A 72,089-nucleotide genomic window follows, 5' to 3' on the forward strand; every position below is an offset into this window, starting at 1 on the left:
AGGAAATTAAAAAGCTTTTATCAACACGAAACCAACATTAAAAGTAGTTTACTTAAATAAATAGATATAAAAATATATGAGAACGTTGACTATTAACATACGTACATAAATGTATTTCGATTATTGTATGATTGTACTTTTTCAGTGGTAGAGCAGCGTCGCCGGTGACTCCTAGTCGAGAGCCGGCAAGCGGCTGTATACACGTCGATTTAGTAACGCGTTGGCTCTGCACGGAAGTGTTCTGTTTACATCGAACCCTTGGATTACGATTGCAATTTATATATTCACTAAAATATACAACAACTGAAATATACTAAAGATGATAATGTGTTCAAAGTGGTATGACAATAACTAGAATTTCATAGAGGATAATTTGAAATACCTAGTTCGAACATTTAATTAACTATTTCTTAATTTCAAGGTAAGTTAGAAATTTATTTAGAAGTTTTGAGTATGTTTAACAAGGATATTTTTTTTAAAGAATTATAAAAAATTAGGAAATTTAAAAAAAGAGGTTAACATTTTATAGATAACAACAACAAATAGGAGTGTTAGCTATTTTAGTGTATTTTAAAAGTAATTCCTATCATTTGATTAAGAATATATATTAAAATCATTCTTACCTCTACAAATAAATAAAATTGGAGTGTCTGTTTGTAATACTAAAATAACCGCTTTTTACTAAATGCTCATGGATGTATACATGGTATATATACCATAACATTTTTTTACAATTTTTGTCTGTCTGTCTGTTTGTTCCGGCTAATCTCTGAAACGGCTGGACCGATTTTGACGGGATTTTCACTGACAGATAGCTGACGTAATAAGGAGCAACTTAGGCTACTTTTATTTTAGAAATTTATTTATTTTATAACTCTGCGAACTGAAAAATAACTTTTTTGTTAAATTCCACGCGGATGAAGTCGCGGGCATAGCTAGTATTTTAACAAAATTATAATGTATTTTACGACATCCTTTGAACAGACTTTTTACGAAGTAGGTATAAGGCAAATTGTTTTAGATAACAAATATGAATTCTTTATAATTTTAACGATTTAACACCTAAAAATCAATTTATTACTAACAAAAATATAATAGTGACAACTATTGTGTGTTTCAAGTTTTCTTTGAATTTTGATTGAATGCTCTGCTCGTGACCTTCATAAAAATAAAAGAAAATCTTTAGGTTAAAATTATTTGGTCAGATGTTGTTTAGTAAAATTGTACTCGCTGCCATTTAAATCGATAAAAATAATGAATACACGAAACTAATACAACTTAATTCATATATTTTAAGCTTTAAAACTTATTAGGAGATACGAACTAGAGACGAACTTCACCCATATACTGGATAAAAAATAAATAAAAAAAGCCTTTATTTGACCATGCTACATTTCATATTAGAAACTATTATAATTATAAAGTTTTACTACTTGCTATATATTAATTTTACTTATACTAAAGTAGGTATTTTATTTATTAAGTGAGGTCCCCAGGTTGGGTAAAGGCCTCCTCCAATGATGTCCACTTCTTTCTGTCCTATGCTATTAGCCACCAATTTGGGCCAGCAACTTTTTTTATTTCATCCTCTCATCGGGTAGAGGGTCTTCCTCTCTTTCTTTTTCCTTGAGGTCCTCTCCATACGGTGGTATGTAGGTCCATGCCGCGCTATGTGGTCGGCCCATTTCCACTTTAGCCTTTGTGCGTTGTTCCAGGCATTAGTAGTTTTTGTTAATTGTCTTATCTTTAAATGTCTAATCTTATCTATTTTTAGAGGCTTGAGTTCATTGTCCTAGTGTTCAGTTTTATTGGCATGTTATTTTTTAAAATTTCTTTCAGACTCCAGGACTTATTCCATCTGCTTAATGGTTGAAAAGTATTGTATATATATATATATATATATATATATATATATATATATATATATATATTTTAGAATATTAGAAAAATATTCGCGAAAGAGTTGTCTGAATCCTGAGCAAGCTATATTTAAATCAAAATTGAAAATTTTATTTTTATTTAAAAGTGCACTCGTAGGTGCTCAAAGAATAAATTTAGAACACATCGACAGTACGATGCCTGTGGAAAATGCAATAGGTGGGTTGTCTATTATTTTCCTGGCATACTACTAGGTGGCAGGTGTAAACAGGTATTTTAATATATACATATATTGTTCTACTTACTTTCACCTACATGTTTAATAAATAAATCTTAAATCAAAATAGCGCTGTTTCATAGTGAATACGATATCATTGGGTTGTCTGCTAAAATCTGGTTTGAGTGGCGGTGGCCGAATATAATTTAGCCCTGGCAGTAATTTTTTAGCCAACCTTTTCGCGATTTGTTTTTAATAATAATTTAATTTTTATCCACTAAGCAGATGGTTAATATCACGTCTACTTCGTATCTTCGACTAACTCGACAATGCAAAAAAATAATAAAAACTAACATCTGTGTTCATGAAGCGAGAAATATTAAATCATTTATATTATAATTTTCAAATATAAAAGAAGGTATAAAGTGGATTATACATACAATTTTTATGTCGACATTTTACAATATTATGATATAATTAACAATTCATACTATAAATAATTAGCTCTCAAATAGTGAATTGTAATAAATGAAACAAAATTTTTACTAAAAGATTTAATCTAGCACATAACTTGTATAGAACTTAATAAATACAAAATATTGTTGTTATTCTGTTTTTTTTTTTTTTTGTAAAAAATTGTAATTTTTTTGCATTAAAAAAAAACTTAGAACTAACATTATTTGAATTTTATATATCTCCGATTATGTGATAAAAGCTTCCTTTGCAAAAGTTTTGTACCTGTACAACATAATCGCGTAATTTGTTTAGTGGTGTAGAAAAACATAACAAATAAACAGTAAATATGTTGGTTTTGGATGCATTGTTATAAATACAATTTGAGATTTATTTGATATTACACTAGAGTCCATTTTTAATAACGATATAATTTGTAATACAATTTAAAGCATTTGCTGTAATTAAATAATTGTATTTGTTCGCAAACGAAATAAACCGACTTCAATTACATCGACAAGTAATACAACGTATGGAGACGAAAATATAGTGAAGTAAATACGCGTTATCAAAGATTACTCAAAAAGTTGTTATCAGATCTCGATGAAATTTAAAACACCAGCTTTCGATTAAATTAAAAATCATCAAAATCGGTACACCCAGTACAAAGTTATGCGGTATAATACAACGTAGGTCGACGAAAAAAATAGTCAAGTAAAAACGCATTATTAGAGTAACTCGAAAAGTTGTTGTTAGATCTCAAATAAATTTAAGTGGGACCAAATGACACACACCACCTTTCGATTAAAAAAAATTGGCGAAATCGGTCCACCCAGTCAAAAGTTCTGAAGTAACATACATAAAAAAATACAGTCGAATTGAGAACCTCCTTCTTTTTTGGAAGTCGGTTAAAAAAGAAAATACGGAAACTCGCACAACTTCGATTTACGATATTGCTGTACTAATTCATTTGTTTAAATTGTTTTCATGTAAATATTTTTATACGTTTTACCTGAAATAAAACCGTAGGTACTCTTTTCACTACCACGCAAAAGCAAGGGGTCTGGGAAAAGACAATAAAAGCAATTTCGTCTGCTAAAAACATTTGGGAAGTAGCAAAATTACATGAAAATTCTTTTCCTTCTTTGTGGAATTTTTGACTGACACTATTAGAATTAAGTTCAACGGTAGCTTCTTGGTATGCATAAACATAGAATAATAAAAAATTTATTCATTTAACACCGGATTTCTTAATCGTTGTTATCATAGTGAGAGGTAATGAATTCCTGAGTCGAGAAAAACAAAATATACGCATATATACACATATATACTTTATTACCACACATAAATATACCCTAATCTTTAATGTGTAATAGTTAACTCACTCATACTATACATTAAACGAAACTAATGCTCAATCATATTTAAGTCTCATTCAGTTAACCCGAATAAATTAAGGTTGTTTTTAATTTAAAGTATTTTAGTAAAGAGTATAGAAAATTATGAATTTTATCTAAGTTGTTTAAACACCAGGAAAATTAGGATTCCTAGTTGTCACCCGGCGGTCGAAATTCGACCATAATTAAAAATATAAATTAAAGGAAACCAAAAAATAACGAAAATAAAGAACCTTTTTAAAAATAAATCAATTTGACAATCAACAAAAGAACAATAATATGCGTGTGTGTCTTAAATACATGGTAGTGTGTGTAATGTTTTTTTATTCATTTAATATGTATGCATATTTAAAAAAAATTAGCATTTTATACTCCTTCTCTATATAAACTATAAGTGTACGAAATTTCAAACTCCTCCGTACGCGCAATTTTCGTAAAAAGAGGTACAAAGTTTTTGCTTCACGTATTAATATATAGATATACCATCATTGATCTACAAAAAACCTTGTACTATACATTAAAATAATAAATAGAGGTTCTTAGTAACATAAACCTTAATCATTTTCTCAGCCAATTGTTGTACAAATGCAAAACAATTTATAAGCATGAGAAATAATTATATTTTCTCGCAAAAAATAACCGACTTTAATTTTCAATGAGAAGTAAGACAACGAAGATAATCGAAAAAATAGTCGAAAACACACATTATTAGGGATAATTCAAAAAGTATTCGTCAGACACAATTAAATTTTAACGCACATTAACTCTCTCTACCATTTGTATGCGGATGACCTCCAAATCTAATCGCAATCTTCTCTTAGTGATCTGCCTAAATGTATTAATTTACTGAATGAGGATCTTATGAATATACAAAATTGGAGTAAATCATTTGGTTTAAAAATCAATCCTTTAAAGACGCAAGTTATTGTCATCGGTAGCCAGAAATTAATATCACGCATTATCTGGTCACAGGTCCCGTCAGTGATTGTTGACGAAATACGTATACCGATAAGCGATCAAGTGAAAAATCTTGGTATTATTTTTGACAAACACCTATCTTGGATACACCAAATAAACTTTATAAGCAAAAAACTGTTTGCAACAATTGGGTCTCTGAGAAGGTTAAGCAACTTTCTTCCCATTCCCACTAAAGTTATGCTTGCACAGACTCTCCTTTTACCGATTCTTGACTATGCTGATACTAGTTTTGTTAATTTAAATGAGGAACAATTAAATAAACTTGAGCGCTTACAAAATCTCTGTATGCGGTTCATATTTGGTTTACGTAAATATGACCATCTTTCAGAATTTCGCAAACAGCTCAAGTGGCTACCTATCCGACTTCGCAGGAATACTCACATTCTGTCTCTCCTTTGCTCAATCCTATTTAATCCTCTAACACCTATCTATCTCAAAAATCGTTTCGAATTTCTTAGTGATACTCACGAAAGATCTCTCCGCTCTGATAATAACCTCATCCTAAAGATTCCATATCATTCTTCAACCTTTTACTCTAAATCTTTCACTGTTGAAGCCTGTCGTCTCTGGAATTCGTTGCCGCTAACTATAAGACGAGCTCAAACATTGGAATCATTCAAGAGGCTAACTAAGGCAATGTACTTGTCATCGTAATATTATTTTATTTTTATTTTTTACTTATTTATTCGTTTATCAATTTATTTTTTTCTCTGTGTACGTATTTTTCTTTGTTATCAAATTATTATGTGTTTATGTAGGTATTTGTGTACGTGTATATGTGTGTATTTGTGTAGGTGTATTTGTATGTATATGTATGTATATGTGTATGTATGAATATATATAATATATATTTATGTTTATGACTGATAGCGCTTATTTTGCGCCCATATCCCCAATAACAATCAATTCTAGTCCTCTGCCCAAAGGTTGCCTGGAAGAAATCGCTGCTTTAGCGATAAGGCCGCCTGTTGCAACTAATGCAAATTTATTATTATTTTTTTACCTCATCAAACTTATTTTGCTTTGTGTTGGTGTGCAAAAGTGTAAATAAATAAATAAATTTAAACCACACTCTTAAGACTAAATGACAAGCACAAATTCAAATCGAATAAAGTATCATCAAAATTGGTACCCTGTAAAAAGTTATGCCAAAGTAATTTAGCTTAGAATGTATGTACGTATGTATGTACGTCTGTCCGCCCAAGACGGCGGCGTAGTTTTTTTAAATTCACTCCAATATGGGTAGCAAATGACAGGGTTTGATGAGAATAGGTCATAACATAAAGTGATCTTATACCAAATCCAATATATAATAAAAATTCAATATAAAAATTAGTTATGTTTAATGCACTCCTATGAAGACTACAGGCTGCAATGCAAATAGGAATATCAGTCGTAGTTAACCATGTATTTTGTGTAAAGTATTACATCACATCAAAATATAAAGTCTACTTTGATGTTTATCATAAACTTAAATATATTCTAAATAAAAACAAATCATGGAACTGCGACATGACCTTCAGATCCCGGTAATCAGTGATTCCAATGTTAGCATACACTCTTGACATAATTACGAAATTATCAATAGTTTCTTTCATAGCAGTAACTTTATAACTTAAAATAAGTTTATAGTTTGTATTGTGCTTTCATTGTTTGATTATTTTTATTTTCAAGAAATCATGGAAAAAGATTCTTTGTACATATTTGTCCCCTACACACAATAACTTAGAGAAATTATTTAAAATTATTCAGTTTGTATTTGCTCTGATATATTTTTAATCATAATTTTTTACCTTAATACTAAGGTATCAATAAAAATATATACCATGTGTTTTCTATGAATTGAGTACTTTTTCGTTTTCCCAGTAATGACTAAAATTAACGATGACGATTATAATGATCGATTGATTATATGTTACCAGAATACAATTTTTTTTTTAAATTAATCATTACGTTTTTTTATTTATTTCTGTCACAATAAGTACATTATTGGATTAAGAAAAATAAAACATGTAAAATAAACCACCTAGACTTATCAGCAGCTTTCATGTAAGCTTAAAATAACTGAAGAAAACAGCTAAAAAGTTACGCTTATATCAACAATTTAGGCGATAGGCGAGTACTTTGAGTCGTAATGAGATTTTTTGTAACTTGCATTTTTCGCTAAAAACACGTTTTCCCAAAATAAGTAGTCTTAAAGAAACAAATAACCTCTAAATTTATATTATTAAATATGTATAAGCTACATGCTTTTTGATTCACAACTAGCTGATCCGCCGAATTTCGCATCACCATACTTTTTTTTGTGGATACATTTTTTAAATTTTCTTTTTCTGAAAAAAAACCAAACTTAAAAACCTTGTTCTGATACGACTAAAAAAAGAAATTATGCAATTTGGTACAAACGTTAGGTTAGGTGTTTGTCGTTTTTAACCGACTTCAAAAAAAGGAGGAGGTTCTCAATTCGACTGTATTTTTTTTTTTTTTTTTTTTTTTTTTTTTTTTTTATGTATGTTACATCAGAACTTTTGACTAGGTGGAGCGATTTCGACAAATTTACTTTCAATCGAAAGGTGGTGTGTGCCAATTGGTCCCATTTAAATTTATTTGAGATCTAACAACTACTTTTCGAGCTATATCTAATAATGCGTTTTTACTTGACGCTTTTTTCGTCGACCTACGTTGTATTATACCGCATAACTTTCTACTGGATATACCGATTTTGATAATTTTTTTTTTTTTGTTGGAAAGGAGATATCCCAAGTTTAGTACCATGATAAGGAAACCAGGATCTGATGATGGGATCCTAGAGAAATCGAGGGAAACTCTTGAAAATCCGCAATAACTTTTTACTAGGTGTACCGATTTTGATATTTCTTTTTTTGTTGGAAAGAAGATATTCCTAGTTTAGTACCATAATAAGGAAACCAGGATTTGATGATGGGATCCCAGAGAAATCGAGGGAACTTCTAGAAAATCCGCAATAACTTTTTATTAGGTGTACCGATTTTAATGATTTTTAATTTAATCGAAAGCCGATGTTTACCATGTGGTCACATTTAAATTTCATCGAGATCTGATAACTACTTTTTGAGTAATCTTTGATAATGCGTTGTTACTTGACTATTTTTTCGTCGATCTACGTTGTATTACTCGTCGATGTAATTGAAGTCGGTTTTTTTTTCGTTTGCGAGCAAACACAATTATTACGGTATCATTTAAGTACATCGATTGTTAATATATATGTTTAATTCTGAATTAAAGTCACTAGTATGTTTGAAATTATTGTTATTATTCTCTCAATCTTCATTTAATGTACCTAATGCCATTTTTATCCTTACGGATCGCTTTAGAAACGTGACCTTTCTGAATCAAATAAGAAGCACGCTTTCTTTACGTTTTTGTGTGGACGCTAATGTGTAGGTAAATACGGGAAAAGGCTGAAATTCAAATTACACTGATATGTTGTTAAAACGTTTTTGTTTTGCTTGCGCGATATTCCAGAAGTTATTAAAAGTATCCGACGAAGAAAAAACTGATTCAAAACTTTTAAGTAAAGCTGAGATCGTTGAGAACTGAGAAGGTTTTCTAGCAAGTTCGGCTTTAGTTGTTACGTACTCGTGATACACGAATAATATGTAATAGCGATATAACGATAATTGTGTTTGCAGGTAAACGAAGAAAAACCGACTTCAATTATATCGACAAGTAATACAACGTAGGTAGACGAAAAAATAGTCAAGTAAATACGCATTATCAAAGATTACTCCAAAAGTTGTAATCAGATCTCGATGAAATTTAAATATGACCACATAACAAACATCGGCTTTCGATTAAATTAAAAATCATTAAAATCGTTACACCCAGTAAAAATTTATGCGGATTTTCGAAAGTTTCCCTCGCTTTCTCTGGGATCCCATCATCAGATCCTGGTTTCCTTATCATGGTACCAAACTAGGAATATTTCCTTTCCAACAAAAAAAAAAAGAATTATCAAAATCAGTTCATAAATGACGGAGGTATCCCGAACATACATTATATATATCGGTCGAATTAAGTAACCTTCTTCTTTTTTGAAGTCAGTTAAAAATAAATTTAAGTGATAAAAAAATTTTGATTCCAGTTCTACAGGCCCTTAACGTGTTTATTTTGATATTACTTTTCAAGGGTGATATTGCTGTCATATTCTCGTTGCATTTTTGGTATTAATTTGTATGTGTAGTATTCTTGTTTCATCTATAATATATTGTCTACAAACAGCCAAGACAGTTTTATGAATAAAAAAACTTCTTCAGCTCCAGCTATATGCACATGTATACATATGTATAATAAATACAGTAATATACGTAACATAATTCTCTCTCTTTTTATCTTCACTAACTTATATGTCCCTCTCAACTTCCGTTCTCATCGCCCGATCACACTTTTCGTAACGCGCTCGTCACGCATTCACCACCTTACTCCTTAAAAATGTAGTTCTTATCTGAACGGTTGCTTAAAATTCACGTGAGTATCACTAAGTTTATAGTCTCAATTTCTGAAAAAGTAACCTTTTAAATTCAATTATTGTGAGTAAGCCTGCATATTTCGGAAGAAATTAAATAAAAAACTTACGCCGAGTTGCAGGAAAAGAAATTAAAATTTAAGTAGTGATTAAACAAATTTAATTACAAGAATTTTATGAAATTCTTGTGATTAAATTAGTTTAATCTCTACTTAAATTTTAATTTTGTTTCGTGCAACTCGGCGTTAGTTACTGAATACCACTAGAGCTATGCAGCAGGTAAAAATTTGTATCTCGCCAATTTTTTATCTTAATGCACAGAATTTTGTGCAGACTTTACATTGTAGGTACAGTGGTATAGTAGAATAATATAGGTATATCAAATCTTACTCAAACTGCTCGCTAGTCGATTAAGTGAAATTTGTGTCACTCACTTCACTCACTTCAGCCTATCGCAGTCCACTGCTGGACATAAGCCTCCAAGTTCGCGCCAGACTTTATGGGACGAATTCATGTGTTTCGCCCATAGTCACCACGCTGGGAAGGCGGGTTGGTGACCGTAGGGCTGGCTTTGTCGCGCCGAAGACGCTGCTGCCCGTCTTCGACCTGTGTATTTCCAAGCCAGCAGTTGGATGGTTATCGTCGGTTTTATAAGTTCCAAGGTGGTAGTGGAACTTTATTATCCCTTAGTCACCTCTTACGGCACCCACGGGTAGAGAGGGTGTGGCTATATTCTAAACTGCCGTAACCACACAGCGAAATTTGTGTGCAAAATATTAATAATCTGTAGATAATTTATATTAGAAGGCATTCTCAATATCGTCTATATTGGATAGATATTCTAAGTATCTTTACTTGTTCTGAAACTATTCTTCATTGCGTAACCGCAGGCAATGATTTCCTGACTCCTTCGAGTCTTATTTTGGACATATAATAAAATCGATTTACTAAATATCGTCAAAGTTGATTAATAGTAATTAACCCATTTAAAAGACTGTATTTTACTCTTTTTGAGATATGTTTTACGAATGCAAAGAAGTTAAAGTTCTCGAAGTTAAAGCACGACATTCTTTGTTGTTATTGCTACTGTTATGATAAATATTTTTGTAAGTATTTATGGCTGATGCTATTAATGGCAGCTAAGGAATTGTGACAATATGTCTGAATGGCGGTCATAAATAACCTCCATAAATTTCAACATGTCGCCATTGTTGAAAGTTGCCGTAAAGTATAACAGTTACCTATACAGTCTTCAGTATCGTTTACTACTTGACCATATTATGAGAGTCATAATTATTTAGACACTTATATTTTTATTAAATTTTACAAAACAAATATTAGCAATGCAATTAAAATAAATAAAAGTTCTTCTATATTAAATTTTATTTGTGAACTGGGACGATTCGCATTTTTGTTAATTTAGTTAAAATTTATTTATATCATGTTGTTGAAATGTATGGATATTGATAAATACTTCAAGCAAATTATTATTGTGTGAAACAGGGCACAGCAGGGAATGTCTTACCCAAAATTTGGAGCCACCCAACTGGAGAATTATGCTAAGAGACGATCACAGCCAAATAATTCTACAAATAGTGTTGTGTTCCTCTAATGAATAAGGCAGCCAGATCGCTCTGGAGGGTCGGGTTAGGGTCCGAAACGCCTTTATAACGCCTCAGGTGTTGCATGCTGCCATTGTGTCATAGGCTACGGTGACCAAATTCTCTCAGGCAAACTACGCTATCTTCGCCAGCCTGTAAAGACAAAAAGAAACCATCTGAGGAGGAAAGTTCAAATTAATAATAAAATTAATTAATAAAAATTAAAAAAATAAAAAAGCGAATCAAAGCGTAAAAAGATTTTTAATAGTAAAATTACTTACATAATTTCTATTACCTAAATTGCGAGATGTCATTTAATAAAAACAATTGCTATGGTTGAATGCAAACAAAGGTGTAGTAACAGATATACTCGTAATTGCAGTCGAAGTGAATATCATGTAAAAACCAAAAAATAGAATAAACTTATTTTTAAGGTTTCTGTCATGTTGATAATGTTTGTAAAAGTGTAAAAAGTGTTCGGATTTTTATTATTTATAACCATAGTTCTTAATTAATTCATTAATGTTACTTAAATAATAATTATGTTTGAAAGCAAAAGAAAACAACAAGTTTAATTTACATCTATAAGTTTAATACAATGCACATTATAAGGAATAACTCAGAAACTATTCTTCTCTCTCAAACTAATCGCTATATCTAAACTTCTCGCTCAAATTTCATTGAGAACCCACGACAAACACCAGAAAAAAAAAAAAGAATTATTAAAATATATATAAATATATATAAGTATTTTTTACTATGAAGATCAATTCATGTTTTTTATTTTTCCTTATTTAAGTGTTAGAATAAATTTCTTTTAGATCAATTGTGAACTTTTGTACTTAGTCGTTAATTTTTAAGATAAGTAAATGCATACATATGTCTCTACTTAGTATTATCAAAGGTTTGTTTTTAAATAGTGTGATAGAACTGTATACTTAATTAGCCAAATGCCAAAGGTATAAATAGTAACGACCTTAAGTTCGTTAAAATATTTAATGGTACTTATGCAACTTTATTTGTAAACAAGTTCGACGACTTATAACTATATACAGGAATTCGACCTTTGATCAATATGTTTAAAATACTATAAATGAACTTAATACATAAATGATTGTGTTTGCTCGCAAACGAAAAAAAACCGACTTCAATTACATCGACGAGTAATACAACGTAGATCGACGAAAAAATAGGCGCGTTATCAAAGATTACTCAAAAAGTAGTTATCAGATCTCAATAAAATTTATATGTGACCACATGACAAACATCAGCTTTTGATTAAATTAAAAATTATTAAAATCGGTACACTCAGTAAAAAGTTATTGCGGATTTTCAAGAAGTTCCCTCGATTTCTCTGGGATCCCATCATTAGATCCTGGTTTCCTTATCATGGTACTAAACTAGAAATACCTTCTTTCCAACAAAAAAAGAATTATCAAAATCGGTACACCCAGTAAAAAGTTATTGCGGATTTTCAAGAATTTCTATCAATTTCTCTGGGATCCCATCATCAGATCCTGGTTTCCTTATCATGATACTAAACTAGGGATATCTCCTTTCCAACAAAAAAAGAATTATCAAAATCGGTACATCCAGTAGAAAGTTATGCGGTATAATACAACGAAGGTCGACGAAAAAAGCGTCAAGTAAAAATGCATTATTAGACATAGCTCGAAAAGTAGTCGTTAGATCTCAAATAAATTGAAATGGGACCAATTGGCACACACCACCTTTCGAATAAAAGAAAATTTGTCGAAATCGCTCCACCCAGTCAAAAGTTCTGATGTAACATACATACAAAAAAAAAATACAGTCGAATTGAGAACCTCCTCCTTTTTTGGAAGTCGGTTAAAAAATGTAACGGTACTCAAAACTAACTAAGCTTGCTGGAAAACCAGCTTAGGTCAAAATTGCGGAAATGAAATAGGTTTTCTTTAGAAAAAAGTAATTTTAATAAAACTTATTATTAAATCAAAGCTTGAAAGAATGACGATGAAAGAAAAATGTAATGTCTCAAGGACATGATTTGTAATTAAATTATGACTAGGATCGTGTTGTGATCGTGTGCCTCGGAGAGCACGTTAAGAGTGTATGCTACCTCAAATTGCTTATTTTCCACTCGGCAGGATGTCCATATCTTCCAAACTACTGAATATTTAAGTTTGAAATTTATGTATGGTAAAGTTCAGGACATAAACTATCTTTCATTTGAAAACACGATTCCATAAAATTTTCTCGATACAAAAAAAATCGCAAAGTTACCTCTATTTTTGTATTAAAACCTTAATATCTCAGTAAATAGAAGTTATGGACTTGAGATTAAGCATGGTAATTGAAATAAGTATGAAGAACATTTTATATGTTGCGTTTTTTTAAAAATAACTATTGATAATGTTTGAGGGGAGAAAATACATATAATTCGCGCGATGAACAACCATGCGCTCTCAATTCTCATGTGTATTTAGTACGGGTGAAATCTGATTTCGAGCTGAGGTAGTGTAGCCCCTTAAGCCGTCGGTCCCGGTTGTTATCATGTACACCGGATAGCGATCGTTACTCATAATAGGTAACATATCCGCCAACCCGCATCGGAGCAGCGTGGTGGATTAAGCTCTGATCCTTCTCCTACATGGGGAAAGAGGCCTATGCCCAGTAGTGGCATATTACAGGCTGAAGCGTAAGGATCGTGTTATTCTTAATAATTTTGTTCAAACATTGATGTTGCCTCATAGGGCACAGAGACAGCAAATCTGTAGAAGCTCTACATATCGTTGTAAAATGTAGGTAGAGGTACCTTAGTATCAATAGTGATTTGTGAGATGATGAATTTATAGGGAACGTAGGGCGTTTACAGATTGAAGTATAACGCTCGCCCGCTGATTCGCGTGGTGTACAGTAGACAAAACAGAACAAAACCCCATTTTTAAAGTTTTTATTAGTTATTTTACACCAGAGGATTGCAAGTGACATATACGGACTGAGCTTACAACTAAGGGGTTGTGAGTCTAACATAAACAACACTTTTAGGACTACAGTGGGCTCAAATAAAGACGCAAGAAAACTACATTTTTTACGCAACGTGCGTGACGACTACAACGGTATCCTAAAGTTTATTGCTATCGGGTTGGACAGCCCTGTTCAGAGACACTGGGTGGAGTTGGACAAGATTTTATAAAAGAATAAAATATGTGTTGGTAACATACACGCAAACACAGTACTAATAATATCAAGTATTTAATTTTATACAAATTGGCTTTCAGTCTATGGATGTATCAACCTAAGATATCATATAGTTAGTATTATAACTTAAAGTAAATCGTTATTTTGGGTTGTCACCAACACAAATGCGCGAACAATAAAAAATCTATGTGAAAGAATATCTATATTACTAATTTGGTTTTCTACGATTAAATTTAATTAATCTGAAAAAGTATGACCGTTTAGTAGGGAGAAGAAAAGGGAGGATCCTCCAACCAGACGGGTGTTGTGTCTGGCGGGCTAACGCCCCGACGGTTGTTGTCGGGATCTTGTATATATATTTGCTGTGTGGCTACGGCACTAAAGAATTTAGCCACCCCCTCTCTTCCCGTGGGTGTCGTAAGAGGCGACTAAGGGATAACAAGGTTCCACTACCACCTTGGAACTTAAGAAGCCGACCGATGGCGGGATAACCATCCAACTGCTGGCTTTGAAATACACAGGCCGAAGACGGGCAGCAGCGTCTTCGGTGCGACAAAGCCCGTACTGCGGTCACCAACCCGCCTGCCCAGCGTGGTGACTATGGGCAAAACACATGAGTTCACGTTATTTTTGGCGTAAACTTGTGGAGGCCTATGTCCAGCAGTGGACTGTATAGGCTGTAATGATGTATATATATTTAATCACTTTTGAAAACTCTGATAGCACGGTGTAGCGTCGACCAGGAGAGAAGTGCGTCTCTGCTTGCTGACCGGCCGAAGTGCAGTGTGCTGTGCCAAAGTCACTGAGAAGGCTGTGGGTGATGACCAGGAATGCGCGTCCGCTGCATGCTGGTGGTCAGGATACCCGTAGTAGCCGTAAATGCTGGCTGGCTGAGGTCGTAGATGCTGGATGCTACTCGCTGCTTGAAAGCTTGAGGAAGTGATGATGACGATGAAGGTTGCGCTGATGTTCATGCTCGGGGTCAAGTGATGATGACGTTACGATGACGTGGCTTTTGCGAAGGCTGCGCTGACATTCATCACATCGGGGTCACCAGTTTGGTAGGGTGAAGAAAAGGGAGGATCCTCCAACCAGACGGGTGTTGTGTCTGGCGGGCTAACGCCCCGACGGTTGTTGTCGGGATCTTGTATATATAGGGTAAAACCGGGATAGATGCCTCACTTTTTGAAATAGCCACCTAATTTTAAAAATATGATTTTTATACGAATTATTTTTATTAATGTAGCTAGCTCGGTCCTTTATGTTGAATTATTACTATTCTTTTTTAACCTACCCAATGCAGATTAAGCAGAAATTAGCTTTTTGTGAACCCCTTTTTTTTGAGGATAGATGCCTACCTATATGGATAGTTGCTCCATCATGAAAATAGTGAGTAGGATAGATGCCCTTTAAACCGTGTAAACGAAAAACTCAAACCAAATATTAGGTAGTTCTACTCCTAATACATCGATTGTCTCCAAGAAACATGGGCCATAGTAATGAAATACATTTTGTGTTTTTTTATATCTTTTAATTGTTATAATTAGAATATAATTTTTATATCACACAGATTACTATACCTTATTAAATTTTTAAAGCTTTTGTTTAGCTAAAATATAAATTCTTAAGTTTCAACATATATATATATATATATATATATATATATATATATATATATATATAAATTAAATTATACAAGCATTTATTCAACAAAAGTATAAATTCTTAATTGTTGGTCTAAAATATTCATATCAAGTGTCAACATGCACATTGCACAATCATACTTTCTCATCGAAAGCTGACTGTAGGTTTTCTATAGTCCAAGAACATATTCGAGCTCGCATTCCTTCCTTGCATATTTTCGTGGCATAGTTCTGCTAAAATTAGTAAAACATCCAAACATAAATATACGGAAATACATAAAAAATATAACAGACACAAAAAAAAATTTAAACATATAAACTTACTCTGTATATGGTGAATAAAGGGATAGATGAGTAAGGGCACCTATACCTCAAAAAATCAGGGCAAATATCCTTTGTGATTGGGATAGATGCCCACGTATTTTTTAAATAAATTATAGACAAAATAGCATCTATTTATAACTATAAGCAGACTCAATGACCCAGTATATTGACGTGATAAAAAATATAACGGAATTACTTACTATTTATAAAATTATACAACCTTAAATACTAACCTTTAAAACTTTGACGTGTTTGTAAATTTCGCCACGGAGAAAATTACACACACGACCCAAACACGTCCTTGCCACACGAATATCTGTGGGTATCTGAGGTACGGGGTGATTTCGACTCCTACTTATGTGATTAATTTTTATTTGTGAGTTCGGGATGTTAGGTTTTTAGGACACGAGGCATCTATCCCACTGCGGCATCTCTCCCGGTTTTACCATACTTAATCACTTTTGAAAACTCTGATAGCGCGATGTAGCATACGTCAGTTTTTCTCTAATTACGTAGTTTGTAGTCGTTCGTAATTACGCGTGATAGGTGTCGCCACAACCGATTATATAATTACATCGTCAAAGTCATATATAAAATATAACAGCGAGTAAAAACATGAGGCAGATAACTGAGGTAGGGCGCAGCAGGAAATTTTTTGCTCAAAATAGCCTGACTGGGTTAGTACCTCGACCTTACAGAAGATCACAGCTAAATAATACTGTTTTCAAGCAGTGTTGTGTTGTGTTGGAATTGGGGATAGGGCCGGCAACGCGCTTGCGGTGCTTCTGGTGTGCAGACGTCAATAAACAACGGTAATCGCTTACCATCAGATGAGCCGAACGCTTGTTTACCGACCTAGATTTATTAAAAAAAATCAGGCAGGATAACAGCTATAAATTTCAAAGTGAGTAAAAACGAGTAAATCTATGAAGGACAGATAGAAGTATGACAACAGACGCAGAAAATACTTTTAAACGCAATAAAATTTTGAAAAATCTTTCTTTTTCATAAGATAAAATAAATATTGAGTTGTCTGGAAGAAATGGCTAAATAGCCATAAGTCCGCCCATTGTACTTCACAGTCTGTAACTGTCTTTAAATGTTTTTAATGTAAAAAATGTAGTTGTGATGTACAAGAAAGTATTAATAAATAAATAAAAAAAGAAAAAAATGCTCTAGCAGTCATGTTTATTGTAAATCAAAAAAATAATTTATAATAATACTAGTCAATGTGGCAAAATTCGTGCCTCGACATTTTTCTTCAATATATCGAATTTTTTAATATCTATAATAATATATATAAACGCGAAAGGTCACTCATCACGAAATCTCCGAAACTATAAGACCTACAAACTTGAAATTTGGCAGGTAGGCTCCTTATAAGACGTAGGCATCCGCTAAGAACGGATTTTACGAAACTCGACCCCTAAGGGGGTAAAACGGGGGTTGAAAGTTTGTACGAAAATCCTATGCTTTGAAGTAAGAGACTTGAAATTTAAAATGTATGCTCTATAGATGGTAAGGAGGCGTTCAAATATTGTATCTTTAGAAATAAACTCTCTTTTGGGGTTAAAACGGGGGATGGTAGATTGACTCATTCATCACGAAATCTCCGAAACCATAAGAGCAATAAATTTGACATTTGACAGGTAGGTTCCTTATAAGGCGTAGACATCTACTAAGAACTGATTTTACGAAACTCGACCCCTAAGGGGGTAAAACGGGGTTAGAAGTTTGTACGAAAGTCCTATATTTTTGAAGTAAGAGACTTGAAATTTAAAATATATGCTCAATAGATGGTGAAAAGGTGTCCAAATATTGTATATTTAGAAATCAACTCCCTTTTGGGGTTAAAACGGGGGTTCGTAAGTTGACTCACTGATCACGAAATCTCCGAAACTATAACACCTACAAACTTGAAATTTAGCAGGTAGGCTCCTTATAGGTCGTAGACATCCGCTAAGAACGAAATTTACGAAACTCGACCCCTAAGGGGGTAAAACGGGGGTTGAAAGTTTGTACGAAAGTCCTATGCTTTGAAGTAAGAGACTTGAAATTTAAAATGTATGCTCTATAGATGGTAAGAAGGCGTTCAAATATTGTATCTTTAGAAATAAACTCTCTTTTGGGGTTAAAACGGGGGATGGTAGATTGACTCATTCATCACGAAATCTCCGAAACCATAAGAGCAATAAATTTGACATTTGACAGGTAGGTTCCTTATAAGGCGTAGACATCTACTAAGAACTGATTTTACGAAACTCGACCCTTAAAGGGGTAAAACGGGGATTGGAAGTTTGTATGAAAATCCTATGTTTTTGATGAAAGAGACTTGAAATTTGAAATGTATGCTCTATAGATGGTGAGAAAGTGTTCAAATAATGTATCTTTAGAAATCACCTTCCTTTTGGGGTTGAAACGGGGGATGATAGGTTGACTCACTCATCACGAAATCTCCGAAACCATAACAGCTACAAATTTGATATTTGGCAGGTTGGCTCCTTATAGGGCGTAGACATTCGCTAAGAACGGGTTTCACAAAACTCAACCCCTAAGGGGGTAAAACGGGGTTTGGACGTTTGTATGAAAGTCCTATGTGTTTGAAGGAAGAGACCTTAAATATAAAATGTATGCTCTATAGATGGTGAGAAGGTGTCCAAATAATGCATCGTAATCTATATATATAAAAGAGAAAGGTCACTAACTCACTCATCACGAGAACTCAAAAACCGCTGGTAGGTCTATCCATCCAGGTTGGACAAAGATAAAATTTGGCAGGGAGGTAGATTATGGTTAGCAGACGTCCGCTAAGAACGGATTTTACGATATTCTACCGCTAAGGGGTTTATTTGGGGTTGACAGTTTGTATGAAACATATACAGCCTGAAAAAAAACCTAAAAATGTGCTGTATAGAGAGGTTTTATAAAAATAACTATTAAATTATAATAAATTGGGCCTTTTAAAAAGTTGCTCAGTGTGATAAGCATTCCAAGTGACTGAAATAAAAAAAAATAATTTGCGTTAAACATCTTGATAGTAATGCATATCTTCATAACCACGCGGACGTAGTCGCGGGAAACAGTTAGTGTTAAACAAAGTCCCCAAAAGTATATGTGATCGATTCCCTCAATGCGGTTTCACCAATGGAGAGAGTGCTTCAAGAGGAAGGTTTACAGAACGGCTAAGCCGATTTTGATGAGAGTTTCACTGGAAGTTTGCCGGGAAAACTTTGTGACACACTGATTTCAACGCGGGCGAAGCCGCGGGCACAGCTAGTTTTATATAAACTTAGTCGTAACAACCAAAGAAAAAATCCAATAATTGCGCAGCCATTCGTAAGTTATTTATGCGAGTACATGTCGGCGATTCATTTGTATATAGAGGTTTAATGAATAATATAATACCGCTTATACTACTTATGTAAGATGCAACAAAATTGCTAACTGGTTTTGGAAATTATTTTGAGTGTCCCGTGTTATTTAGATACCTATAGTCTTTCTTTCTTATTTATCGGTGAAAGTCATTATCAAATACTATGATTAAAACGATTATTATTTAATTGTTAATATGACAATATTCTAAAGACTTCTAATGTAAAATATTTTAATGTTTTTAGCGTTTTGTTTTTCATACTAATTGTTTGGGAGGTTGACTTCAATAATAATGTAGCATTTCTTCTTAAATTAACTTTAATTAATTTCAGATAACGTATATACAAACTTTTACCAATGATTGAACATATGATTATAAAAGACTAACTTATTGTCGGTAATAATGTGAATGCGTCTGACTTGATGTTTCTAATTTTCCAAGCTACCCGCAGTCGCCGGCGCGGTGGGGGAAGGTTCCGTTGAATTCTTAACACCAATATTATTTAAATAATATAGGTAACTACTAAAAAAAATTTTAGACGAAACCGTAATAATAGAAATTTAGCCGAAATCGCCGTGGAAGACTTTATACAAGATAATCATCAATACATATAACGAAATGGGACCTTTATCAATGTAAATAGCACCTAAAATAATGATTGTTAGAAGTTTTGGCTGTTTGTCTGTGCCTTGCTTATCCGATTAGAGGCTTATCCGATTTAGACCTGGTTTTTACTAATATATTATGGTTAGCTTAGATTAACATTTCGTGCTTGTTTCATGTCAATGGGTTTATAAATAAAAAAGTTATGCCACTTTAAAGAATCACGTTGAACATGTTAAGTCACTATTCCACGCGGACGAAGTCGCTAGCACAGCTAGTGGTTAAATCATTTCAAATGTGACATTAAATAATCTTTAATTTAATACACTACAGTACAGTTTAACCAGAAATAAAGATTGTATATTTTTATATAAATGCAATACGATAAAGATTAAATATGTCACAAATAGAAATGTCATCGTGTACAAAGTAAGTTAAATTTATATATTGTAATAAAACTGCGGGACATGCGCAGTCAGGTATTACAGGCAATGCCACAAATCCTTGGAACTGAAACAGCGTAATATCTATTCGTGTAGACTGTGTACAAGAGGAGTATATTTTTGTCTGATTACCCGGAAACAGTTTAGATCTCCAGTTCTAAGGGGATTAAATAAATTATTCTGAAACGGTTATAGCTGAGGGGCTCATACGCAATGTATCGGTTATATCGACTGATTTTAAGTAATCCAAAAAGTGACTTGATATAAAACATGTCTACACTACTACTCAGTTAGGCAATAAATTTGATTTACCGTTGCTGTCGTTTATAACCTTAATAATTCTGTTAAATGTAGACTATGCTTCAGCCTCTAATATCCCACTGGGCATAGGCCTCTTTCTCTGTGTAGGAGAAGGATTAGCGCTTCATCCACACACACACACTGCTCTAATGCGGGTTGGCGGATATATTCCCTACTATGAGTAACGATCGCTATCAAGTGTACATGATAACAACCGGGACTGTCAGCTTAACGTGCTCTCCGAGGCACGGTGGGTCTCCCCCACAAGGACTAAAAACCAGACCGGAAATAAATATTTGTATAAACACAAATATCCACTCCGAGCGGGAATCGAACCCATGACCGTCGGTGAATAGACGCCGCTTATCAAATATTAGGTATACATATTTATAATTCACAACTTAATAAATAAATAATAATAAATAAATATTTACACAATAACACACGGTCGTCTGTTCCTAAAGTAAGCAACTTAATGCTTGTGTTATAGGTAACAGCCGACTGGTATATAGCTACTTTTTTTTTCGATAAACATACTTATAAATAATACATATATAAATATATAAATAAATATTTATATTACACCCAGACTCGGGGTGGGAATCGAACCCACAACCCTCGGAGCAGAAAGCAGGGTCACTACAAACTGCGCCAACGGGCTAGTCGAACTTAAGAACTAAATATTTACAGTTAGTTATGGTACAAATCATGTCCGCATGGATTGGTGCCAAGAATGCTAACTATATGATACTAATTATTTGTATGCTCAGGTGGTTAATAACAGTACAGCTAAATGACGTTATTTGATTAAATGTACTCGTACATTGACATGAATCCTGTGTTGGTGCCTGGTAACACACAAATGCACAGAACATGACGAACAATCAGTTATTGCTACGTTTGTATAATAAATTACAGCACGTTATGTTAGTCTTGCACTCACTAAAAGTTTTAGAAATAGCTCCTCTAATTGAGAGCTAGGAGCTGAGGCTAATTGTAATCAGTTACCTACGACACAAGTACATCGTCTTGTTAATCATCGTTGTATTAATAAAGGTTCGGCGCTCAGTCCACCATACTACTCCACTGCGGGTTGGCAGGTGAACATAACATTAGACATACTATGTGTAAAAAAACTTAATTTTAATGAACTAGGAAGAACTTTAATATTAACAGCTTCGCATTAAATCTAGATTAATATCACAAACTTATATCTCTTGACGTTTAAACCAAGGAAATAATTATCTTATTTTTATACTATAATGAGTGGTAAAAATATCACATTTCTGTCAACCTTGAATGATATTTTATCGACTTTTACATTTCATATACAAGAATATTGCACATAACAATAAGACCGCCTTTGAATGCTTACTCTCTATTTTTTACTTGTTTCGCAACTTTGAGTAATAAAGTTTTCCCCTACGAACCTATATATTTTATGCTTTATAAGTATAATGTGATATAATTGAAACATCAAACCAGATGATAGAAAATATTTGTTAATAACGAAGACTATATACTATTTATTAAAAATATAAATAATATAAGAATATGAAGTATTTTTTATAAACAAAGTCAATATGACCATACTTTTTATTAGTATGCGACAAGTTATAGCGCTAGATATCTAAATAATACAATAAAGATACGTAAACTCAAATTTACTGTAAATAATTACCATTAACGTATAAACTCTGTTTATATAATGTTCAAAATATATGTTTCGATAACACATAGTTTTACTTCCTTAAGTTACTGCACGCCTACAAGGAGGCTGTGCTTTACTTTCACAAAATAAAAAATACGGGAAGTGCTTACTCTTAAATCTCTATATTTTTACCAATGCATTTAAATGCTATAAATACACATTTTTACAAATCCAATGACTTCACTTGTCTTTTATATTTAAAAATATTGTTTTTGCTTTTGTATATATTTGTTTCACATAAGGTCAATTTGGTCAATTGTTGTATTTTTTTTTTTTGTAAAAAAATAACTTTGTATGCAGTCTTTAAATTTAAATTAATGTTTTGCGATACAGTCTTAATAAAATTTATATTATAATATTTAAGCAATTATATTTATTGCAATATAGAACTTAAAAGTGTTTATTACAGACAATTCAATAATAATTTTCGCATAGAATTAATTTATTAAAACGTAAGATCTATTTTTTATAGTTATCAACATAACTGAGCATATTTTAAAAAAAAATTCATTATGAGTTTACTATAATTTTTTTTTAATTTAGGAAAGGTTATTTTATAGTTTTCCGAAATGAAGTATTAGTCGTAAATTTTGACACTTAATATTGATGATTGGTAAATCTCTGATCTGCTTCGGATTAAGTTAAATTAACCTCCATGACATTTTGAGATTGTTTCTAGGACAATTTTGTTGACTTTCATCGTTCGGTTGACTAATCCCTGTATTGACATATACTATAATCTTGTTACGTTACGATCTGCCATTTCTCTTTAGTATAGGGCAAAGGAAGAGATCCACATGGGTCGAGTTTTCCGTGTATCTTTCTAAGAACTGAAAAAAACCACTCAAGGAAAGTATTATGATGACCAATATTACAGAGAAAAATTATTTCAAGTTTGTTTTCAGGATGCTCAAGTCTTGAATTCTGTTATCATTATGTCCCTTTTTTATTAGTTGTATATTACAGCGTTAATAATTTTAAAAGAGTGATCGTTGGGTTTTATACTATCTTTTTTCGAATGCCGTGGTAAGAAAGTTTCGTTCGTTGTTAATAATTACTTACAGTAATATATAATTAAACCAATACTATCACTAGTCAGGCTAAGATTGATGATAATATACATAGCTGAATTTCATAATCGTTAAAACTACCTTACATTGTATAAACTGTATTTGAAAAGAATGTAGAATGTTCATAAATCTAAGCACTGAAGTTTCTCATGGCTTTGCATACGAAACCTATAACATGCAAATACAGCGTTTTTACATCCATTTCAAACATAGCATGACGTACGCCATTTCAGCAGTCGTTATGGAGAGGAGTTTAGTACTACTGAATATTTAATAATATTAAAAAGGACTTTTTTTCAGATGCTCTAGTAATTTGTGCATATCTAAATATTAATACATGAAGCAAAATCTTTGTACCCCTTTTTACGAAAATTGCGTGGACAGAGGAGTATGAAATTTCGCACACTTATAGTTTATGCAAAGGAGTGCAGAGTGTCATTATTTTTTAGAATTATGCATAAAAAGCATTAAATAAATAAATAAAAAGATTACACACACTACCATGTATATGACACACACGTTTGACATCAGAACCTTAATAATGTTTAAAATTATAATTTACATTAGCAAGGTCGAATTTCGACTTCTGGGCGACCACTAGATTTATTTAAAATACAGAAAAATTAGACTTTCTGCAAAATCTTATGATATAATGAAATGATCCTCAAAAAATAACTAATTTGACTTGGATTGAAAAAAAATTGTTTTTGGTTTTAGTTTAATTATTAAAGGCTTGACTTGAACTGGCAAAAATTATTAATCGTAAGATGCTTTTAGCTTGAAGGAAACAGGGTTCTGTCTTTTATATGATCTCAGATATCTTCACATGTTTAGATTCAATAGTATATTCTAAAAAATAACGGTTAATTTGATTTAAATCGAAAAACAATTTATTGAACTTAACACACTTCCTACTTATTATTTTTCACATAAAGCAATGATTATTTTATGAAAGTCGATCTATTTGTATTAGTTACTAACTATTTGTCTTCTTTGCAGATACACGCATTCACATAACAAGGAAATGGAGTTTAAAGACGAAGAAATATACTTATTCAATGGAACCAATGGAACTGAGGAAATTTCTAGTTTCTCGGAAGTGGAATCCCTCAACGTGATCGTTCCTTTAACTTTTATATACGTGGTTATACTTATAGCAGGTGTTCTTGGAAATATAAGCACTTGTGTCGTAATAGGCCGCAACCGATCGATGCACACGGCTACCAACTTTTATCTGTTTAGTTTAGCTATCTCTGACCTTCTTCTTTTATTATGCGGCTTACCACTGGAAGTGCATCGCTTATGGGAACCCTTGTCTTATTCCCTCGGTGAGGCCGTATGTATCACGTTTGGCCTCATATCTGAAACGTCAGCGAATGCCACAGTGTTAATTATAACAGCATTTACAGTGGAAAGGTACATTGCAATATGCCGCCCTTTTATATCTCACACTATGTCCAAACTATCCAGAGCCGTGCGTTACATAATATTAATATGGATTAGTGCATTTTGTTTCGCTGTGCCTCAAGCCATGCAGTTTGGTGTCATAACTTACAGTGACAGGGGTCAGAATATTAGTGCGTGTACAGTAAAAGGTCATGGAGTGCATCAAGTGTTCGTAACTTCAGGTTTTGTGTTTTTTGTGGTGCCGATGTCTTTAATAACAGTACTGTACGCGTTGATTGGAATGAAACTTCGATCATCTCATATCATACACCGCGTAAAAAATACATCAAATGACAGTAAGCGTTCTAACGGAGCGCCACGGTATAGAAGTGGTGCTTCGCAAAGAAAGGTCATAAGAATGTTGGGTACGTATTTAATTTGTTAATAATTCCTTGATTATAATTTACTTACAAACCAGTTTTAAATAATAAAATATTGTTTTTTTATTATTGTACATAACTGAAAAATAAAACGATGACTAACCGTTTGTAAAACTAAAAAAGTATATTACACAATAATAAGATGTGTACTGCTTAAATTTTTTTCTGTCATAGTACGAGATCTGAACTAGAGACGACCTTTACCCAGCTGTTTGATGGAGGATAATTATTTTATATTTATTTTAGTACATTCAAAACCAATCGCAAGCGCGTTGGCGGGTTGCTATAAATCTGCTGCTTTGAATGGTGGTTGGTGAATATAATATAGCCTGACAAGGATCTTTTCAGCGAACCCGTTTTCGATTTATTTTTAATGTACTAAAGTACTTGGACAATCATTAATTCTTATTTGCCATCATTTAAATTTAAAAATGTTGATAGTATTGACTATTGTGTCTGCGTGTGCATTGCAACTGATTAATACAATTATTCAGGAAAATTAAACTTGCAAATAAAGAATAACTGTTACATTAGTAAATGCTAGTTAGTATATTTATTTTGTGCATCTTGTATTGTTAATTATTTTACCACAAAGATTGTATTATTGTAAATATATATCTATAATCTATAATCTATAATCTATAATAATATATATAAAAGCGAAAGGTCACTCACTCATCACGAAATCTCCGAAACTATAACACCTACAAACTTGAAATTTGGCAGGTAGGCTCCTTATAGGACGTAGACATCCGCTAAGAACGGATTTTATGAAACTCGACCCCTAAGGGGGTAAAACGGGGGTTGCAAGTTTGTATGAAAGTCCTATGTTTTTGAAGTAAGAGACTTGAAATTTAAAATTTATGCTTTATAGATAGTGAGAAGGCGTCCAAATAATGTATCTTTAGAAATCAACCCCCTTTTGGGGTTAAAACGGGGGATGGTAGGTTGACTCACTGATCACGAAATCTCCGAAACTATAACACCTACAAACTTGAAATTTGGCAGGTAGGCTCCTTATAGGGCGTCAACATCCGCTAAGAGATGATTTTACGAAACTCGACCCCATAGGGGATAAAACGCGGGTTGGAAGTTTGTATGAAAGTCCTATGTTTTTGAAGTAAGAGACTTGAAATATAAAATGTACGCTCTTTAGATGGTGAGAAGGTGTCCAAATAATGCATCGTTATCTATATATATATACAAGAGAAAGGTAAATAACTCACGCATCACGTGAACTCAAAAACCGCTGGATGGTCTATCCATCCAGGTTGGACAAAGATAAAATTTGGCAGGGAGGTAGATTATAGTTAGTAGACGTCTGCTAAGAACGGATTTTACGATATTCCACCGCTAAGGGGGTTTAATTGGGGTTGATAGTTTGTATGAAACACATACAGCCTGAAAACAAAACCAAAAATGTGGTGTATAGAGAGGTTTTATAAAAATAACTATTAAATTATACTAAATTGTGCCTTTTAAAAAGTTACTCACTTTAATAAGCATTTCAAGTGACTGAAATAAAAAAAATAATTTGCGTTAAACATCTTAATAGTAATGCATATCTTCATAACCATGCGGACGTAGTCGCGGGCAACAGTTAGTGTATTATAAAACAAAGTCGATTCGCTCAAAATCTACAGAACGGATTTTCATGCGGTTTCACCATTGGAGAGAGGGCTCCACCATTGGCAAGACGAAGGGTTACGGAACGGCTAAGCCGATTTTGATGAGAGTTTCACTGAAAGTTTGCCGGGAAAACTTTGTGACACACTAATTTCAACGCGGGCGAAGCCGCGGGCACAGCTAGTATATATATATATATATATATATATATATATATATACTAGCTGTGTGGCTACGGCACTAAAGAATTTAGCCACCCCCTCTCTTCCCGTGGGTGTCGTAAGAGGCGACTAAGGGATAACACAGTTCCGCTACCACCTTGGAACTTAAAAAGCCGACCGATGGCGGGATAACCATCCAATTGCTGGCTTTGAAATACACAGGCCGAAGACGGGCAGCAGCGTCTTCGGTGCGACAAGCCAGTACTGCGGTCACCAACCCGCCTGCCCAGCGTGGTGACTATGGGCAAAACACATGAGTTCACGTTATTTTTGGCGTAAACTTGTGGAGGCCTATGTCCAGCAGTGGACGGTATAGGCTGTAATGATGATATATATATATATATATATATATATATATATATATATATATATATATATATATATATATATATATATATATATATATATATATATATATGGTCGAATTGAATAACCTCCTCCTGCAAAACATTTTTTTATTAATCACGACGTATTTATCGTTTTATTACGCTCTTGCTCTGCAGCTCGACTGTATTAATCTGTTGTAATTGGATAATTTGATCCCCAATTCCAAAATCCCGGGATTAATATTGAGATTATAGACAGATAGCAAAGAATTTCATTCATGAAATAACCATTTGTTAAAAGTTAAACTTTTCAAGTAACAATTTAAAGCTGGCGCTTGTCATGTAGTCCCATTTAATTTGATCGATATCTGAGAAGAATTTTTTGAGTCATCTCTAATAGTATATCGTATTTTATTGAATTTCTTTTGTCTACCTACGTTGTATTACTTGTCGTTCAAATCGAGGTCAGAAATTTGAACGTATAAACGTTATAGGGTGGCGACTGTTGATGATCCTTAAAAAATAAATAAATGTATAAATAAGTAAATAAATAAATAATTACTTTTGATGGAATATAAAGTATAAATAATATAAAATAAAATTTCAAAACCACGAGTGTCAGTTATGAAAAATATTACAATATGTAAATCTATCCAACTATAATATGCTGGTCTTATTTCAAGTTTATGCCACATCAACTGACAAGATCGATTTGTTTTGTCTCCGTCACCCGTCAATGCAATGGCAGTTTTACAGTTTAGATGCTGTTAGAATGCGTCACTTACATAATTATATTCGATGGCCGAGTGTAACTTCGTAGTAGCGAATAACTAATGACAGAAATTCGTTCAATACATACGTACATATTACAAAAGTTTAATAATATAAATGCATGTTTTATGCAACTAGGCTTTTCTCAAATTCATTCAACATTAAAATCTTATCTCTGCTATATTTGTCACTTAGAAGTTAGTTTAAATAACTAATGTCAAAACAGTAGGTTCTGATAAAATGGTTACGTAAATTATTATTTATAACATGAAAGATATAAGAAAAGTACATATGTTCAATGCTAAATTCAAATTGAGTCCAATTATTGTATTAACTGTGTTTAATTTATGTATGTAGACGTTCTCAGAAAATATAATTTTTAATTACATAGTTTAAAACTTCTCATCTTCATTACGTCTTTTTAAAAGTAGTAAACTGTTTTTATCAGTTTATATAATCTGATATCATTTATGTATAATGTATGAACCAGTGTTAGTGTAGCAATTGGTAAATGTTCCTTTGGTAGACGTAAAATGAGGATTTTAAATATTCCATACCTATTAGTTAAAATATTATTTTCAAAATAATTATTGTAAGATTGATCTAACGAAAATTTTGCATCAAAGAAGTCGGCTGCTTTAAAGGAGCTTTTTTGTTTTTATCTGTTAATAAATAAAAATATTATTATTAATTTATTTTATCTGTTAATAACATTTAAATTGTGATATTTATTACAACATGTATTATTTGTTGCACGTGTTATATTTACTACATTATGTAGACTTGCTTTTGTTTAAAATTCATATGTTATACTTAAAGAGAACAAGACGAGTCATATCATTAACTTGAAAGAAAATGACGATTACATTGATACTATGCAGTATATACAATCAAATTTATTATTTGTATCACAGTGGCGGTGGCGCTATCATTCTTCCTGTGCTGGGCTCCGTTCCATGTGCAAAGGCTGATAGCTATCTATGGAAAAAATTTGGAGCACCCCACTGATACATTCTACAAGGTAAGATTATCTTTAAAATATGCTGTGTGTGTAACTTTTATAGTTTATTTTAAAAATGTGTATATAAAGTAAACTCCACTGTTTTACCGGAGCTATCTAACATTAACATAATAAAGGGGGAATTTGAAAAATTAATTTTGTGTCAAAATTTTAATAAAATTTGGTAAGATAGAAAGGTAGTTAATTAATTGTAAAGCATGGTATATTAATCATTAGTAATAAAAGTCATCACCATGATTATACAAAGATTAAATTTACCTTAAATAGAATGGTTTTTAGAAGAAGTTTTAGAAATACGGCGTAACGTTACGGCGGCGCTGGACGGAAAAAATTGGATGCCTAGCGAAGTGGGAAACGATCGGTTAATAACTTATATTTTTTAATTACTTGTACTCTATGGTAGCTTCGGTAGCTTCGAGGGGTAGGTGGATCGAAGCGTGAGGGAGGATGTAAAGGTCACGATTCTGGTGAATCTATATTTTGTAATATCAGACTTTCCTGTTTATTATGGCTTCCTAGTTCCAAAGAAGTTTTAAAATTGGCTATATAAATTTTAACATTTAATTATTCTGTTGTAAATTATACATAAGACTTTATCTTTTGATTATTGTTTGGATCAATCTCAAAATTTGCTGATATATCCTGTCTCACAGAGATGTTACGGATACAGACAGAGAATTACTGTCTCTTCGCCACAAATATAAGCCACAAATAGTTAATCGACACTCAATGGTTGAAAATGTTTGTTATCATTTGTTCAATGAGATGTACTTTTTTATTATTTAGAAGTCTATGCATTAAACACAAAATTTTAAAACAACGATTTATGATTTTTGTGAGATTGATCACGATATCGTTAGCATTAAATCATATGAATTATATATCAAAATAAAGAATTTCTTGATATAATTAATTAAACTTACGATGGTTAAATTTATAATTAATATTTAAACTAAACAAATTTATTTTTGATATACTGGATTATATACCAAATAAAAGTAAAAACTTTTTAAAATCAAATAGATTAGACAGTAGGTAGTGTTAATGAGAAAATTGAAATAAAATTTCATATCAATATGAAATAAAATTTCATATTTCTCACTAAGAATTGGAACTTGGAATTTTCTCTCGTTCCAAGAGTTTTTTCCTCCGGCATTTTTCCCCTCCGCCAACACTAGCGTCCATTAGGTTAAATAATTTTTTGTAAAATTTAATGAAACCGAAGAAACAATAGAAAGCCAATGTCATGTCTGCCGAGACACTATATATTAGAGCAAAAAAAATGTTATTTATTGTATAACACTGGTTACATTACCTAAGTTTGTAATATCATTATCATTACAGCCTATACAGTCCACTGCTGGACATAGGCCTCCACAAGTTTACGCCAAAAATAACGTGAACTCGTGTGTTTTGCCCATAGTCACCACGCTGGGCAGGCGGGTTGGTGACCGCAGTACTGGCTTTGTCGCATCGAAGACGCTGCTGCCCGTCTTCGGCCTGTGTATTTCAAAGCCAGCAGTTGGATGGTTATCCCGCCATCGGTCGGCTTCATAAGTTCCAAAGTGGTTGTGGAACCTTGTTATCCCTTAGTCGCCTCTTACGACACCCACGGGAAGAGAGGGGGTGGCTAAATTCTTTAGTGCCGTAGCCACACAGCACATAATAAGTTTGTAATATGCCTAATATTAATACTGTAGTTATTTTGAAATTGTTAGTTTATTTTATACCATGGTTCTTTTGTTATTTTTTTCAAATGTAGGGTTTTTATTTGAACTTCATTAGGTGTGTGTCACCTTATGGCATAATGAATATTTTTATTTATTTTAATAAAAAAAAAAACTTAAAATTGTTATGATTACGATTCAGGGTCATCAGGATCATTCAACGCCTTTTACGTATGTTCAAACTTAATTATTTTGTAAACATGTAAATGGCTTCAATATTAAATTAAAACTTCTTTTAATTATAACTGGTACTTACATTGAATGCACTGCACACTGCCTTTGTTAGAAGAAATCAATAATTTTCAAATAGTATATTCTATATTATTAACGTGAAACAAAAACCTTGTAAGTATTCCAATCTTATCAAATGAGTCCACACGCAAAGCGGAAAATTCTTGGGACACTTTTAGATAACAAAAGTTTTCGTATTACTGGAGGTGGGCGTACCTCTAGGCTTTTTTATGTTTCATTCGCAGTATATGAGCTTTATGCGTGGAAACACTACCTCATTCTAATGTCAAGGACTTGGGATATTGAGGCAAAAGCTGAATCGGGTTAACGGCCCAAATATACGTCACTCATCCCACTTAGATAATATTTTTGTGCCATTTGTTATTGACGCACTTAGATCTTAAAGTAGCGACACTAAAAGAATTTTAAAGGATTTAAAATTCACAAATATTAGTCCCTATTACGGACAATCTTATTAATTTTTTGCTCAGACAATCAAAAATGGCAGCCTGCTTCTATTCACAGAGAACACAGTGTAATGAAATTATCGTTAAATTTTTATATTTTGTGAACTGATATAACGCTGTAATTTTTGTTTCTCTGTTTCATAATCTACGGTACTACATTTTCTTTCATGTAAATTCTGAATGTGCTATAAAGTATTAAGTAAATACATAAAATTGTGACCAATGTCCTCAATCAATCAATCCATCAAAAATAACCTTAAATAGGCTTCAGCAACATTGAATCGTCATTTTACAAATAAATTTTTTTAAGTGATTATTATTTTGAAAAGTGTAGTGGATAATTTCTATTAGTTCGTGCTTAGGATAAACTGCTCTCTGGACGGATGTAAAAATATCTTTATATTTTAAACATCGTGTTACCACCGTAATTGAGACATCTCGTTTCAGCTAAGTGAGATTACATTTCTATGTTCAATATTTATTTATTCTTTCTTAAATCTAAATAAGCTTTTTTCCATAGAACTTGTAGTTTAGCCGGATATCGAGATTAAATGTTTTTCTACCCTTAAACTTAGGTGGGGACCTACCACTTCCCGACCACAAATCGCCCCTAATTTATTTTTCCTTTAATTTTCGTTGTATTCTCTTTCTTTTACAATGGGTTTCATCCTACTATAATATTTTTTTGTTTTCAAAATCTATCTGCACTGGTCTAATACTCTTCTGACTGCTTAAAATACATAAAAGATGAAAACATAAAAGTCAGTCGTCTAGAATATTGTTAAAAGTAATACTGAACAACTACTACTATTGGAATATTTTCTTAATCAATACACATATTACCAAAGCCGAGAGAAAGATAGAGCCCATTTCAATTTTACGGGGTTCTTTGAAATGATTTGATTGGTTGAAGAACGGATCCCGACTTTTAACCTTTCTATTTGCAAAGTTGCAGTTTTATGATATACACAAGTCATTAGCAAAAACTCAGGTACAAGGAGTCCTATGGAAAATATATATTATACCGAGTTATGGAAGGTTATGGTATTTATGAAAATTTTATTTGCATTTGTCCATGTTTTATGAGGTTTATGCCATTTTCTCCATAGAGCTATTTTTATGGCTAATCTCTTTAAAACACTTGTGATTTGGTTAAGTACTATCTTAAGTTTTGAGCTAAAATGGCATTCATATAAAAATAAACGGAATAAAAAACCATACTTCGATAAATAATAGCCCCAAAAGCGTTGAAAGAAAAGGAGGCATTATCTTTTATTATCAAAACCAATTAAGGTTTCAAAACAGCCTGTCTTCAATATAGAAAGGACTTGTTAAGTTGCTAAAATCCAGGGAAATAATAAATTTAATCATTACTAATCAATACTATCAAGCAAAATATCATTATGATGAGGGCAAGTCTGCTAAAACTGTAGCTGGTTTATGTCAATAAGTAAAGATTTATAATTATAAGTGGTTTTATAATTTAATTTCAATATAAGCTTTTATCACATTTAGACATAAGTAATACCATTATTTTTACTAATACATAATAATTACCACATTTCTGTCATAATGCAATTATATTATACCAAGATTAGAACCTCCAATTAGCAAGAAGCAATACTTCTGTAAACGTTTGTAAATTTTTCGGATATTAAGCGTCGTCCGGTCGTTTGTGCTTGTGTATTGTGTGATTTTCCGGACTCCTGAGTCCTTTCAGGGGTCACTTAGTGTGAGGCATTTTTTTTCCTTTGTTAACAAATCAGTAGTTTTTATTTTTCTTACCCGAATATGCAGAAATAGATTATTTTTTTATGCAACTAGGTCGACAAACAAGCGTACGGTTCACTTGATAGTAAGCGATTATCGTAGCTTATAGACGCTTGCACCGCCAGAAGCATTGTAAGCGCTTTGCCGACCCAATCCCCAATTCCCCCCATGAGCTCTGGTCACCTTACTCACTATCAGGAACATAACACTGCTTGAAAACAGTATTATTTAGCTGTGGTCTTCTGTAAGGTCGAGGTACTACCCCAGCCGGGCAGCTCCATATTTTGAGTAGGCAATTTTCTGCTGTGCTCTACCTCAGTTAATCACATAAGGATTCAATTTATATAATATTACACGACCATACCTTGCAATTCGGATGAGCAAAATTCATTCAATGTGACTATTCCGGATATTAAAAACATCGTACATTTATACGAGTATCATGATATAAAACTATAATAAAATAATTGAAATGATTTATTAAATATGCTATTGTTTAGAATTCTCGGCAAAAACATTAAATAACTGAATATTATTATTCTTTTTAATTTTATTATTAGAAGTTTATTGTTGACCCAAAGTCCGCAAGATCGCAATTTCGCTTTAAACTACATGTGAAAATTACACTTAATAATGTAGTCTTGTAACTGATCAAGTCTCTTTGTTAAAAATTCGAAGACATTTTTAATTTGTTGTACATTAGATTAAATTACTATTTATTTTTACTTTTTTATCTTTTAAAAAGGAGTAAATTTTACGTTCCACCGCAAAAAGCCGATTCCTAATTCGCCGCGGCTGTATTGGAAAGTATAATAAATCAATTTTACAATTAAAAATCTCCTGTAGTCTCTTTCTGTTTCCGTAACACGTCTTGTTGGCTGGATTAATATATTTATTTTACAAAGCCCTCATAACAATATTCTATTTCAGTTTATTAAACTATTTATGTTTAATACAAAAATTGATATTGACACATGAGATTGATACATGTATATTCGTATTAAATAACCACAAATGTTTAAGATATTTTATATAAAAATCCATGCCTTTGTATGTATTAATGTTAAATTGTTTCATTTATTATTATACTGATATTTCGTTGTACATTTAGCTGTGTTCGAGGATTTCTGTAATTTCCAGATTTCAAGTTATTAGGATTTAGGACCAAGGGTTATGATATTCCTAGTTGCCCAACTTTCATGTTCGTTTCCTCTAAACAACTTTCATTCATTTCTTCTAACTGTCTCTAACGCTATTTTATAGTTTTAATAAAGTTTTTGGTTACAGGTGTACATTATACTAACCGACCTGTCAGGAGTCCTTTATTTTCTCTCCACGGCGATCAATCCAGTCCTATACAACATCATGTCAAACAAGTTTAGAAACGCATTTAAGGTGAGCAAATAATTAATACTAATTAGTTGAATTAATTTTTATAAACTTTGTACGACGAGACGCAATAAAAATAATATGGGCAACGAACTGAAGGCTGAGATTTTCTTGCAAATTAATGTGTATAATTAATAATTATATGTAAGGTTTTTTTTTATAGTTTTGGTGTATAATATTATTTCTTATTTTAATTATATTGTAAGTTAATTAAGCAATATACGTAACATACGTAAATAAGATTTTATAATTATTTTATTTTTTCGTAAAAAATTCGCCAGGTAGTCGTAGGTTGTTTTTATGAAATATAAATTTTTTGCAAGTCACGTTATTGTCTATGAAACAAGGGTATTTAATAAGTACATTACGTACGCCATCTTGTCCATTGTACACACATACTATTTGGAGTACAGTAACCAGAAGCTTAATACCCCTCAGGCCCTCATCCTTGACGGTCGTCTTATCTCTCCAACCCTATAAAACCGAATATTAATTAAGTATAATCTCTCTTCTAGAGTTTATAATTATTATCAAATGTTGGTTTACTTCATCAAGACTACGGGTATCGAATTTTCAACAACATTTTCGGGCTACGTCTTACTATATCTAGGTACTTGATTACGAATATTTTCTAAATGTTATTTTTTTTAGTAAATAGCGATGCTGACTACCGATGGTAAATTAGATGTGAATTATTTGTGATGGTAAAAAAAAACTGTTTCGGTAATTTCAGCACACAACTACCACTAAAAATCAATAAGCTAGAAAATAAATGTATGTATAGAAAATATTAATATCTATGAAAGCGATAAAAAAACAACAATTGCGTTCAAACGACACTAAAGACAAATGTCCCATCATTTGTTCCGTGTGTGATACAAACTGTTATTATTATTAAAGTGTTTTCCTTTGTTTCGCAATATTATATGTTATTCTGTCTTTGACAGAAACCCCCATTTGAAGTGTCGTCGTACCAATATAATTTTTGTTTCAACAATATTCTGTTCATGCATTTAAAATGATTTGAATATGGAAGACTACATTTTATGAATTTTATGCGATAAAAAACTTATCATATATTTTAATACGCTAAGGTGAAGATGTTTGCCTCCCCTTTTAGAAAAACTTCACAATTACTCCACATAAACTATATATCATTTTATAGATAATTGCTTGATTATTTTAAAAAATTATTATCGCTTTTGTTTTTGTAAATTAATTAATTGTTAAAATTATATATATGACGGTTTAAATTTTGAAACGTCAACATGATTGACGGTCGGTAATTTTTTTACTTATATAGTGTAAATTTTTTGCACGGGTATTTTATTTATTTATTCTTAATGTACACCGAAATACAGACACATATGGAGACACATTTGGAATGCCCTTCCGGCTTCCGTTTTTCCAACGAGCTATAACTTAGGTATCTTTAAATCAAGTGTGAATAGGCATCTTCTAGGCAAGCGCGCACCACCTTAGGCTGCATCTTCACTTGACTTAAGGTGAGATCGCAGTCAAGCGCTAGTCTATATATTTAAAAAAAAAAAAAAAAAAAAACATATAAAGAAAGATACAATACAAGATGTACAAAGGCGATCTTATCGCTAAATAGCGATTTCTTCCAGATAACCTTTGGGTACAGGACACGATACAGTAGCAGCGGTTAAGGTGTGCACAAATTAGGGAGTAAAGATCAATTATAAATAGATAAAAACTACGATATGATAAACTTACATAATTATTAAAAAAGAAAAAAAAAACATATAAATAAGTAAATATTTTAGTATATAATGTATGAAACACATATATACACACATACATACATACATACATATAACATACACATACATAATTACATTGAGGCATACATATATCTACATAGTAATATGCATAAAAAAAAATTAGATACATAAAATATACAGTAACAATAATTATTTACAAATAATACTATATAAATATCATATCAATAAATGTTATTAACGATATGTAGATAGAAAATGTTTATCGGGTATTGCTGGTAACTATAATAGTAGTTTATGCAACTGTCATATAATGAAGGGTATTAAAACACGAGTGTGAGTTTATGAAACGAGCGCAGCGAGTTTCATAATAGTAACGAGTGTTTTAATACCCGTGTTATATGCAGTTGCATACACTACTTTATCTTCACTAATGCAATTAATCAAACAACAAGAGTAAAAGCTGACAATAGTTTATTTATAATAATTGTTCAAATTTTGGATGGTACAATTTTGAAAGTTAATGTTAATTATTGATCCAGCAGCTGTAGCGGTCGCGGGGCAAGCAGTAGAGCTCGTAGACGGAGTCGGAATAAGTTATTATATTCTTTTTCATATAATTTTCTAGATTTTTTTGGCAAAAGATTGTGAGTTAATTTTGTTGCCAATTCTAGAATATCCGGAGGCGTACAAATATCATCGTCGCTATCCATTTTTAACTTTTAATTTATTAAATTAAATTCACGCGTACGTGTATTGTCACAGTGATTTTGCCGCCATTAAAATCTAACCAATGAGAGCGCAGCTGCGCGCATGCGCGCGATGTTATAATGAGATTTTACGATATCGATGTGGATATTATACCATCATGTGAAATTGCTTAAATTGAGTGTTTTGTTGTCTGTGCTATAACAGTAGTAATTATAAGTCAAGTATTGGAAACATAAGTAGAATGTTACAACATTAGTGTAGATAAAAAATATTAAATATTTTGATCTCAATCCTAACTTAATGGACGGCCCGAATATGAGTTATAGCTGCGTGGTAAGTTGTGAATAAGTTTTGAATATTTAGAAACCACCTCTATAGGATAAATAGAAAACATTATTTATTTGGCTCGTGTTGATCAACTGAGCATAAACATGTTCTTTTAAAGCGCAATTGATTACAAATATAATTAAGAAAAGGAATAAGAATACGTTATTACTAGTAAGTAAAGTAAATTGTAGTCAATATTGTTTGGTATTTTACTTAGTACGATAATAAAAAATAAAAAAACCCAAATAACTATTAATTTAAATAATGTTTTGTCTTAACGCATAGTTATCAGAGGATACATCTTTAGGTCAATTGCCGAAGCAATAATATAATCAGATCACAAGATAGGTTTAAAGGCGTCACTGTCTCATGCTACTAGGTATATTTTACGCAAAACTGAGCTCTTGGTGGTAGAGGGTGTATATGAATTCCCCGCCTGTCTTACGAACACTATCATGTCAAAGCCGAACCGCCAAATATCTTCGGATGTGTTCCGATTCGATAACATGTAAGCCAGTTTCCCTCATTCCACGCTATCCTTTCCCCTAGTGTGTGGCATCCCCGTCAGTCCTAGACCAGTGGCATAATATTTCTTATGTTGGAGCGCTTGGCGCTGTCATGGGATCCAGGGAGAACCGATTAAATGGTCCACTGCTGGCTGCCCGGTGGTTCGTAGGAGAGCCAAAACCAGGCCATCCCGGCATGGGAGGATGTCCCGCTGCCATCGGAAAAAAACCCGTTAACTGATCACGGTGTGTGGCTAACTAGCCGGATCGGGGCTCTTCCGTCCTAGAAGATGGAAAAACGCGGGGATTATTGATATTTACTATTAATAGTAGTGTATAGGTAGCGTAGCCGCTACCTACACACTAAATAATCACAATAAGTTATAATTCGGTAATATAATTAAAATAATCTTTACCTTAGTTTTTGTAGCGACTAAATATTAAATATATTGTACTTTTTTATATATATTCTCAAGGGAAACTTCAGTTCAGACGTTGATAGTAGACTTATTAAATATTATTTCGATTATAAACTTTTTATTTTTCGATAAAAATAATCATGAATTATATCTGATTATTTATTTCTAAAAACAACCTTAAAAAAGTAATTTACTTTATTAACCGAAATCCAAAAAAGGAGGAGGTCCTCAATTCGATTGTATTTTTTGTGAATTCAATTCGAATGTATTTCAGAACTTTTGACTGGGTGAACCGATTTCGACAATTATTATTTTTTAATCGAAAAGTGGTGTGTGTCATTTGGTCCCATTTAAATTTATTTGAGATCTTACTACTACTTTCGAGTTATATCTAATAATGCATTTTTACTTGACGCTTTTTTCGTCGACCTACGTTGTATTATACCGCATAACTTTTTACTGGATGTACCGATTTGATAATTCTTTTTTTTGGAAAGAAGATATCCCTAGTTTGGTACTATGATAAGGAAACCAGGATCTGATGATGAAATCCCAGACAAATAGAGGGGAAACTCACGAAAATCCGCATAACTTTTTACTGGGTGTACCGATTTTGATAATTTTTAATTAATCGAAAGCTGATGTTTATCGTGTGGTCATATATAAATTTTATCGAGATCTAATTACTACTTTTTGAGTAATCTTTGATAACGCGTAGTTACTTGACTATTTTTTCGTCGATCTACGTTGTATTACTTGTCGATGTAATTGAAGTCGGTTTTTTTTTCGTTTACGAGCAAACACAATTATTCTTAAAACGAGTCGAGAGTAACGTCGGCAGTGCGCTGGTATTGCTACCGGAATTAATATTTACCATTATTATAAAATAATCTTAACTTCTATACATAAAAATATCCCAAATAGAAACACAATACTAAGTAATAGTGTTTGTTTTGACATTTAAAAGAATGCTACTCGTTGTAAGCCAATTTTCTTTCCGTAAATAGCTTTATTTTGCTATACCGATGCGAATACATTACGTATAAATAGCTTCAGTAAGCTGGGAATCAAATTTCTTTATATCTTCTTTCGTATATATCTTCTCGAGAAGTCCATCATATTGGATTTAAAGTGACGTAAATTTTTCGAGTCACTTTCAGTAAGCCTTCAGATTTCACACACCCACACACACACACACACACATACATGTATAAACATTGAAAATTAAATTAACACGTTCACTGCGTAGCTCAAAAATACAATATTTCCACTGGTGCGGTACAAGACGATATTGCTATGTACTATAATTTTTTCTAATGCGAAACAAGACTAATGTGTCCGGTACTCCATTTTTTTTTAAACTTCTATTTCTCATTAAGTTTTTACTTTATGGCAACTTTTTGACTTTTATCGGTATCTAAAAACCTTAAACTATATTCATTTCTCTTGGTTGTAGAATTGGACTACTAATTTTACATTTATAGATATAAACATCTTACAGGACTTAAATGTCATGTAGCGCACCTAAAGTGGTGAAATTTTCTAATAGTCGATAAACAGATAGTGATGTTAATAAGAAAACAAATATTTATCGATATTATTTTTATTTATAAAGAAAATTAATTAACAATATTTTCATGAGCTTTATTAAAACAGGCAAGACAAAAAACTTTCTTACACTCAACACACATCAATTTAACTTTTGGCACCTTTTTATCAGCTTCCCGGCTAGTCATTGTTTTACGTAATTCCTGATAGCAAAGTGTGCATTGTTTTCTTTTTGCAATTTTTTCTAAGCTATGGTACTTCTTTTTTTCTGAAGACTTAATATCGTCGTGGAATGTACATCCAGTGATGTTTTGTATAATAGATTCAACAAAATCTATCAATGTTTCTTTTTTCTTAGATATATTATTATGAATTATCCACGCATTAACAACACACGTACCGAAAAGAAAACTCATCATAAGTTTTCGGTACCATTTGATGCCCCTTCTTAATGACGAATAATATGCTGTCATTTGGTCGCTATAATCGACTCCTTTCTTATGCAAATTATATAAAGATATACACTCTGGCTTGTAAATTCGCTCACCATTTCTTTTCTTTTGGCCTATCTCTTTTACAGCTGCAACATGATTCTTACAAGTTGTTATCATCGTAACAGTCCGTTTATCATGCCATTTGATTATTTTAACTCCGTTTTTGTTCATTTTGCCAATACACTGACCTCTCTTCAGTTTAGTCGATATAACATTTTTAGGAAGACCTCTTCTATTTATTCTGATTGTTCCACACAGTTCTGTTTTTTTCTTTAAAAGGTCTTCTGCCAAACCCAATGAGGTATAGAAATTATCAGCTATAATAGTTCTACCGCTTCCACCTAAGTCTTTTATTAATCTTAGGACGATATCATGGCCATGTGGCTGGTTTCCAGGTCTATCATTTTTACCTGTATAAACAATCATGGACCATGTATACCCTTCAGGTGTACATAATTTATATAATTTTATTCCGTATTTATGGCTTTTATTTTTTATATATTGTCGGAATTTCAGTCGTCCACGCCACGGAATCATAGATTCGTCAATTGCTAAATACTGGCCGGGTGTTAAAACTTCATTAAATTTGCTCAAAATCATATTCAAAACATCACGAACTTTGCATAATTTGTCCGTTGGATCAATTGCATCATTACTGAAATGCCAGCATTTCAATAGCAATATAAATCTATCTCGCGTCATTAATGATTGAATGTATTCATTTTTATAACATGTCTTTTTTGACCAATAGTTACATAGGCTTGGTAGTTTCACCACTCCCATTGTCATTAAGATACCCATAAAAGTGCACATTTCCTCAAAACTTGTGTCTACCCACTTTTTCAGTCTAGACTTATTTTTGACATTTTCATCATTACAAACATTATTTGCATAATAATTTGTCTCTGCTACCATTTTATGTATAATGTCATCAGTAACAAATAGCTTATAGATTTGAAATGGTGATGTCACATTGGGTGGAATATTTATTACAGTTTCATTTTTAAAATGACCAATATTTGGCATCGAAGAGGTAATATCTACCCATTCGCTATCTTGTGGCGTAGTCAACGGACTCTTAATACTGACTGTATTTTCATCACCAATCATAGATACCGTCTCTGTATCACTTGAAGAACTTTCAGAACTAGAAGGCTCATAATTTCTGTCACTGTCTGTACTTATGTCGCTATAATTATGTGGGTTTTCATTTACAATCTGATTAGTCTCTGGATGACGAGCTATTGCATCCGTCGCGCAATAGTTTGAACTAGTATCCGGTAATGATAAATCTATTGCTTGCGAGGTATTAACTGCATTGCTACATTTTTTAATCAAATATTTGGACGTTATTGTGCATGTCTTATTGTTATTAATCTCCAGGGTTTTTTGTTTAGGATTACTATTCATATATGTTGCTACGTGTTAAAAAATTGTTCGTTGGGTTAGAGAGTCACCCACAACTCCTAACACGAGACACAAGAGAGAGAGTAAAAAAAAATCCTACAGAATCTTGATCTTCTTTTTCAAAACACACAAAATCACCTTACACTAAAGCAGAGCTTAAACCTATAAGAACTACAATGACTCACCCACAACAAATCGCATTCAGATCCCAAGACGGCGAGAGAATCCAACCCAAAAAGAGAAAAGAGCAAAGAGGCCCGCAACACACGTCCTGAGCCTTATATACAGCAAACCCAGTGTGTCACGACACAACTACCCCCTAAGGTGCACCGCAACGTAATACGATACGAGGGTATTCCAAAAAATTAAATCAGTCGCCTAGAAAAAGTAAATAGCAACGCTAGTGCATAACTGTGCTATTATACATCAGCAGGAACGAAACTACGTGCTAATAAAAATATATGCTACAATACCCCCCCCCGACAGAGAAGAATTTTGCATCTCTGGCAAAATTCTAAAAAAAAAAACTAATGTAAGGAGAGAATCTGGTAAGCTCAGGAAGGGATTATAAAATTTAACTCCATACTAAGAGAAAAAAAAATTTTTTGATAGATTAATCATGAGAGATAATCGAATTACAAAAACACCACATATAATTTTGAATTCACTGCAACACTGTCTTACGACCCAATCATACGTCACTAACATACAACATCCTGAAATTCAACTATCAATGTGCGTTAACCGACCTAGACAATTAACGCCCTGACACTCAGAGTGACGGTCTATAAATGAGCACCACTCAGCAGCTACTTAAAATTTTTAATTTAACAATTTTTTTTTTCTTTTTAATCCATATTTAATACCGTATTCCCGATGTAGGCTTTAGAATGTGCATAACACAATTAGAATCGAATATATATTCGATAGAATAAAATAATATGTGGAATCGCCACCCGTTCCAGAGTTAAGTTGTAACACAACAACGACAACAACTTATGGCGTAGGCTTTAAACAAAATAATATGAGTGAGCAGATACGTTAAAGATGCACCCAACACACACAAATTAAGTTATTGCTCAGTGGAATAACTCAACAAAAATAAACACCAAAAGTACATTAGAGATGTACCCAACACACAACTATCATAAGTCATGTACTTGTATAAGCACAAAATAAAAAAAATGAGATCATCACCCGTCTCAAAAATGGAATACGTAATATAGATTTAAAACAAAAAGAAAACACAATATCAACTACCCCCACTACCAGAACTTCCTGTCAACCTCAAATCTTTAATATGCCAAACCCCAAGATCTTTACCATTCATATCCTGTAATACGTATACAAGAGGAGATCTTTTACCAACAATTCGACATTTGATAAATTTAGGCGCTAATTTCTTAGAAAAGTATTTATCTTTATCACTCAAGAAGTAAGTTTTCTTATAAACAAGATCACCAACATTAAATTCCGCAGTCCTACGACGCAAATTATAACTTGAAGTATTTTTTAAATGAGCGGCATACAACCGAAATTGAACTTTATCGAAAATACTCGCCAACTGACCTAAGTTCTCCGCATAACAGTCACGAGGAGTAAAAATCATATTTTCTATACTATCAGAGTCCAAATAATGCGAACCACACGACACTAACTCCCTACCGAAAACTAAAAAGGACGGAGTGAAACCCGTAGTTTCATTTACCGCGCTGTTAATTGCAAATTGAATTTGAGGTAAGTACCTATCCCACGATCTATGATCCTCATCGACAAAGGATGCAATACAAGTTAAAATAGTACGATTATATCTCTCAACCGGATTAACCTGTGGAGTATAACGTGGAGTAAAATGAACATTAGGAACATTATAACTTTTAAAAAAATTGATACACTCATTACTAATGAATTGCGTACCATTATCCAATATTACCGACTGTGGAATACCATGAACTAAGAAAACATTATCTTCAATTAACTTAATTATTACTTTGGAAGTTGCGCGCTTCATAGGGAAAATTAAACAAAATTTTGAAAAACAACAAGTTACAACCAATATATAATTATTTTGTTTTCTACTAATAGGCAATGGACCCATAATGTCAATTGAAATAACCTGCCAAGGACGGACACAATTCTTAGGACGACCCATGACACCTAATGTCAAATGATTTTGAGCTTTATATTCTAGACACTTAGAACAATTATTGACATAATTTAAAACATCTTTATACATTTTCGGCCAAAAGTACTTTAAATTTAATCTTTTAAGAGTTTTAAACATACCCAAATGACCTGCAGTGGGTACATCATGATTAATGGATATTATTTCCGAACGGTGTTCCATAGGAATCACCTCCTTCCAATCAAACTCCGATGTTAAATAATTTTTATTTTTAGACAATCTAAATAATTTATCATTTTTGATACAATAATTTTGAAACGATGCTGGTTTATTAGCGCAGCCATTAAAAATATTAAGAAACCATTTATCATTACCTTTATAATTTGAAATTGAAAATATACTACTCACGGGAATCGAACGACTCAACGCGTCAGGAATGACATTATCACAACCCTTACGATGTTTAATCTCAAAGTTAAACTCTGATAACCTAGTACTCCACCGAGCCAAACGACCCGACGGGTTTGACAATGATAAAAACCACTTAAGGGCACTATGATCCGTGTAAACTGTAAATTTTTTACCATTATCGAGATAACAACGCCAATGTTCGACCGCTGCCAAAACCGCTAATGTTTCTCGTTCCGTAATACCATAATTTTGTTCCGGCTTGGTAAGTGACCTACTCATATATGCAACAGGATGTTCTTTCCCTTCAAAGGTCTGAGAGAGCATCGCACCAATCCCATAACTACTCGCATCCGTGTGAACTTCAAAAGGTTCGTTATAATTAGGACACCTGAGAACAGGAGCAGAGACCAAACACTCCTTAAGCTTTCTAAAAGAACAATCCGCCTCCTCCGTCCATTTAAATGGAGGTGCACCCTTACGAGTAGAAGTTAATTTATTTAACGGTGCCGCCAAAGAACTGAAATCCTTAATAAAACGACGATACCACGACGCTGTCCCTAAAAAACGTTTTAAACCCTTAACATTGGTTGGAGTGGGAAAATTAACTATTGCAGAAACCTTATCCGGGTCCGTACGCAACCCATGTTTATCGATTACATACCCCAAATATTTCAACTGACTCTCTAACCCAACGAACAATTTTTTAACACGTAGCAAAAACTTTTAAATATTAACTTTAAATTTTAAACATACTAATATACATACACAACCTAAACGAAACAGTAATCAAATTTAATTAATAAAAATGAAAAGTAATAATTTAACACAATTCACAAAACACAAAACACACAAAGACACAAGGACAAGACCCTTTATATACCCAGAGAAAACCACTTGCCAGGAATAAGAAAAAAAAAAAAAAATTTGAGTGCCAATGCGATACCCTACAAAATAAAATAATTAAAATAATTCACCGACAAACAAATAATTTTAAATATTAGAGAATTTACGCTGGGCGCCAGTGCTACGTGTTAAAAAATTGTTCGTTGGGTTAGAGAGTCACCCACAACTCCTAACACGAGACACAAGAGAGAGAGTAAAAAAAAATCCTACAGAATCTTGATCTTCTTTTTCAAAACACACAAAATCACCTTACACTAAAGCAGAGCTTAAACCTATAAGAACTACAATGACTCACCCACAACAAATCGCACTCAGATCCCAAGACGGCGAGAGAATCCAACCCAAAAAGAGAAAAGAGCAAAGAGGCCCGCAACACACGTCCTGAGCCTTATATACAGCAAACCCAGTGTGTCACGACACAACTACCCCCTAAGGTGCACCGCAACGTAATACGATACGAGGGTATTCCAAAAAATTAAATCAGTCGCCTAGAAAAAGTAAATAGCAACGCTAGTGCATAACTGTGCTATTATACATCAGCAGGAACGAAACTACGTGCTAATAAAAATATATGCTACAATGTATGATGAATATGATCTGTATCAATTTTTTTCTGTTTATTTGACTTTGGTGTAGATAATAATTCTTTTATAGATTCTGGTGTCAGCTTGCAATCAACATTTAATAAATTATTATAAGATAAGTCACTAAGTGAGCCAGCTTCACTGGAACATCCAGAAAAAGAGACATTGTGTAATACTGTATATGTATTACTAGTCGAGGGACTTTCATATGTATTTTTTTGATTAATATTTTTATTTGTAATTGACTGCTGAAAATGTGGCCCAGGTGATGTAGCTGTAACTGAATGCGATGGAATCTTTATATTATTTAAAACTTTGATTTTCTTACCAGGAGGTAAAATCTTTTGATTTGTGCCTGTGCCGTCCGATTTTATATTATCATCTTCCTTTTTATCTTCGAAAACACTCGCAAGCATTTTTCGGGAGCGCTTCATTTTGAATTTAAAGTTTTTAACTATTACGTATTTAAAGAGCGGGAAAATATAATAAATATCGACAAACGTCTAACTGCAATCAAAGTCAGATTATCACTAACACATACGCCCCCGCCACCAGTGCGATACCGGACATGCACAGACAAGTCGTATTCGTCCGGTAACGCACTGAACGCAAAGTTTTTTCGTTCTGTGCGTACAGGGCCAATATGCTATGTATTTTTTTTTTCTATTGTAATAAAACCGTCGTAAAGTAAGAAGCAATAATATATATTTGTCTTCTTTTAACTCAGAGAATATCGTACCTAAAATTAAGCCGCACGAGCGAGAAAAACTGGTTTTTGACGCTCGCACCGCGGTAAAGTTCATTACCGGCTACATATGTCCGGTAACGCAGTGAACGTGTTAAATAACCTTTATCAGCTATGGAATTTTAATTACAAAATTTTAAAATATCATTCTCGAAAAAAAATGTCAATTATTTTAAAAATTAATATGTAAATTAATAAAGTTAATATGTTAAAAATCAAGAAAGTATCATAATCTATACTAATATTATAAAGAGGAAAGATTTTATTGTTTGTTTGTTTGCATTTTTTTACATATAAAGTTATATCCACCCGATATGATATGATTATATGCCCGTGCTTTTTTTCCAATTTTATTTTTGTTAGTAATCGTTACTTGGTACCTACACTTTTTTTACGTGGGGAAAATCCATCATGGATACCTTCGGCGCGGGGGCACCAGAGGGTTATGTCAGACTCCTACTGCTTAAGAAACCACCACGTGTGAGCAGTCGTCCGCCTGGGTGGGGCGAGATGGGATCGTGCTAGCATTCGCCACCTCGCCCGACGGTAGGCCCGGACGAAACCTCCGGGCCCCGGCACAAACTTGGTACCTACACTACTGCAGCTTATATTATAGCTTCAGCCTGTAATATCCTACTACTGGGCATAGGCCTTTTTCCCCATGTAGAAGAAGGATCAGAGCTTAATCCACCACGCTGCTCCAATGCGGGTTGGCTGCAGCTTACAATAAAAAACCAATTATTCTGTTTGTTTGTTTGCATTGAATGGGCTGACTACTGAACCGATTTCAAAAATTCTTTCACCGTTGGGAAGCTATGCTTATCCGCCGGTGACATAGGCTAAGGTTATATTTTCAAAAAAAATAGGGAAAAAAATTATTTTGAATTTTTTTAAATACCCTTGCGAAGCCGGGGCCGGATGCTAGTTTAAAAATAACACGGATTTAAAAAGAGTTCTGAGTCATAAAATGGATTTAAATTAGTTTGTTAATCATTGAATATGCAATAAATTGAAGATTACTTATTGTTAGCTGTAGTAGCCATGATGGATTCACATCAATCCATTTATATGGGGTACTTTAACACAAGTACGTATAAAACATAAATGTCAAGGCGCAATAAAAATTATGATTTTACAACGGTACCTACTTTTAAATGGAAAGATAAGTGTCGATAATAGTTTGTTTGTGTTTTTTTTTTATATTTTGTAAGAATTTTTCTATTGTTAGTTTGTTGGCAAGGACGCATTAATTAATTCTTTATCTGATTTTGCTTATTATTTTGTATCCAAATATACCGACTATTTTGACATATCGAATGGAAAATTCATAAACGTTAACCACAAATGACATATGAACACCTGTTGGAATAAAACACAAGTAATACTGCGAAAGCAGCCTAGTTTCATATAATTCAAAAACAATTAGCCAAGAGTACTAAAACCAACTCACCGGTATTTTATAGCTATTGGCAAACGTGAAAATAAGTCTTCTATTACCTTTTATTTTTTATTTAATCAATTTCAGGAACTCAATTTATGTTAGCTTTATGGTAAACGTTACATTATATTTCCCTCAACTTTTTTGTGATTTTTTTCCTTACGCTTATATGACCAAAATGAGAACTATAAGATAACTTAGAATCTAATAATATCTAAGTCTTAGATATTACTAAATAATATTACTATTTTTCTTAAAGATTTACTATACAACAATTTATTTTGACGTTCTCAACATTTTGTCAATAGAACTTTTGTTACTATGTTATTCACATTGGTTCATTGCGATCATCTATACATAATAATTATAGAATTATTCTACTTTACAGAAGAGTCATTGCTATTTTTAACAGACCAAATTAAAAGGGAAAAGTTCTTAGAGATGGGGGAGGGAGTCCCCCTGTCTTTGGGTTCAGTTGTATTGTAAAAAAATTTTTTAACTCAAAAACTACTTATCAGATCTCACTCAAATTTAAATAGGAACAAACTTTCTTATACAAAAAGATTTATAAAATAAAACAAAAGAAACATTTAAAAAATACAGTCGATTTGAGTATATTCTCCTTCTTTAACGACGATTAAAACATGATTTCAATAAATATTCCTTTGGATAACAATTTATTTAAACCGCTTATGAAAATATGTAGTATATGTTAGTATAGCCTATACGTATGTACGTTTGTGTCAGTTTGAGCGTTTGTGTTTTGTGTTTCTGGGCACCGACACAAAGGATCGTTTAGTGTTAGAAGTTTACAGTAAAAAGCGTCTAAATTTTACAGTCTCCCAGCTTTTACCTAAAACACAAGCATTAAGTTGCGTACGATAAGAACAGACGACCGTGTGTGTATGGTATAAAAAAGTAATTAATATCTTATTGGATTACTTAATTTTGTATGTGTAATTAAAGTATAATTTTCCCTAAATTACAAGAATGAATACAATTAATTAGCTGTTTAAAACAATTGTTATATCATTCGCTACAATTATGACGACGTAAATCAAAAAACTTTAAATAAAAAAATACAATAATTGTGTTTGTTCGCAAACGAAAAAAACCGATTTCAATTACATCGACAAGTAATACAACGTAAGTAGACGAAAAAAATTAACAACTGCACTAGTCGTCACTACGATTTTCGAGGGTTCTCACGATTTCTCTGGGATTCCATTATCAGATCCTGGTTTCCTTACCATGGTACCAACCACCCTTGGGATATCCGAACGTACATTATATATATATATATATATATATATACGGTATATATATACGGTACGGGTATATATATATATATATATATATATATATATATATATATATATATATATACGGTCGGATTGAGTAACCTCCTCCTATTTTGAAGTCGATTAAAAAAGCTAAGTTATTTATCTAATTATGTTCCTAAATCTCAAATTAGTAAAATTAGGCTTCGGAACGCTTTCATATTTACCGCGTACCTACATAGACCGCGAACAAATTACGGTAAAAAAATATAATGTTTGAAGGCGCTCAGCACTATAATAAACTACCTCTAGATATAAGAAATTCTAAGACGACAATAACTTTTAAAAAGCTTTTAAAATTTTATATTCTAAATAAACAAATAAAAAAAAATATATATATATATATATATATATATATATATATATAATTAAAATAAAAATAAAAAATAGATATTAAAGAAACAAATATTAATAACCACTACATAATAAATAATTACGCAATAATAATGTCATCATCATCATCATCATCATTACAGCCTATAACAGTCCACTGCTGGACATAGGCCTCCACAAGTTTACGCCAAAAATAACGTGAACTTATGTGTTTTGCCCATAGTCACCACGCTGGGCAGGCGGGTTGGTGACCGCAGTACTGGCTTTGTCGCACCGAAGACGCTGCTGCCCGTTTTCGGCCTGTGTATTTCAAAGCCAGCAGTTGGATGGTTATCCCGCCACCGGTCGGCTTTTTAAGTTCCAAGGTGGTAGTGAAACTGTGATATCCCTTAGTCGCCTCTTACGACACCCACGGGAAGAGAGGGGGTGGCTAAATTCTTTAGTACCGTAGCCACACAGTATAATAATATACACAAAATTAATATATCTTTAAAGTACACACATGCCACATCCAGTTTTGCATAGTCTAAGGAATCTTTAAATATAATATTTATTTATAAACAAACTTTATGCAACTACCTCCAATATTTTTTACATTTTTTGATTGTACGTAGCTGCCTACTTTTTATGTTTTATGTTTTAACTTTAATTGTTTCTTATGAAAGGGAATTGTATTATTCTTATAAGAAATAAAGTTCTTAAACCTTAAATTAGTCCTAAGTAATGGCAAGTTCTTTACTAATAGGTTCATAGCTTCGGAATAACTAATGTCAATGTATTAAGATAAACTAACTGGGCCCTGCGGTTTCACCCGCGTTGATTTGAGGAAAAAAATAGCCTTCCTTCTTCTTAAAGGATCTTTTTTAAATAGTTTAATTTTTTCTTGTTGTGGATGCCGGCAGAGCAAGCAATTATCTATAAAATAATATATAATATATGTGGAGTAATTGTAAAGTTCTTTTTAAAAGGGGGGCAAACATCTTAACCTTAGCGTATTACATATAAGATAAAGGTTTTGTTAGTTGATGTTTGTTTAAATAACACAGTAAAAATAAAATTTAATTTATCATAAGTACAACATTCAGTACAGTTTTTAGTAGTATAGTATGTAGTAGTAATAGTTTTATAAACAAGAAATTGTAAACGTCAAAAAAGGCTAGAAAATTTTGTATTTGTGTGTGTGTTTGTTTGTGGTATTATGATATCCGAGTTATTTTTGATACGATTCGAATATATCAACTATATCTATGGGTTTTAATGTTTTAAGGAGATTCTCAATTCGACTGTATTTTTTTAACTGACTTCCAAAAAAGGAGGAGGTTCTCAATTCGACTGTATTTTTTTTTTTATGTATGTTACATCAGAACTTTTGATCAGGTAGACCGATTTCGACAAATTTTGTTTTAATCGAAAGGTGGTGTGTGCCGATTGGTCCCATTTAAATTTATTTGAGATCTAACAACTACTTTTCGAATTATATCTAATAATGCGTTTTTACTTGACGCTTTTTTCGTCGACCTACGTTGTATTATACCACATAACTTTCTACTGGATGTACCGATTTTGATAATTCTTTTTTTGTTGGAAAGGGGATATCCCTAGTTTGGTACCATGATAAGGAAACCAGGATCTGATGATGGGATCCCAGAGAAATCGAGAGAAACTCTTGAAAATCCGCAATAACTTTTTACTGGGTGTATCGATTTTGATAATTTTTACTTTAATCGAAAGCTGATGTTTATCATGTGGTCACATATAAATTTTATCGAGATCTGATAACTACTTTTTGAGTAATCTTTGATAACGCGTAGTTACTTGACTATTTTTTCGTCGATCTACGTTGTATTGCTCGTCGATGTAATTGAAGTCGGTTTTTTTTTTCGTTTGCGAGTAAACACAATTATATGGTATGTAAGTGTATTAAATATGCGTATATTGACTCTCTGTCATACTACGTCACTTAGAGCCATGCAAGAAAATCTAGCCGTGAAAGTGTAAAAGTGGACATAGATCTAATATTTGAGTTAGTGTGATCATCCCTCGGTTCAGAAGGTCATCGTATAGAGAAAATTATTCTGTGAATGTATCATGTAGTATATTATACATTGCATTTCCATATGCAATGTATAATATACTACATGATACATTAATAGAATAATTTAGTACTGTGTGGCTACGGTAGTAAAGAATATAGCCACCCCCTCTCTTCCCGTGGGTGTCGTAAGAGGCGACTAAGGGATAAGACAGTTCCGCTACCACCTTGGAACTTAAAAAGCCGACCGGTGGCGGGATAACCATCCAACTGCTGGCTTTGAAATACACAGGCCGAAGACGGGCAGCAGCGTCTTCGGTGCGACAAAGCCAGTACTGCGGTCACTAACCCGCCTGCTCAGCGTGGTGACTATGGGCAAAACACATGAGTTCACGTTATTTTTGGCGTTAACTTGTGGAGGCTTATGTCCAGCAGTGGACTGTATAGGCTGTAATGATGATGATGATTTCCATATGATTGCATGTCATGACACGCATTTTGCATAAGCAAGAAATATTCTCTATCTTATTAAGGTTATAAACATTTTTAAATTAAATATAAGTAGAATTTTCCATTTTTTGGCAAATATTTTACCGACCTTTTTATAGTTTAGTTAAATTTTCTTTGATTAAAAATTAATAATAAACATCTGTATATAAAAATTCAAACTAAGCAAATTGAAAAAAAAAAAAAAAAACGTTAGGAAATCCAGCGTTTAAATGTTATTGCATCGACAAATTTTATTATTATCGACGTCGTTTCACGGTGTGGCCGGGATCTATTAAACTTATGGTCTCTAGTAAAGGTCACCTATAAATCTGAACTATTTTTGGAGAAAAAGGGCCAACATTGGGTCGCTTTACTGTCACGAGAACATTGCTCGCGACCAAATTGCTAGAAACCCGGTTCTATCGTTTTGTTTATTATAGCAAACAAAAAATCTCATATCGTCTATTGATTCTAATTTTGTCTTTTATATGTACAGCGTATTTGCATGTTTAGTTTATAACTGCTTTATATTATTTTGTTGTGAGAAGATAGAGGAAATATAAGTATATAATTTTTTTCTTTTCTTAATTACTTTTTATGTCACTAGCACCTCAGTAATACTCGTTAACTTATATACTTATTTAAAAAATAATTTATCTTAGGTTAATGTTTTGTAGGCTTCTAACTTTTACCAATATCTTATCCTCCACCACTTACCAATATTTTATCAAAAACATTTATCAGACTTTGTGTTACAAAAAGTTTGTTTTTATTTAACAAAACGCCAAATACGACATTTTCCTCAGAAGCGAAACAGTAATTACAAATATCAATTAATTTTATCTCAGATGAATCGAATTGTAGAAAAACTAAAATATTTATATAAATATCTGGTTGTTTTTTATATTTTTAAAAGTAAAAAAGCTCAAAAATTCATAGTTATCTACCTTTCTTGAAATTATTATTAATTTTCTTATCTTTGAAGCTTCGCAAACTGCCACTATGTGCTTCGTTTTCCGCGAATATTATCACATTTATTTTATTTACTAACCCGCTTTAAATTTACCTCTTGGTAGTAGTATAACAATAATGCTATAGTACTATAATAATAGAGACACCGCAAATTTTCCTTGGCAATAAAGGTGATTCGTACGATTTATTTTTGTATATATATATTTTTTTTTTTTTGATAAAATGCGTGTCATTTAACTATATGATCGACTTATTTTATAATTTTTGAAATAATCCGAGGTAAGTTGGTGTTGGTATTTGGGTCGATAAGTATTTTTGTTTATATACTTATTATATTATACCATTTGTAATACTGTTTCCTTACTTAATTAAAGAGAAAAAATAAATAAGGTAATGTGTCAGTCCACATGAGCGTTCGATGTACACAGATTAGATGGGAGTGTTCTGTCTAGAGGTATCCGTTAGAGAATTGAAATAGTTTAGTGACGATTTACATAAGTGTTGATGCCATATGTGACAACTGTACTCTGGCAGAGTTTGTCAAACTTATTTAATTTTCTTGTTTTATATTACCTTTGATGATATTAAAGGTTTTAAACTAATATTCTGAATGTCAGTAATTGTAATTATGCGCGTTTGTAAACGTATATTTTCGATAAAAACATTCAATAAAATTTAATTTATTACAAAGTGATTAAAAAAGTAAATAATATATAAACAAAAACGTCTTGCTTTTGCATACGTAAGAAGTACCTACTTTGTTTTATTTATATCATTTTTATTATAAACGTTAAAGTCAGAGATAAAAGATTAGATAGATTTAAATGAAAGATAAATATGCATATCAGTCGTTCTTAATAAAAAAAAACGGGCTAAAAATACAAAGAATAACACAACGATATTAAAAAATAAAAAATGTAAATCTTGTACCCAAGCGTACGGTCATTCATATTTATTTATTAGATGTTGTGAAGTATATACATAATTGTAAAATACGTGTTACATGTTGTTCTTCGTCTTTTGAAAATAAATTACCTTTAAGTCTTTTTAAATAGATAACCTGGTGTCTGGTGTAGTGGTGTTTGAAAACGCCTAAACACCGGCGTTCACGAGTTCGATTCTTACTTGGGGTGGATTCGTAAAAATATTTGTTTCCGGACCGGGTGTCATCCTTATGGTCGGGTTTCCCTGTCGTGCCTTCCGAGGCACGTAAAGTTTTTGGTCGCAGTTGTTATCATAGCGATACCATATCATACCTGACGATGGTCGTTACTTAAAATAGGGAATATACCTGCCAACCCGTAGTCGATCAGTGTGGTCCATTAAGTTCCGACACATCTCCTTCATGGTATATGGAGAAGAAACCCTATGCCCTATATAGTAAGGTTTGAGCGTAGCAGAATATATCCTGCATAAAATCTGGAGTAGCCCGATTGGGAAAATACCTCAACCTTACAGGAGATAAGAGCTGAATAATACTACTCTCAAGTAGTGTTGTGTTCCTGTGGTGGGTAAGGATGATAAAGCTCCTGGTGCTCCTGATGCTCCTACTTCTGGTGTTTCAGGCGTCTATAGTCTTAGGTAGCCGTTTACCATTAGATGAGCCGTGCGCTTGTTTGTCGAGATAGTCGTATAAAAAATGTCAAATCAATAAATAAGGTTCATGCCATTTTTTTTTACGCAGGTGACATTATCAATGTGGTGCAGAAGAGGAAGGCCGCGGCTAGAACGAACGTACAGCGCTATAGTGGCATCTCAGCGAGACCGCGCTGTTATGAGGGATACACAGAGAGAAAGGCTCCCCAAACATCGATATCTTCGCCGACTATCAACCGCCTCCTCACAGTTGGGCGACGCGCCGCCCAGAGCGCAGGTAAGGTCAGGCAAAACATTCATTATAGTTTTGGTGTAAAGGGATTGATGCTACTGATGGTGTGGATTTGCACAAACGAATTTTATATAAAACACAATATCTTCTTTAACGCTGGCACTGCTAAATACTGCAACTGATTATTAATTTTTAAGGTTTTTATGCATATTCCTTTTTTATAACTCATAATTTTATATATTACGTTATTGATTTTAATAGGTTTTAGATGATTGCTCTATATGCTATTATGTTGTATTTCTTAGAGAATATTAAGAAGACAAAAAAGGATGTTGCCCGCAGGCTTGGAATTACTTTAGTCAAATCTACTAAAATACACCTAGTATGAAAGCATCTGTTGTTATTGACGATTGATTGTAATTCAGCCTGTAGCATCCCACTGCTGGGCATAGACCTCTTTCTCCATTTAGGAGAAGCATTAACGTGCTCTTTGAGGTACGATGGAAAAACCCATTAGGACAGACATCCAAACCGAAATAAATAGTTTTAGAAATACAAATATCTATCTCGAACGGGAATCGGACCCGCAGATCGTCGGTTTTAAGTTAGGTTCGTTTAGTTTAGGAGACTACTCGCATCACTACACCAGAGCTGTTGTTATCTGTCTATACCCGAAGAAGCTGAAATTTAAAAATCATTTGTAGTTTCGAATTTCGATCACATTTATTTAAAACTAGCTGACCCCAATGCAATAGTGATACTAAATATACTAAAGAATGTCTTTATATACAACGTTCATAGGCCCCGGTCGGTACCGCCGTAGCCGCAATGTCCCTGGATTTTAAATCTGTAATATCTTCGAAAATATTAATTTTAATTACATGCTTTAAAGAGTCATATTGATCTATTAAGTAATTAATAATTTAAGTGCACAATTTATTTAAGGTATTTAATTGAATAAGGATTAATGTTGTATTGTTTAAAATCGCTTCGCAATTAAACCATTATTTCTCGTAAAAAGTAAAGGATAAAAAGTGGTTATTTTGGGTTATCCCTAAGAGATAGACATATACCATCGCGGACTTGTTTGTAGACCTTTTTAAGGTGTATAATACTGTAGTATATTATTTTGATCTACCTCGTAAGGTTCAGCCCGCGTTTGCAATGTAGGCGCAATAATTGTGTTTGCTCGCAAACGAAAAAAAACCGACTTCAATTACATCGAAGAGTAATACAACGTAGATCGACGAAAAAATAGTAATACTTTGTTCGTATTCCATATAACGCGACATTATAAAATTGTAGAATTATATAATGTTCTACTGTTATTTCTAACATTTTGTTAGCGATTGTAGGCAGAAATTTCATAAAAGGCCCGTCGTCGATTCGCGCGAAGCGCTGACATCGCTTATTACGGCGGGTTTTTTAGTTGAAGCGGATTTATATTGAATTACGGTTTATGTCTTTTTTATTAAAAATATGTAATGTTCATGTTTTCACACAGCTCCGATGCACGACTGGAGTTTACCCCTTCAGATCAACTGTCTAAATAGGCACAAAAAGGCTTACTAGTCTAAGAAATATATTATTACTATATCAAATTGTAAATAAATTAATGCAATAACGCCATCTATTGGAACCTAATTGCGTTATTAGAAAACGTCTGAACGCCATCTCTAACAAGGTCATTCGTTCAGTAGATTTTACTGTTCAATTTTTTCATTCCGGGGCCTTAAATGAAAATCGATTCTTAAGGAGAAAACTCCAAAAACAGTCAAGTAAATACGCCATATCAGATATAGCTCAAAAAGTTCGAGTCAAATCTCAATTATATTTAAATGGGACCACATAACAAGCACCACCTATCGATTAAAAAAAGAATCAGTATATAGTAATGAGGTTAATATAACGTTGGTCGACGTAAAATAGCCAAGTAAATACCCAGTATTAGCGATAACTCAAAAATTAAAAGCTCAAATATATTTATAACGAATAAACTGCTACTCTCTAGTCTAGTGGAATATTGTAATTTGATCGATAGTGAACGAAGTAATTTCATTAAATTTTGATAGATGGCGTTGTGGCAAAGTATTGAACATGACCACAGTCGTCTTAACATCGTCATGTAAATACGTGTCATCAAAGATTACTCAAAAATTGCTCATTATATCTCAATCATATTTAAAACGGACGACATGACAAGTATTAGCTTTTGATTTATACAAAAAAGATCAAAATCAGTGGACCCAGTAAAAAGTTATTGCGGATTTTCAAGAGTTTCCCCTCGATTTCTCTGGGATCCCATCATCAGATCCTGGTTTCCTTATCATGGTACCAAGCTAGGGATATCTCCTTTCCAACAAAAAAAGAATTATCAAAATCGGTACACTCAATAGAAAGTTATGTGGTATAATACAACGTAGGTCGACGAAAAAAGCGTCAAGTAAAAACGTATTATTAGATATAATTCGAAAAGTAGTTGTTAGATCTCAAATAAATTTGAATGGGACCAATCGGCACACACCACCTTTCGATTAAAACAAAATTTGTCGAAATCGGTCTACCTGGTCAAAAGTTCTGATGTAACATACATAAAAAAAATAAATAAATAAATAAAATAATTGTGTTTGCTCGCAAACGAAAAAAAAAACCGACTTCAATTACATCGACAAGTAATACAACGTAGATCGACGAAAAAATAGTCAAGCAACTACGCGTTATCAAAGATTACTCAAAAAGTAGTTATCAGATCTCGATAAAATTTATATGTGACCATATGATAAACATCAGCTTTCGATTAAATTAAAAATCATCATAATCGGTACACCCAGTAAAAAGTTATTACGGATTTTCGAAAGTTTCCCTCGATTTCTCTGGGATCCCATCATCAGATCCTGGTTTCCTTATCACGGTACCAAACTAGGGATATCCCCTTTCCAACAAAAAAAGAAATATCAAAATCGGTACATCCAGTAGAAAGTTATGCGGTATAATACAACGTAGGTCGACGAAAAAAGCGTCAAGTAAAAACGCATTATTAGATATAACTCGAAAAGTAGTTGTTAGATCTCAAATAAATTTAAATGGGACCAATTGGCACACACCACCTTTCGATTAAAATAAAATTTGTTGAAATCGGTCAACCCGGTCAAAAGTTCTGATGTAACATACATTAAAAAAAAAAAAAAAATACAGTCGAATTGAGAACCTCCTCCTTTTTTGGAAGTCGGTTAAAAATACAGTCGAATTGAGAACCTCCTCCTTTTTTGGAAGTCGGTTAAAAAATGTGTGTATTTACGACATCACATTAGAAACCTTTAAAATTATCAGTCGTTCTCTACTATTATGCATGTATCATACATATAAATCTTCCTCTTTACTCTATCTATTAAAAGAAAACCTTATCAAATCCATTGCGTGGTTTTAAAGATCTCATACATAGGGACATACAGTCAGCGAGAAGCGACTTTATTTTATACCATGTGATAGTGACAGTGATAGTGATATTGTGAAATGCTTGTTGTCGAACAGGCACTGCTAATGTTTGAATATATCGTGAAAGCTGTGTGTGAAACGTGTTTGTTCACTTTGATTTTATTTGCCTTCACATCGAAATACATAGTTTATTTTTGCAAGGTCATTAACGTAAACGTCCATTCGTGGAAACTAGGTATTGTTTAAATTTTATAACAATTAAATAAATGTGTGGTAGTTTTATACAAAGTTTATGATTTTTTTTGCATAAAATGTTCTGTTGAAAAAACAAATAATAGTTTTACTAATTTTATATTTAACAAGCTATACACGCAACTTCGTTCGCTATTACAAGTTTAGATTTTCATTACAAATCTAATATTTCCAATACAGTTCGTATTGGCTTCCGGAGTAAAAATTATCCAATCTCTCTTAGCCTGCAGTATGAACACCAATTGGGACATATTTCGCTTGAATCTATTCAGTATTTTGGCTCGACTGGTCGCGCATTTAATTCATATGGCCTGATTATCATTTATTTAGAAATGACACTACAAATTAAATTGAAGGTAATGCAAGAGTTGCTATATATTGCTATTTTTAATCGACTTCAAAAAAGGAGAAGGTTACTCAATTCGACCGTATATAGATATAATGTATGTTCGGGGATAACTTCGTCATTTATGAACCGATTTTGATCATTAATTTTTTTTTGGAAGGATGATAACCCAATGCCATGATAAGGAAACCAGGATCTGATGATGGGATCCTAGAGAAGTCGAGGGGTACCCTCGATGATCGTACTGACGACGAGTGCGTTTGTTATTTTTTTCGTCTAATTACGTTGTATTACTTGTCGATGTAATTGAAATCGGTTTTTTTCGTTTGCTAGCAAACACAATTATACTTTCATTATCATATCATCAGATCATTCACGTTTCATACTATCAAGTTGGATTAAATTTTCTTATTATCTCGATGTTGCAATTTTCAATTAAATATAATTTTTTTTAAACAGGTAAGGTTCGGATCTTCTTCCATAAATTATAAATAGAAGTACTTACACCTATTGACACGAGTTAAATTGGAACGGTGACAAAAACAGGACAGATGAAATCTGTAATTGCGTAATGACATTGATCTTCTATAAAAAATAAACTTAGATTTTTTTTTATTTTCAGTCGTACCATCAATCAGGTCTAGCCATCGTAAATGAGATGCCAGATGTCAGTTGGGTTTGGAAGGAACAGCTACCAGAGAAATCGGATTCTTGTGTATCACCACGAAGTATCTCAAATTCTAGTCTCTACGAACTCGATCAGGATATGAGTAAAGAAGAACTGGCTACTTTTATGTATCAAATCAATTGTAGTATTGGTGCAATAACCTGAGACACGTCAGTTTAGGGGTCTGAAAGGGCAATCCCTAAACTGAATAGAAAGCAAAGCTGAAAGATAATATTTTTTTGCATACGTTGAGTGTGATGTTGATAAAATATTTATAAGAGAAATAATTTAAATTGTGAACGGTACCAATGGGATGATCATTCACGAATTTAATGACGTTTTGTTGAAATTAAATGGCGTTAACTATGTAATTTAATATTATTTTATTTTGATTACATACAATGATGTAATGCATAAATCTACATAAATCCAAATGCTATATGTAAATATTGGTGTATGTGTTCAAATAGTTTCTGAAGATGAATGAAATGTGATACTTACTTTTAAGGTTCCTAGGGACCCTGTTCAATAATCACGTAAGGCTTAAAAGAGGGGAAGGGGTTTAAAAAAATTACGAAATATCACAAGCAGGGGCTGTAATCAGATATCACGTGTATTTATTTTTAGTTGAGCACGCAAATTTTTAACCTAAACAAACAACCAATAAACACTCTGCAACATTAACGTTTTTTAGCGATTGAATAATATTTTCAGTCTCACTAGCCCTTGTTGAAATTCTTAAACATGCACCGTAGGCTCTTCCTAGATCGTTTCTGGGTGTATAAAAATCGTGAGAGATCACATACGCCGTATACTATGGGCATCGTGCGGATATGCTTGTTTAATAAATATATATTAAATAATATTTTATAAATTAAATAGGAATAGTAAATATATGTGTAATACAAATAAATATAATAAACTAAAAAATAATTAAATAAAAAATAAATGATAAATGCTAGGTAGCCTACAGTTTGTTGTTATGTACAGAAAGTTTTATCTTTCAGGGCTGGGTCTCAGTACTCGGCCATCCCGCCCGGTAACGCTGTAAAGGCCGATAGGGTCAACAGATACTCCATTCGTAAAAAAAAACATTTTAATTAAGATGCTTAGTTATTCAAAATTTAATCAAATTAGGTCTTACACATTTCGATAGAACTTTTGGGTATTGGAGGATTGCCTAAAACTTTACCACATAACAGCAGGTGGGGGGTTAAAAGCTGATAAAAACACGGAAGGCCTCTATAAGTTTAAGAAGGTTATAGACAGAAGAGCCTATGTGCTCTTTTTTTGTGGAGATTGGATAAAATATTATTTTTAAATCTGATGTTATGTTTAATTATGAACAATGGACCTGGGGTTTTCGCACAATATTAAATTTATCTATATATTGTATTATTCAATTAAAACAATTAAGACATAGATCTTTCATTTTAAGTTTAATTCATGTTAAGTACATATATTACTGTTAATGTCCGATAGTTAATTATGTATCCTCTGGAATCAATTATAATTATGTATTTGACAGATAAGTTCTCTTGTTCCATCTTAGAAGTTTGGTTTTGGGCGTGTTGCAAGACAAGACTTTTTTTTGTTTCTCGTGCTTTAATTCCTTCTTTAGTTTGTTAAATTAAAGAAAAAAAAAATTACGTTCGTTGATATTCATGTTCAGATGTATTTAGCTCGAAAAGGTATAAAGTACTTGTCTTATTATATATTATAAAGTGTTTGTATTTACTTGAGATTTTCAGGATTTGTATCATTTTTTAAATCAAATAATAACGGAAATTTTAAATTTTTTTTTCGAGATTCTCGTGATCAAGACATTCGAAGTCAATGTCGAAATATCGAGCTCCGCAAAGCGAAAATAATAAACATGTTAAATATCTCGATTTAGAATAATTTTCCTAATTTTAGAAATTTTTAAAAATATGGAGTAACACTTAATAATTTTTTTGACCAGCTGTTTCGAGGGGACTCTTAAAACATTGAAGACTTATTTATTTTGGTACGAGACTCGAAAAAGAGAATCTTTTGGGCCACCCTAATGAGCAGTAATATATGTATTTGAAAAAGAAGTGGTTAAAATTATCAAAAATATTCCGTAAATAAAACATGAATAATCACATCTATTTAGTTTAAGGATTTTTTTTTATATCAAATATTTTAATACGGTTCATGTAGTAGCAAACGTAAGTTACAATTGTTTACCGTTTTTTATGTTTTTAGAAACAATATTTCTTATTTTTATTTTATCGTCGTCTAAAAAGTAATTGACGATGTGATGTATTAATTTATAGAACTTGAAAATGAAAAATTTATTTTGCCTATAAGTTTGTAACGCTAATAACATTTAATAAATAAGTAAAAGATAGAAAACTGTTTTATTCTCTTTGACGTCAAAATTTAAAGAAACACTATGAAATTTGCAACTTCCAACAGATCCTACCAGACAGCAAAGCTTACTAATGTACCTTTTATAAATTATTACAGAGTAATTGAAACATCTGTTTTTTTGTGATTATTATATTTATGTTTATGTTACGTAGGAAATAAGTACAAGTTTTATTATTTCTTAATTTTACATAAGAAACATAATTATGTGAGACATATTTATGAAAGAGTAAACAAAACCACTTCTAATATTAAAATACAAGAAGATATATTATGATCCCTTTCGTCGCAAAACAAACATAAATATGGAAATTTTCAATCTGCGAGAAAAAATTTGTTTTCTATTTTGTACACGCACTCATTTAGATTAATAGAAAGATGAAAATATTTTTGGATCCCTTGTTGAAGGTGCTATAAGAATTTTAATACAAAATACGTTATAAGTATATATTTCAAGGTTGGCAAATAACCATATGGCCCGCGTGATGTTAAGCGGTTACCCCGACTCTCACCAGAAGCTTTGACCACCTTACTCACAGGATTATGTTGTTACTAGCTGTGGCCGCGACTTCGTCCGCGAGGAATTTAACAAAAAAGTTATTGTTTAGTTCGCCGAGTTATAAAATTAATAAACCTATAAAATAAAAGTAGCCTAAGCTACTCTTTGCTACATCAGTTATCTGCCAGAGAATGTCAAAATCGGTCCAGCCGTTTCAGAGATTAGTTGGAACAAACAGACAGATAGACAGACAGAAAGACTGACATACAGACAAAAATTGTAAAAAATGTTAGATTGGTATATGTACCGTGTATACATCCGTATGCATTTGGTATAAAGCGGTTATTTTAATATTACAAACAGACACTCTAATTTTATTTATTTGTATAGATTAATTATCGTCTAAATGATGTATTATAAAAGACGAAGTTTAATAAAAATATCAATTTTTAATGTAGGTATTTATGGTTCATTCTTTTGGCGATAATGGTTTTTGCGTGAAAGAGGAACAAACATCCATACATCCATACATCTATACATCTATTTATCCATAAATACAAACTTTCGCGTTTATAATATTAGTAGGATTTGAGAGCGAATTTGTTTGGCTATGATCTTCTGTTAGGCCGAGGCACTTCACCATTCGGGCTACTTCAAATTTTGAGTAGAATATTTTTTACCTCAATGGATAAGAATGGTTACATTATGGTACATATTAGGCGTATCTAAAAAAAATGGGGCTTATTACAATTTACACAAAGGTGATGTTAGGTTAGGTTAGCTCTCTTAGAGGTGGCGAATGCTAGCGCGACCCCATCTCGTCCCACCCAGGCGGACGACTGCTCACACGTGGTGGTGTTTTAAGGGGGCCATTGACGGTCAGTTCAACTGATCAGTTTAACTGATAAGTTTTGCGCGCTCTCCGAAATTTGATCGTGAGTGTAGAACCATCGCTCCAGAGTTTTAACTGACGACGCGCCACGTAAATCCATCCCGGCGCGTCGCGCCGAACTAGGATTGTTGATAAAATATCGATATATCGAAATATCGATATTTATTACTAATATTAATTTGATATTGAAATTTTAATATCGACACTCGATATTTTGAAGTAAAACTTCTTTACGCACACTTGACTTGGGAAGTAAGCTGGTAAATACGTACTGAGAGTGTCACGAAAAGTGTGATCAGGCGAGGCAAACGGAAGTTGAGAGGGACACATTAGTTAATGAAAGTAGAAAGAGAGACAGACTTATGTTTCGTAACGCTTTGTTTTTATTAAGTAAATTTTTATTATTTTATTTTTTCTCGTCAATTATTTAAACTAGAACATAATGATAAGTTTATTATGTTCTACTTTAATCCACTAACTTCTTCTAATCTACTGAACTTTATTTACACTACATTATTTTTTTAACCGACTTCCAAAAAAAGAGGAGGTTCGGAGGAAATGTAATTTTCGTAGGCGATTCTTCACGCAGAGAAAAAGAAACAACTTCATCCTCATGGGATAGACATGAAAATATGATATTACTCTTGAAAAATTTGTCTAATGACTTTTTGTCACAATTTTTGTTACCTACATACCTGCTGAATTAAGGCAGTATTTAGATCAACCAAATATTTCAAAGTCATTAAATGCACTAAAAATTTGGATTGATAGTAAACATTCTACTCTGGTGCTATCGGAAATAGCTGTTGAATATTATTTAATCAAAAAACAAAAAATAAAGCTGTTAAATATTCGATTTCTTTTGCTACATCTATAGCATTTGAACGAATTACTTCTTTAATCAATCTTTAAGTGCCTAATAATCGTAAGAGTCAAAGAACTGCGCATATAAAACAACGAGTATTTTTAAAAACTCTTACTGAATATTGGTACACATTATTGTTTTATTAAAATTGAACAATAATTACTTAGAATCTTACATTTTAATACACTTATAATTTAATTTGTTTTACAAATATACTGAATTATAAACTGTGTAAATTATTTTTGAGCCAACTTATGTTTATTTATTTTTTTAAACAAAGGCGATTAAATCAAATCGAAAAAATATCGATATATCGATATTTTAAAAAATATCAACAACCCGACGCCCAACTGCCCGTGTGTGTGTGTAATCGTCATTCCAACCAATCGCGTCATTTTGCTCGCAGCGTCCGCGGTGATTGAGAGTGTACTAGTGTAGTTTTTGTATTTAAAACGTCGGCGACAGTGTCCCCTAGACGAGTCATAACGACAGAATTTATTGAAAAATATGAAAATTCAGAATGTTTGTGAAAAACGGACGAAAATTATAACATTTAAAAAAAAAGTTTTATTTTACACCTACTATTTTTTTTAATACATATTTATAACATATACACACGGTCGTTTCTTCCTACAGTAATCAATGTAATGCTTGTGGTATAGGTAACTGCCGGCTGATGTAGATACTTTTTTTATAAATACATATAAATAACACTTAGAAATAAATAAATACATTTATAATTAATGGCATTAACGACACCGTGCATGATCGATTGCCCATTGACATACTTATTACAAATGAGGTACAACTAATAATAATAACTTTTCATATAAAATTATAGATCATTGTAGACCAGTACATGGCAACAAACAGTAGCCGTTTAAGAATTAATGTTTCTTCTTCTTAATCAGAATCCACTTTTTTTTCTCGACAAAAATAGGTAATACCTACACGTCCTTTAAACAGCCCGGTCGGACGAAAACTGAAGGGCCGGAGTGACGCCAGTCAATGGGCAAATATTTCAACTGACGCGAAAAACTGATCAGTTGGACTGATCAGTCCAACTGATCAGTCCAACTGATCAGTTCAACTGACCGTCAATGGCCCCCTTTAGTCAGTAGGAGCCTGACATAACCCTCTGGCGCCCCTGCGCCGGATCCATGGTGGATTTTCGCCATGTAAAAAAAAGGTTAGTTCTCTTAAGCTTCTCTTAAACGTTTTATGTGTCTATTTTTTATTTTTTTATTTATTAAGAAAACCAACAGCGTTTCAGTTAATACATACTATAAACAATTACAAAAAATAAGGCAAATAACAGGTTTTTCTTTATAATATTTATAAGTATAGTTACATTGTTGCATTCGGACCAATGGGATGGCGCGCTTACAATAGCTATGGATCAATAATTTTTTTTTTCAATAAATTTATATGAGTATTTTATATAAAGTACAGCGTTTTTGTCAATGTTTCAATATGAATACTCGTGATATTTAATAATGTTTTTTATCATATAGTAAAAAGTTATTTTAATAATATTTATTAGTTAATTAAATAGGTATTAGGCAGACATATTATGTGTGTCAGCACACAGTGTGTTGTGTGGATTAGGAGTTGACGCCCTAGTCCTACGATGTCAATATCTATATGTATTGTATATCTACGATGTCGTATGTTTTTGAGAATTTTATGAGTGCATTCTTTCACTGTTTTTAAATTACAAATAAAATAGAATAATGAAGTTTATCTACACTAATGTTGTAAAATTCTACTTATGTTTCCAATACTTGACTTATAATTACTACTGTTATAGCGCAGACAACAAAACACTCAATTTAAGCAATTTCACATGATGGTATAATATCCACATCGATATCGTAAAATCTCATTATAACATCGCGCGCATGCGCACAGCTGCGCTCTCATTGGTTAGATTTTAATGGCGGCAAAATCACTGTGACAATACACGTACGCGTGAATTTAATTTAATAAATTAAAAGTTAAAAATGGATAGCGACGATGATATTTGTACGCCTCCGGATATTCTAGAATTGGCAACAAAATTAACTCATAATATTTTGCCAGAAAAATCTAGAAAATTATATGAAAAAGAATATAATAACTTATTCCGACTCCGTCTACGAGCTCTACTGCTTGCCCCGCGACCGCTACAGCTGCTGGATCAATAATTAACATTAACTTTCAAAATTGTACCATCCAAAATTTGAACAATTATTATAAATAAACTATTGTCAGCTTTTACTCTTGTTGTTTGATTAATTGCATTAGTGAAGATAAAGTAGTGTATGCAACTGCATATAACACGGGTATTAAAACACTCGTTACTATTATGAAACTCGCTGCGCTCGTTTCATAAACTCACACTCGTGTTTTAATACCCTTCATTATATGACAGTTGCATAAACTACTATAATATACGACCTCAAATTTGGAATTGATCAAATTATTCGGCCATAAAAGTCACTGTCATTTCATTATTTGATTGTTCTCTCAATTTAAATTGTATGCAACGTCAATTTAACGTAATTAAAACTGTAAAAGTAATTTCAATGAAAGAAAGGTAAAGAATTACGTTGCGAAAATTATATATTAAAATTCATCAAAAATATAGTCGTTTATAGACCAACTAACTTGTCTATCTTGTTGGTCTATTCAATCATCAATCATTGATTGATGATTGAATAGACCAACTAACTTTAGTTACAAAATATGCTCTTATTTCATTTTTGTGTTGTAGTGCTAGTTTTAGAAAGGATTTTATGTCGGAAACGGTAGGAAATATCTTATTAATATCTGGAGCAGCTTGACTGGTCCTTAATTTTACAAACGATTACAGGTAAACAATATTACTTTCAAGAAGTGTTGTAATTCTGTGATTAGTTCTTACTAATTATAAGATAGAGCCCCTTTAGCAAAGGGGGCAAACGATCGTACGATATATATATCGGCACGGATATTGAGCACTCGTCGACAAAGTAGGGATCGTTTTACGGAACATGCAATGGTCGAAAACACAAAATAGTTTTGTTTAGTAAAAAAATAAAATAATGTAGAACTCACAATATCTATATATGTTGAAGGAAAATTGAAAGTCAACGCTGAATATCCGTACCGATAACTATACAATCTCATGATAAGTGGCGACCATTGCCTATGGACATCTACAACATAAGAGGAGTTGCAGGTACGTTGCTGGTCTAAAAGAAAAATGTATCTGTACACTAATACTCCATAATTTTCCAAATTTTAGCGTGTTTGTGGGAAAAAAAATCTGTATCAAGTCGGCTGTTACAACACAAGCATTAAGTTGCATGCCCTAGGAACAGACAGTTATAGAAGTATGTGTAAAACTACGATTTTTATACTTAATTACTTCGCTTGAAACTAGTTGTGTTAATTAAATTCTTGTTCGTGTCATGCTATTGAAAGAAATAGGCTTAAAATGCTCATATTACCTAAAATATTTATAATTTTACAATATTCTTCGATAAGCGATTTACATATAAATGTATCTGAAAGGGTAACATAAACGATGTACTCGTAATTCAGTGACATCTTAGATTAAATAAACTAGAATGTAAAATGGATTTACTGGCACAAAAATACGTACGATATAAGAACGAAAAAAAAGATAAAAAATAAATAACTGACAGAAATTTATAAAATAAATGTTAACACATTGAATTTCATTAGTTGTGACATAAGGAGGTGTCTAGGATAATCTGACATGAGATCATGACCCCATGCAGAGCTGTTTTTCAGCACATCCTTCTTCCTAAAGTGTAAGGCGGGAGTTGACTAAGATCTACCGATATGACGCGTGCCTGCTTAGTGTGTATATTTTATCTGTGTGTGTTTATGTATATGCATGTTTTTATGGCTTTAAATGCTGTTTCTATGAGTCAGTCAGTGAGTACTGTCAGTACCCGTCCGTTGTCAGTCGTAGTCCGGGACACGTAGAATCCACCGAGCACACCTTCTTTGATTGTCAGCGCTGGTCTGAAATATGGCTACATTATCAAAATGAGAAGGAAGTGCCTGATAGTAGTTATTCCATAGATGATGGCGACAAGTGACAACTGGCAAAAAATGTCAGAGTATGTGAGAGTGGTCCTGCAGGAGAAGAAAAAAGAGGAGGAATAGGAATCGGGGGACATGCCGTTATAAAACCGGCAGTGTGGAGTACCAAATATCTCGAAGTAATGCTAACGCGGTTCCGGGTTGTTGGTTAATAAAGCCAGAGAGGAGGGTAAAAACCCTACACTACCTGTCAACAATGTCTCAAGGGTGTATTTTTGAAGATTTACCTCCTCTCTACAAAAAAAGTGCTGAAATAAATATCTGAAATGAAATTCTTAATTCATTATATATTGATGTTTTTTATTATTGTTCAAGATTGGTCACAAAAAGTTAGAAACGTAAGACAGATATAATTTTCAATAGTTTAAATTGTATTTTAATTCTATTAAGAATTCAATGAATTATCATAGTTTTATAAGTAATCTAAATATGCTTTGTTAAATTTATCAATAAAGGTACAACGAAGGCCAAAGAAAAATACATTTAGTGTTAAACAACTGATAGAAAACGTTACGAATCGTCAATATATTAATTAAAAAGCAATCTCGCTGTCAATGGTGACAGCAAGAGAAAGTCGAACCGAATCCTATTATTCTCAATAAGGCTGAGAGTTAACTTTATAAACAAAGTCACCTCACCAATAACAAATTGGTATTAGGTAGCAAAAACATAATTGTGTTTGATTGCTAACAAAAAAAAAAAAAAAACTGACCTCACATTGAAAAGCAATACGACGTAAGTAGTAGTAATAATAATAATACGACGTCGGTAGACAAAAAAATATCCGCCGGTCCGCAAGCTCTGATCCTTCTCCTATATGGGGAAAGTTATCTTTAATAATGGGTACTTACTTGACTATTTTTTTGTATACGCTTTAGCCTGTAATATTCCCCTGCTAGCTATAGGCCTCTGTCTCCATCATGGAGAAGGATTGGAGCTTAATCCACCACGCTGATCTATTATGGGTTGGGGAATATATTCTTTACTAAGAGTAACGATCACTATTAGGTATTTTTGATAACAACCGGGACCGATAGCTTAACGTGCTTAACTAGGCATGGTGGAGAGACCCACCAGGACAAACATCCAAACCAGAATAAAATATTTGTAAATATATATCCTGAGCGGGAATCGAACTCACAAACCGTCAGTGTGTTGGCGTCGATATAATAATGTTAAAAATGGGTAGCAGAATTTAAACGTTGTCGAGAGAGCATTGAATAATTGAGCATTAGATAACTCTTTCTCCGGCTGGCACAACACGTCTACGAACGACGATACCATATTCAGCTTCAGCACTGTGCTGGAATATACCGGTATTTCAATACCGCCTTTTACTGATACGCCGAGGACCTTAATAATTTAATGTACTATACGATAGGTAGATAATGACAAAATATTCTTGTAGCAGATTAATAATGTTATATAAACTATTTTTTTTAAATATTAACGAGCGTAGTGTAATCAGAAATTTCTATTAAAAAGTTGTAATCGAAAGCTACACACACACACAGCTGCACAATTTGTTCTAGACTCTGAATTTTAAAACTTTTTATAGCTTAGAGTATTAAGTCATTTCCATCGATTATTCAAGAACCATACAATTATAGATAAGCGGCCTTAAATTTCAATGTAGTTATTGGATGACTTACATATATACCAAATAAACCTTAAATCTTACATAAGTAACATTTCTTTAATAAAATTAGTTAGTTACTCCTTATTACATCAGCTATCTCACAGTGAGTGTCCCGTCAAAATCGGTCCAGCCGTTTCAGAGATTACCTTGAACAAATAGATAGGCAGACAGACAGACAGATTTTTTTAAAAAAATGTTATTTTTGTATATGTAACGTGTATACATCAATATGCATTACGTAAAAATCAGTTATTTTATATTACAAACAGACACTCCAATTTTATTTATTTGTATAGATCCGATCCGCCTAAATCGATCTTCACCGATCTGATAATAGAATGAATCATACATACTTTATAATTTTAGTATAAAAAAATCTAAACTGACTATTTTTAATTTTTTTTTTTAAATTGATAATTGCAACATCAAGATAATAAGAAGAGTTTAATCTGACTTGATAGTATGAAGCGTATATACGTATTTACATGATTGTTAATTTATAAAAGTTGTATATAATGAATGTGATGTATGATATGCGGTCACCAACCCGCTTGCCCAGCGTGGTGACTAACACATGTGTTCACGTTAATTTTGGCGTAAACTTGTGGAGGCCTATGTCCAGCAGTAGACTGTATAGGCTGTAATGATGATGAATGTATATGATTATTAATTAATAAAATTTTACTATCAAAGTGGTCTCAAAAAAGTTCCTACGCCAGTGTGTAATTGGAAGCCGAGAACTCACCTGGTTTAACGCAGGTAATAAAATTTGTTATAATAATTTCGTCCATATCATTATTATCTCTTTAATTCAATATATTTCCTTATGATAACATTTTTAAATATATTTATAAAAAAGACAAATAAAAATATTTAAAAATATAAAAATAGTAGTCCTACGGCGGCAGGTCCAAGCCACCGGCGTAGTTAAGGTTCCAGGCTGACCATTGACCGATACGAGATTACTGCTGCAGTACCTTTCAGTGACAATAGACCGATCCCAGCAGAGCAACGCACGGCTATTTCCAAAAAAAAAAAATTAGCAAATAACATGTTTAATGGATTCTCCAGGCTTATGGCAAGCTCGGCATGTGTCTAGAGTTCCGTTTTTCGTGATGTTTCCGGTAGTTATTTGAAGAATTTAATTAAGAAGAAGAAGAAGAAGAAGAAGAAGAAGAAGAAGGAGAAGAAGAAGAAGGAGAAGGAGAAGAAGGAGAAGAAGAAGAAGAAGAAGAAGAACGCACCGCACCTCACCGCACCGCACCGCACCGCGCCGCACCGCACCGCACCGCACCGCACCGCACGACTACGACTACGACTACGACTACAACTACGACTACGACTACGACTACGACTACGACTACGATACGACTACGACTACGACTACGACCAGGCAATTGATTCACCTACGAAACTACTGTACTTGATTACTTTGAATGTATTATGTTTAAATGTGATACATAATTTTATTATTCATAATTTCGTTTAGACTGATCTGTTAAGTTACGACGTAAATTGAAAGTAAAATTATTTAAAATTTAAACAGTTTTTGATATAGCAAAATCGACTTAGCATCGTTGTATTATTCATTATTATTA

General features: G+C 32.6%; 1 protein-coding gene and 1 long non-coding RNA gene across 2 annotated transcripts; one reads left to right on the forward strand and one right to left on the reverse strand.

The window, feature by feature from the left end:
* Window positions 1-19,847: 19,847 nt before the first annotated feature.
* LOC123655922 lies at window positions 19,848-37,547 on the reverse strand. The gene is made up of 4 exons (XR_006743469.1): window positions 37,538-37,547; window positions 22,405-22,409; window positions 21,081-21,085; window positions 19,848-20,033 (listed from the first exon to the last, which is right to left on the reverse strand). It is a non-coding gene; the product is annotated as an uncharacterized LOC123655922 (long non-coding RNA).
* Window positions 24,700-60,269, forward strand: LOC123655921 (pyrokinin-1 receptor-like). Its single transcript, XM_045591663.1, has 5 exons — window positions 24,700-25,486; window positions 29,360-29,466; window positions 34,949-35,056; window positions 55,261-55,449; window positions 60,060-60,269. The coding sequence occupies exons 1-5, from the start codon at window positions 24,700-24,702 to the stop codon at window positions 60,267-60,269; spliced, it is 1,401 nt and encodes a 466-aa protein (XP_045447619.1).
* Window positions 60,270-72,089: the final 11,820 nt, after the last annotated feature.

Source organism: Melitaea cinxia, chromosome 8, assembly GCF_905220565.1.
Source record: "Melitaea cinxia chromosome 8, ilMelCinx1.1, whole genome shotgun sequence".
Taxonomy (NCBI): Eukaryota; Metazoa; Arthropoda; class Insecta; order Lepidoptera; family Nymphalidae; genus Melitaea; species Melitaea cinxia.

Excerpts from the sequence above, each read along its gene's own strand:
- LOC123655921 (XM_045591663.1), top strand. The coding sequence starts at position 24,700 with ATGGAGTTTAAAGACGAAGAAATATACTTATTCAATGGAACCAATGGA. Across the intron at positions 35,057-55,260 it reads AGTTTAGAAACGCATTTAAG|GTGACATTATCAATGTGGTG; the intron begins GTGAGCAAATAA and ends TTTTTTACGCAG. Across the intron at positions 55,450-60,059 it reads ACGCGCCGCCCAGAGCGCAG|TCGTACCATCAATCAGGTCT; the intron begins GTAAGGTCAGGC and ends TTTTATTTTCAG.